The following is a 71931-nucleotide window of genomic DNA, read 5'->3' on the forward strand; positions in this document are numbered from 1 at the left end:
GATTTTCATTTTGATTTCTAGAAGGATTAAAAAAATAAAAATGAATCGTTATCACTGAAACAGAATATAATTAAAATTCAAAAAGATATAATTTTTCACCTGCTCCGTCACGTAAAAAATCTTAAGGATGACGAAGAAGGGATAAATATATTCGTCGGAAAAAAGTATTAAAAAAATAATGTATAATCTCAAAATTCAAGATTAGTATATAGCTGCGCGAACAAAGAAGCGAAAAGAAAGCAGTAAAGAAATAAAAATAAAAGTGAAGTAGTAAGCGGCGATGCAAGGGCTTGGTTATGTGTCTCTCTGTCTTTTCTTTTCTCTTCTCTTATTCAGTCAGCAGCTTATACATATTCTGGTGGTGGTTTGCTGCTGCTGCTGCTGCATCAGTTGTCTGTTGGATGCGTGTTTTCAAAAACTGGACGCCATTACTCTCGACAGCACGCGTGACTTTCTGTAGATTATTATCCACTTTACGTTATTTCACAAATCAACTTGAAAATTTTTAACCGTACAAATAATTTACTCCCTTTTAAATTAACTAAATACATATTTATAATTACAATTTAAATACATGTATTTATTTTGAATTTTTTTAACAATTCAGATAAAATTTGAGTATTTAAATATTATAATTAAAAAATTAAATACTCCAAAACACAAGTACGCATACATATTATATATGTATATGTATATGTAGTGGACGAGAAGAAACCGTGTAAGTTTGCTCACGCACACAATCATCATCAGCATCAGCACGTAGAAAATAATTCGTCCAACGAACCTCTGGCCTTCCCGCTGGTGCTGGTGCTGGGGCTGGTACTGGTGCTCTAAGGCTGCTGCTAAATGCACTATACTCTCCCGTCCTTGTTCTCTCTTTTGGTTTTGTGTCCTCGATCTCTCGTACTGGGTAGTTGCACTATTCCTCTTCTCTCTCTTCCCTTGTCTCTTCTCTTTTCATCATCATCTTTGCCCCAGAGCACAGCGATCGAGCTGGTGTGTGTTCCAGCTTCGCAAATCCTGCGCCGCGGCCTGTGGGAGAGACTAAGACTCTTTTACTATATATAGTGCAACCGCTTGCCGCTGTCTGATGTGCATGTGTGCTGTGTGATGTATATCTTTTCGTTATATTTCATTATTTTTAATATTACATGATTTATTAATCTTAAAACAAAGACACTAATAATTCATTTCATGCATTCTTGGCATCGGTTAAATTTTTTCCTCGGCAAAAAAAATTTTTATTATGCTCCGAAAATATTTAAACGGCAATTCAAATAAAGTGCGGCAACTATGTATTATATATTAATAATATTTAAATGAAACGGAAAAAAGCACGAGATGTATGTATATATCTCTACAAATCTCAATATTATATATATATATACACAAATATATAATATAGAGATTTGTCTCGAAAAGGTGGCCCAAGGGGACGCGAATACAGCCCTGGCGTTGAATTTGCACCGGCAATAGTCGGCCATGTGCACGTCGTCGGGGATCACACGGGCGCATCTCACCCCCGCGTTATTCACAACCGTTAAACATGCACCCATACATACATATATTTATACATACATGCAGGCGCATAAACCCAAGTTAGAACTATGGTAACAGACGAGAGAACACGCGTGCACGCAAAATCAAATGGCGGCGCATCCGTCTTCTATTCAATACACACATCTCTCCATTCAATCAACTTCAATTAACATCCATTAGCATTATAATTTCAGTCCAACTGCCACCTCTAATTTTCATCGCCGTATGTATGTTCTCAAATACTACTCGTTTTTTTATCTTGCAATTACACATATTTATCTGCAAAAAAAATCAACACTCGCTAATGTTATTCATTAGTATTATCTTTCACCTGTCATTTTATTTTTCCTATCGGGATAATTTCAATATCATCGGATGCTTGGGCTAACATAACGACTACTCTGGTAATGACAATTATTGATGACAAATACGTATATACACATGTATATATAAAATTCTGTTGGTGTCAGTGAACCCCGCCATTTGACCCCGTAGTCATTCGGTTTTTCCGCGTGAGAAGACTCAACTTTGTCCGGAAGTGGTGTGAGAAAGGGAAGGGAGTTTCTCGTTTGTCCCCACCTTTTCTGCTCCACCTCTTGCATTTTTCCCCCTCCACAATTCCTCTCGTACATAATAACACTACTACCTCGTGGCACTTAGTCATCAAACTACAACTACTCATTTGTAATACTGATAATTAATGATATTTATAGTAACTGAATTTTTTATCAGCTATCCCTACTGAAATTCATATTCGTGTTGTTTACAAAAATAATTATTCTGATATCCAGCCGCACTATTCGCAGTTTTCCCCGTCATATATTTATATATTCTTCAGTAAAATATTTGAATTATTTGTCTTTTCCTAAAAACTTGGTTGGTGAAAATTCAGTAAGAGAGTTAACTCAATAACTTGAGCTCTGTTGTTGGCTCTCCTCTATTTGATTGAGGGTAATTCCAAGCTTTTGGTTTGCGATTTACCTCAAATATCTAAAACTCGCGAATTACCGCGAGCAAACTCCCTCAATCATCAGAACAACAACTCCTGCTGCACCTTTACTCAGTCTGGTGATTTCCTCACCAAGACGAAAGGTGGCTCCGCCAGCGCGACAGTTAGCGTCCTTCCCTCGTCGTCGTCGTCCATCGTTCCATCGTTCGTGCCCGGGCGACGCACCGCCGCACTACACAGAGTGCACTCTACTCTGCATCAGCACATCGCGGGTCGCTCTCCTCTTTTTACAATTCAGAATATACACCAACACCAGTCGTTACCGAGTGCTCCAAGTGCATCTTTTTTTTACTCATCACAATTTTTTAAAATTTTTCCTTTTTTTTTAATTTTCATTCGTTAATTAGTTTTTTAATCACACATTCATTCTTTAAATTTCACTCATACTATCTGGAGAACGGAAAAAAATCAAGCGCTTCTTTGTTCTTTCGAAGTATTTTAATCGGCATAATTTTTTGCATTTATCGGATTTCAAATATTTTCGAAATTTTGTTCAGTTTTAAATTTTTTTGCGGGAAAAAAGAAATTTTAAATTATTGAAAAAAAAAAAAAAGTGAAAGCTTAAAGTGAAGGTTCTGGAATAAAGTGTTTCAAGTGTATAACTTTTCAAGGATTAAAAAAAAAACGTCCAATGGGATAATACGTGTATTATATTCTGGTGCACGGATAATTTTTTAGCAAATGGAATTATTTTATCAAGGATACATTTTTTTTCAGTGAACACAAGATTTTAACTTTTTTTTTTATTATAAATATTTGGTGTAAAGTGATTGTAGTAATTTGCAAGTGAAGAAAGTGGGATAGATTGTTTTTTTTTCTTTTTTTCGGTCTAATTTGGACAGTGATTTGTGTGTTTTTAATTGGCGCTATTACACAGAGTTATATTACTGAAATACGTTATATTTATTTAGCGGTTAAGAGTTTTATGTTTTTTCTTGTGCTGTTTTTTAAATTCGTAATAAAAAAATATATATGCGTCATCTTGACATCTTGAAGGTGGTGTATGCTGTATAAAGCTATTACTAATTCCGAGGTCGTGAACAAATGATATGGTGGTATTTCAATTTAAGGCTGACGAAATCACATTGTAATTTATTTTATTTTTCAAATTTTTCGCGCGCTTGCTTAATATAAATATTTTATTTATTTTTTAAATATTATGGTTTGGAAATTTATTTGTACAAGAAAAATTACTTACTGAAAATGTTTATGTCGATAAACTGCGGTCGTTATACTCAGAAATGTGCAATGTGTGCAATTTAATTATAAACTATGTATCTAAAATTAATTTCCCTTTTAATGCATACTCTGCATATTTTAAATTCAAAAATTGCGCGCGTGAGTAATAAGTCATTCGCTTGATTCATTTTAACATTATTATTATTTAAAATATTGTATCTCTAGTAGAATAGTCAAGGGCTGCCTAGATTACAAATTAGGGTCTCGATAGCGATATTGAGGCAAAACTAGAAATCGCGCCACCTACAACTCATGCGTAAATATTGCTTGAACAATATCCGTATATGTATTTTATGGTATTGTATACAGTAAATAACCTATTAGAAGAATGAAAATTAGGCTTATAAATATGAGCAGTTGAAAAAATTATAAAGTGTAAATTAATTATGTAATTATGTTATTAATATCTCAGAGTGTAAGTAAATAATTAATTTTTAATAATTAATGCCATTAAAAGACAATACAATAACCCAACTCCGATTTTGGGCAATAAAATCCAATATTGCAGATTGTCATTTAGATGATTTGTTAAAAATATTACAATGTAGTTAATTAATGATGTGAAGAAATAATAATTTTAATGTTACCATAATTTATAATAGCCGCCATTCTTTGTTTCATTTCTAGGCAAACTAGCTAGTGCCTCGGATTCATTTCTACTAGGGATACATTAATATTAATAATTATAAAAAATTATAATCCCGATAATTTGAGATGAAGACTAATTTCATTGAAAAGCCGTGCGTTTAATTAAAATGTCTTTTTTATTTTTTATGTTATTTCACCTCTGTTTGTAAAAAATTACTTATTTGTTGAGTTATAAAAAGATAAAATAAAAAAAAAAGTCGATTGAAATAAGAAAATTAAAAAAATAATATTAGCTGGGTGCAGAGCACACATTGCATATATTCGCGTTATGCAGAAGCACACACGAGGTACGAATAGGAACGTGGCAATATATAAAACCACCGACATTTTATATTGATCGCAATAAAAAAATTCATCATTGTATTTTACAAATTACACAGAAAAAAAATATTTTTCCCGCCCCAAAAAATCCAAAAATTTTTTGAAGCAAATAAAAATCCTTTGCATCAAGAAATCCTTTTTTTCTGTCTACAATTACCGTACCACTTAATTATTGTATAACATTTTGTTTTATACACTCATCCAATAGTAAAAATCGCTCTATTAGATCCTCGATATTATTAATTTATTATACGGCGCAGTTGTTATAATAATTAATATTCTATTACTCAAAACTATCTCATCATCACTACATTAAATAATTAATATTTTATGAGTATCTCGAGAATGACATCAAGGCCATACATATTTCTGTCAGTAGTTAATAATTATAATTCTACCGATCAAGTAAATGGAAACATATATTATTTTCAATTAGCAACAGTTACAATGAATGAAAATATACATAAAAAAAAAAAAATTTATATAGCATTAGAAGATAACAATAGAGTAGGTGGTGATGTGATGCAATGAAGATATATGTGCATAAATGAGTTGTTGATTGGACGAATAAGTTTTATGATCGAATAATAAAATGTTTTATATATTAGACTATATACTGATGTCAGATGCAATATTGGTTAATTTCTCGGCTTCTCTTATTCTCTTGTCTATTTATCGTGGATAAGAAATGAGGGGCACTGACATTGCAGCATATGTAGATATACTGAAGACAACACAGAGTGCGGCAGTAAGCAAACAGACAGACAGGGAGATATAGAATAAATCGTAAGTCGTGTATAGTTTTGTGCATCGATTATTGTATGCGTCTTGTGATGTGTCGTACACGTATGCTCAAGTATACAGCATATGTACAACAATTGTATTAATATATGTATGTATTAATGTATATATGAATGTACGTACTCTTTTGAGTGTAGAGTAGGTACTTGCAGCAGGCCAGTGGCACGTCCCGTCGGTTCGCATTTCCTTTGTTCGTGTCACTGGTCCCGACTTACCCTCTCTCTCTTTCTCTCATGTCTCTCTCTGTACTGGCGTCCCTTACGTCGCTTACTGCACAATCGACTTGATTCATTTCAAAGTGCAATCATGCGTAGGCTATCGACGTTTAAATCCCATCACAGATTATGGATGTATATATATATATATATATATATATATATATATATGTATATATGTATATATGTATGTATATAACGTAAACGACATGACTTACTACTAATACTATACAGTATTCAACCGTCCGGTTATTTACTGATAATAAAAATTTCTCAACTTCTGATAGTAACATTTATTACTATCATTATTTATCATCTCATATAACTGGGATTTTTTTTCCTATTGGTAAACTAAAGATAATTTATGGAAATAAATAAAATTTAATAGAAATTTAGTATTTGTTAGAGTAGAAGCATCATTTGTGGCGACTGCTCAATTTTTTGACATTTAATATTTTATTTTACTTAATAAACAAGTATGAAATAAAATTTCCACTGCGTCTTTGATAAATTATTTTATTTAAATTTTTCAAGTGTTCAAACTGGTTCTAAAGTGGCCGAAAACGATACTTTTACCCTGTTAGTTTTCATGTATTATCCAGAGAAGTTTGAACACATTGTTTACTTAATAATAATTAAAGGTTAATTGATGTAATATCGGTCTTTACTTAAATAATATACTGCCATGCATTGTTTCAGCTTCAATAGAGCTTAATTGATTGAAAATACCCAGACAGATTAATATGATGTCTTAATAAAGTATCCGAGTGGTTAACATTGTTATTGACTGACTCGAGTCATTACTCTCTCAAGTAATTTATTATATTTTTATCCTAGTGAAATAACTCCATTCCGTTCATGCAAAAAAGTATGTGCGCAAAGAGAATAAGTTATTAGGTGATAAAAATAGATACGCTTTGAATAAGTATATATTTAAATAAATATATATAATTCAGTAAAATACCTCCCCAAGTATTTGCTTTGAAACTTTTCAAAAATTTATATAAAATACACTCGTTATTTTGTTGCAAAAACATACCTTGAATCGATTATTCTTATCGATGTAATTATTTTCAACCAGTTTCATTTTCCTTCCCCTACACATATTCATTTGAAAAATCGTTAATGTGTATGAAAAAAAAAAATTGAAATGTATATAATGAATAATACAAAAAACTCTCTCACCGAGCTGAGCGTGTTTAAATATATATTTAAACTTTCAGAACTATTATATATAATAATATTCATTAAACTTTCTTATAGAATGAAAAGTTTAGAATAAAATTAAAATCAATTATCATAAATTCATGGAACAATAACCATAAAAAAAAAAAAATATATATATATATATATAATAAATAAATGTTTAATATTATCATATTCATAAAGACGCAATTAATATATAAATATATAGTACCTGATATAGATAATTGAAAGATATTTGCATCAGTAATTAAAAATAAGTTTCTCGTGAAAGTTTTGTAGCAATAAATTTAATGGCGGAACACTGTAAAATATATAAGTGATGGAACACCCTGTAGTTTCCCAACTCGACGCAACCGCCATCGGCACCCCCACCTCCACCTTCGTCGACACCGACCCCAACCCCGACCCCCAGGAATACCGTCTGGGAAGGCTGCATTTTCGGGTGTATGATCCTTTGCCTAGTTGTTGGGTTTCCTCCCTTACTTCATTCACCTCTTTCTCGCTTCTTAAAATAATATAAGAGAGTACAGCTGAGGTGAAACACCCTGAGCGGCAGAAGCACTACCACTATCACCATCGCCGAGGTCCTCGACCTTATATATATACATTTTACCCAACTCGAGTAAGTGTAACTCTCTCCTGTATGTATGTATGTATGTATGTAGTGTGTACTGAGTCGTGTGCTGTGCACGCCGGCGTTTATTCGAAGGGCGAACTAAACGTGCACATACAGCCAGACGACTCGATAGTAGCTGATATGATGTATATATACACAACGAAACGACGGACGGAAACACGGAAACGGAAACTAGTTCCGGCTAAGAGATCAATACCCGACTTGTGCTGCAAGCAAATAACCTACTCGCTGTATATACATATGTTGTGACTATATGTTTATTATGATGGATCACACAATATGCTGGAATATATAAATATATATTTGTGTGTGTTGATATGATAGGAGTTGAGCAGAAAGAGAATTTTAGTTTTTACAGACATAATCTAACTCTCGTGAGATCATATCATTGCACACAGAAATATAAATATATATAACTTGTCTTTCTGTCTGACGTAGGTATATTTATTATTGTCTTTTGCATAAATGATATATAATATATATTCAAAGCTCATGCCTCGTGATCGTCTTGTTTAAACACGCTACTCAAAATGACTATGGCAATTGATGTCTCTCGAGAAAATTTTCATGATTTATGTCTATATCGATTTATCTTTGATATGAAATTCATGTTGATATATATCAGCCCCTCCCCCAACCCCATGTCTAGCAAGTTTTATAAATTTATGAAAGTATACTGGTAATATTTGAATTTTCAGTAGGATATATTACACAAAATTATGGGATGAGCATTAAAATTTATTGTCTATGCGAGAAAAATTAATATTTAAATTATAATAATCGTAACTGAAATTTAAAAAGAGTAAATTCGGAGTGAATGCAGATTGAAGTAAAGTTTAGATCATTCAGCTGAAAAAACAAACTCCCTATTAACTCCGTATGCAGATTGATTTATTTTTAAACTCCGGAGCTCCGAGTGACGGAGTGGATTCGAATTTAAATAAAATCCAGTCACTCCTAATTTTTTTACAGCCGGAATTCATTTTTATGAGATTAAAATTTTGAATCGACACTAATATTCAACACGTGTCTCGGGGTTAGGGATTAGCTAGCTCTCTAATATACAAGAGATGATGAGATACAATACACCCGGTGTAGCGGAGTACAAAGCAAATACACAGTAGCTTGTAAATTGTTGGTATGGTTGTAATAGTGTGCATGCTTGCCAGTCATGCAACCATTTTATGGAATACCTTCACTAAACTATATACTATTCTGCATGTAATCTGCTCAAGTGCATTACTGTTCATGTCATAATTTCGCTTGCTTGTTTTTATCATTTTATTTTAAAGTAAATAATATTTATCAGCAAAAAGCGATGAGTTATTGGCTGACGTGAACGTAGAATCACTTAATTGTACGACGATAATTTGCTCACATAAGGCTGCTAAATTTATTACCGTATTCTCTATGGAAACGACATGTCTTATATTCTATATGTCATTGATAAAACGTGTTGACTAGGTCAGTATTATTGCGTGCATTACATGCTTCGTCATTCACCATACACACGTTTCTTGTTTTTTTATTTACGTCAGCCTTTATTGTCTACTCTTATTTATTTATACATTTCCTGTATGTAATATCTTTACTTATCATTACCTCACACACATACATACTTTACTTTTATCTAAATGCTAACATATTTGTAAAATTAAATATTTTAAATAAACGTAAGCGAAAAGGGGAGTTTTAATATTTAAGTTTAATCCGCTATTTTTAAATTCCGGACTACGTCAAATATATTAATATTTAATCTTATACTGTCAAGTCTTTATCACAAAATATTTGAGTAGATCAATGTAGAAAAAAAATAATAATAGCCGCGTTTAATAAATTAAAATCCTTTCAACGTCAAAAGTAAAAAAAAAAAAATCAATAAAAAAAATTCTCTAGTGTTCTGATATTTGTTTTTCTTATTTTATTTCAGAAGATTTTATTAATTTATCATTAATACTGTAAAGAATGCGGAGTGAATTCGGAATGTCGGAGTTTGGAAAAAAATTACTCCGCATAGGAGTTTCTTTTAGCGGTTTCGGAGTGATCTGGATTTTATTTAAATCCACATTTACTCCGATTCAGAGTTTTAATATTAAAATAAACTCCTCTACGTGATCATTCCGGATTTAATCTACAGTCACTCCTCAAATTTTTCATTGTAGATTTAGACTCAATATTATTTCAGTATATATTTACTAGATAAAAAGTCCTGTCAAGTTTTATGTTATAATAAATAATAAAATAGATATTATGTAGTGTGATAATAAAGTTTATCTTGTTTGAAAATATTACTTAACTAGTCGATAAAATTGGAGCTCTAAAGATACCGCCATCTCAAGAAAATCTTCTTATAGAATATCATTATGACTTACAAGTAAAAGACTAATGAGATAAAAATAATGATACTAAAGAAGCTTAACTTTAACTCATACTTTATTTATTCATAACCATTAATTTTGAGTGGTTGTGTTTGAATACTAGGCAGCTTTTAATTTTTAATAAAAAAAAAAAAATTAAATAATTAGTAGTAAAGGTACGAGTTTTGATTTATCGCATTAGTAGTTTACGACTAGTAGTTGCGGCCTTTATATTTTATATATATTGGTAGTAAGTAGTAACAGTCTTGTAAGTTATCTACTTGGCTGCATAGAAAAGGTACTTGTACCCTGTAACAATAATTGAGTTAGTAGATATACAGCATATATATATAAATTCATTTTTATTCCTATTATATATCTCCACGACATATATAAATGTCAAAAAGTGACAAAATGACACTCATAAAATTCACATACTTTTTTTTATCGCTATATAAACTCAGTGTATATTAAAGACATATATTTCATAAAAAGAAACCTACAAGACATAAATATACTTGAAATTACTTTTCTCGGTGACTTTTTTATTTGAGGGAAAACTAATTGTTGAAAATCAATTTATGTCATGAAGAAAAAGTAAGTTATAAATCTATGATTTATTTTTGATAGAACAATGAAAAAACAGTGATTAAATTGTTGATAGGTGTAGAAATTAGCGGCAATAATATGTGAGTGTAAATATGAGGCAAAAAAAGTTTAGTTTTAAATTAGTAGTGTCTCGTTGGCCCACTCCCCCTCGAGTAAAAGGGGGATCTCGTGGTACTATTTGGCCGTGACGGTCGCGGGCCTATCGGCTCAGTACGACTAGAATGCGTGGCATTCATTGGTCGAACTAGTCTAGGCAGTGGGCGGGGATAGGTCTATACAACAAGTATAATAACTTGTCTTTTTGACTATGGGGCTATGAGATACTTATTCTTTCTTGCACTCTCCTCCCTCTATTACCTTTTTTTTCTATTATTTATTTCATCCGCCTTCACACTCACTTCATCGTCATCAGATTTCGTCGCCAAGATGTTATAAAGCCAGTAGTTATATAGACGATTATTAACACCTCTGATCTTCTGTCAATAGTAAACTCAAACAATCACCTTTTTATAATTTATTACGGAAAACGTTTCAAATTAAATTTCTCAACTTTAAAACGTACAAATAATAATTAATATTTTTGTTACAAATTTTAATTAATTTTTCATATTCAATTAAATTTATTGTTAAAAAAATTTTATTTAGTACTTTGCTCAAAATTTATTTTTATTTCTGTAAAAATTTATGGCTGATATTTTCCAATTATATTTAACGAACTCTATATTTATAAAGGTCAGAGTAGTATTTCTGAAAATATAACATTTATATATATATATATATATATATATATATATATATATATATATATAAAAAATTCAGAAAACGTTCGAGTTGCCATGGTAACACATCTGCACTTACTCACTTTATATTTTTATTTTATTTCTTTACTTTGCTCGTGCCCACTTGAAGCTTATTGCAGTCTCGGATAAATTTTACTCCAAGTACCGGTAACCGCCATGTGCCACTATCATACACAGTATGTACACATACATACAGTTAAAAAGCATCATGAACTCTACAAAAAAAAAAAAAAACTAAGAGAGAGAGAGAGTAAATTGATGGAGAGTAAAAACGCGAGAAGATAAAAGACAAAGATGAAATATATAACAAAAAAAAATTTTTTTGTAAAAATAATTCAAAGTATTCATTGGTTATATTCTTTTTGATATATTTCTATATATACATATGGTAGACCATAGCCTTTTAAAAGAATGCGGTTTCCTTTCCTTAAAGAATCAAAATTCTCTATTATATATATTTTACAAGACTGAACAGCAGCAGAGATCATATGAATTTGTTGTACGCTGAGAGTTAGAGGCGTATAGTTTTATGATTATTATTATTTTTTATTCTTGATGGTGTATAATATAATGCACCTGAAGTTCATTCACACGAGCGTGCATGTCTTGCTAAATATAATATGGCGGCGGTTGTATCTCGGAACCCTCATTTTCCCCACTTAAAACAACTCCCTCACCCTCTCGGTCTTCTCCCCAATTCAACGCCCCTGTGATTACTCGTCATACCCCCACCCCTTTCTCTGTTTCTCAGAGTCTCGTAAACCCCCGCCAGATATATACATATGTATAATATACATGTACATAAACCGTTTCGAGTATAAGAGTTAAACTATGTATTATATATATATATATATACTCATCGCTGCATCAATTTACTTGTATTAGTTTATGTATACACATACGCGTGTTCAGCAAAACTTAATTATCACGCATACTATTAACATCTCCGACACCCATCACTCTTATATTATATATGTGTAGTCGACTTTAATGTCGTTTAATTGAACTTTGTCAACGTTCCGTTTATATATAGTATATATACATATATATAGAGAACCCGATGGCTTCTTTCTTACATTCTTTTGCCGTTAAATCAACTAAATTTAATTTGTACCCCTTTTACTTTTTGTAAATACATGTAGTCTGTAGTTAAGTATTTAACAAATTATTCATTTAATTCGAGTACAAATTTAAATTTGAATTTCCCGGCTATTGTATAGATGTATCATAGTTTTATTCTCTTGATATTTTCATACCGTGAGATTTTGTATTTATCTAAAATTGCAGGGATATTTTAATTGTAAAGAATTACGACGGATAATTATGATGATTGTGAAAAAAATAGTAACGATACGTTTTAGTTTTGTTCTTGTTCTTGTTCTCGTTGTCGTTGTCGTCGTCGTAATTTTCATGAGTTGGAACGTATATATTAATAATGAGGGGCTTGAGTGTGTTGGTATGTGTAGGATGAGGCAGACAGAAGAGATTCGAGTAGTCTTTGTATTATATGTTCAACTCAAAGATATATATGTATATAGATATATATATATATATATATATATTCTCACGGGGTGTAATAGTAGAGGTGGTTCAAAAGCATTTTAGCTGATGTTGGGATGATGATGAAGAATAAGAACAAGGGTAAAGTAGAGAGAAGAATTAAATAAGATCAGAACAAAGTCAAAAAGTATGTAGATATATAGATATAGATGTGTTAAGAGAGCTGGAGTAAAATAATGCGAGAGAGAAGATGGAGAAGTAGGGAGCTGGTATCGTGATGCGTATCGCGACCAGCACCTAATCGGTCAATCGGAAAGAGGCCCTTATTCCCCGAGTTAGCCCAAGGCGAAATGCCCAGTGAGGCCATTACACTGTCTACAAGAAGAACGCCGGTTCTGCTGCAACCATGAGATTTTTACAACAGCACTGCAAACTTCTCCTTCCATTATTCTCATACCTTTTCTAATTTTTTTTTCTCCATTTCTTCTTCTTCTTCTTCTTCTTTCTTGTATGATCCACCTTTTTTTATTGTTATTATTTTTATATATTATTGTTATATACTCCTACTCGTTGGTCATTGGCATCACCAATGGCCTTTTTTATTTTATCCATCCACTGGCTTATTCAACCATTGGCGTGAGTCCTCAGGGACTCGGTTATTTATTCTCTTTATCATAAATATATATCCACATTGAAATATATGAAAAATACTCTCGATATCACTCTCAGCTTTGTTTAAAAAAATAAAACAAACTGAAATGGTCTCAATAAAAAAATGATTCTCCAAAGAAACCGAGGAGTGTTTTACGGGGATTAAATAAATAAATGAGAGCGGGTTGTATAGAACACGATGATAATTCTGCGTGAGACGAGCCAGTATGAGAAATAATAACAATTATATGTCATAGTGAATGAAATTTTTTCTTTTATTGCTTTCAGGTGACCTGGGATACACGGCAGTCCATGGGGAGTCCCGTTGAACCTGAAATGACACCACCTGGCGAGTGGCGAGGTTACACTCCCCCAGTCCCCCTGGAGATATATGACACACTATCCCATAAGATGAGATGAGGAGAGACTACTGGCTCATTTACACACACATATATAGTATACCTGTACTAGTAATAGTAATAATAATAATAATGACAATGACAATAGTAATAATAATGATAATAATCCAGTCGTCAATCTGCGGACGACACATTAATGCACACACTCACAAGAGAAGCTGCTACTTGATGACACTAACCCGTAGATCCGAACTTGTGGGCTATTTTATATGCATACCGCAAGCTCCTATCTACCGGTACATGTAGTCAGGCCGGCGTTTTAAGATTGATATATATATTCATATATATCTCTTACGTCTAAACGTCCAGTACCATTATATATATCTATATCTATATCTGTATATATATATGCATATAAATATACATATATAATTTATGTGTACGCACATTGGGATCATCTTGAACTCTCATGGTTCGTCGATCGAGTATCAGGACATCAATTAAATTCATTAATTATTTTTATTAATTATATTATTTTACTAGCAGATCAATGATTGACTTTTTATTATCTTTTGTTTTCTTTTTTATTATTGCAGTTATTTTGCTTTGCCCTGAGTTGTAATGAGGAGGAAAAAATAGTCAATCAAGATACTCATAACTTACATTAAATCGTTATTATTATTATTATTGTTTTATTTTATTTTTTATTTACATATACTCAAGTTAAATTGGAGTTTGCAGTTTTTTTTTGTTTACTTTTTTTTTTTTTTTAATGTAACATCATTCGTAATTATCGTGATGAAAGTAAGAATAATAATAATGAACGCATTATTGAAAATGATGATGATGATAATGATAATTTAGCTGCGACGATGCCTGGGTGAGGTAGTAGGTTGTATAGTGGGTAATTGCATTTGCAGATATGAAGTTCACTGTACAGCTTGCTAACTTTCCCAGTCGTCGGCGCTACAACGTCACAGACAATATTTCAAGACGACATGGACTACGTTATTGTTGCCTGGGGGAGATTAATTAAAACGCTCTAATCCTCATAATAAAAATAATAATAACTATTATTATTACAATTATTGTTATTAAATTATAAATGGATGAAATATTGAATGACTAGTAGTAGTAGGTTGTGAGAATGATGAGTAAATTAATAAATAATAAATAATATATAGCAGGAATGTGCACACATTGAAAATGTTTCGAAGTTAGCAGACAGAAATTTTCGGATTTTTTTTTCAACAGATCAATTACAAAAAAAACAATAAATAAAAAAATGCACATGTAGAAAATTAAAAAATCTATAAGTGCAATTTTTTTTTTAAATTTATTGGGTTGAAAAAAATTCTAGATTATTAGACGTCTGCTAACTTTAGAATCACTTGAAAATGAAAAAAAAAACGAGTACTTGTCACGCAATAACAATATCAGTATTATTTGTCACATTAATTTTTCAATTTTGTTGATTATTTACAAGCCTACAAGTTGAGATGTCTGGTGAAGATTCAATAATTAGTTTTTTCAATGTCTCGGCCACATTCCTGCTAAATGTCATTTATTAGTTATAATGGATGGAAAATAATGAGTAAATGATATTATAATAAAGAATGTATGAGAGTAAAAGAGATGATTAGGATGTAATGATGATGTTGATGATAAGGATGAGTATATAAATCAGGATTGAGAGGAGGGCAATGGCGAGCAGGCTATATAAATATAAATATAAGCCTGCCGCTTCGCCGGTTCCCTGAGACCCTAACTTGTGACGTCGCGACCGATATCTCACAGGCTAGATTCTCTGGTATTGGCGATGAGTTCTGCCTTTTGGCCGGTCGAACGACCGGTCCGGCACCGCAAACGTTCGCCGGCCCTTGTAACGCAGTCTCGTCACCACGATGGATCGGCTAAGTGCATGTCCAAACGTGTTACATTTTATAATATATATATATATATACATATATAGAAAATAAAAAAAATTAAGTATATATACATATATATATATTTTTCTTTCTGTTTACAATACGGTATCTTATACAATAGCTTTTTGTTATTATAAATGGGACCGGCGAAAGGGGTTTGCTTATATACGCAAATGACATCATGTTGTGGAGAGTATGTGGTATGTCAAGGAGAATGTTTTGTATTCTTTATATCTAATAAGGATCATTTAAATATTATATCTGTTAAATAACTAAAAATCCTGTCCATTTGCTGATAATAAATATCAATCGAATTTATTTCATTTGCAATTAATAGTTTAATTACCAAGTCATTTATGGAATAGTAATTCAAGTCATATTTTTAAATAATATATATATCGACTAGAGAAGGTTTAATATAAAAATGATTGGTTGTATGAATGTTTTATTTAATTTTAAAAATATTATGTACTGCTAATATTTATATGTATGCAGTTGATGTATTTTAGTGTTAAATATTTTAAATTTATATGAAACTCTGTAATTACGAGCAACAAAACGTCATTTTGTTCAACTCGATTATATTGTTATCTAATCTATTACTGATAATGAAAAAAAAAATTTTAACAAGGAAATAAATACTTATTGATTTTTTAAATAATTTTCAACTCCACTGTATTACAATTATATAAAAATACACAATTTATAATAATAATAATTATCATAGTAAGATTATATAATTCAATATTATGTCTGTATAAATGTTTTTTTTTTTTTTTTTAAATTAATGTATCTAGCCACTAGTTTATTAAAATAAAAATAAAAAATAATAATTTTGTAATCAGCAGTATTTAGGGGTTTCGTTAACGATATTACTTAGTTCCTTAGCAGAATAGCCAAGCAGATTTTTTAAATCACAATCAAATTTATAAACAAATCTTTTACCCTGAACTTTTGAAATCATATTACCATCGTAATAATAACGGAGTGCGCGACTCAATTTTTCATAATTCATCGAGGGTTTATTTTTACGTTTCCCCCACAAATTAGCAACTTTATCAGGCTTGTGTAATTTAAATTCACCGTCAGCTCCCACCCACTCAATATATTCCTTATGCTCGCGATCTGTCAGTAGTTCTAATAAAAACTGCCATAATTGTATTTGACTGCTATTAACAACACGGCTAGATGTTGCCGAAGGTACTTGTGGCGATGGTTCTGTCAATGGTAAACCCATTAATCGCGAGTGCTGGTTTATAACTGCTCGTGCTTTCGCCGGTTTTTGATTTCGTATTTTCATGGCTTTATTGTCCTGTAAGCTCTCACTCGTCACTTGATCTTTTTGAATGACAGCTAATTATTTTAAACAAATTTTAATTAATTAACAACAATCACAATAACAGCAATTAATATCCTTTATATAAAATGATACTTACTGACTAATTTACACTTTCGCAACAATTCTAAATGGGTCCAGAATATGTCGCCCTTGTCAATTGGAACTTTCGCTTGGAATTCTTCAATAGTAAGACCGCAAAGCTGAGCACCTGTTATATTCCAATCAGCTAAACGGATTGACGCGAGATTAAATTGTCTTACAGCCCATTGGAGCCAATGTTTTACGTGAGTTTGTGACCACTCCACTGGATCCGCTGGTATTTTCAAACGTTCCTATAATTGTTTAAATTATTATGAATCTCTTTCAATAAAATAATAAATAATTCAATTAAAAAAAATTATTACATACTTGTTCTTGTTTATATTGAACATCTACCATCCATTTAATAACTTTTTTATCTTCTTGTACAGGTACTGGAGCTGAATAATAAATATTATTATTATAATTAATTAATAAGTAAATAAATAAATAAAATAAAACGTACATTGGTCGTCTACTACTTGAACATAATCTTCAGCTGGTTTTAAAACATCAACGATATTTATTTTTTTATGGGGAATATTTATTTGTACATTAACTTGGACGAGACCTTCGCCTTGGACACATTGATCAACTAAATTTTTATGGCATTCCAACTATAATATAAAAAAAAAACAATAACTAATTGATCATAATTATGATCCTGTTAGAAGACAATTAACAATTTTCGGATTTTTATTAACAAATCAATTACAAAAGAAATAAAATAAAAATATGCACATGTAGAAAATTTAAAAAACTACATGTGGAATTTTTTTAGTAATTTATCGTTTTAAAAAAAATTCCAAAACTGATTGATAGTTAATATTTACCACTTGGGCATCTTGAAGCCAAAATTGATAATCTTTTAAATCAATGCCTAATTTCTGTTGCAATAAAATTCTTAATGTGGACAGAGGCTCTCTGATGTCCATATGCTGCATATAAATATCATCATTGCTGCAGTTATCGTCATTACCTGGTCCCACAACAAAACTTGGCTCAACTTCTAAATCAGAACTTTCTTGATGTAATTGTGCCATAATGTCTTCTTCATGTGTCAATATAGTTTCTGGCTCCATTTTAATTCGCCTTATCAATGCAAAATCCGAATCTTCATTTGAATCATACCTATAATTATATTATTAAACTTTTAGAAATTTTGAATTTTATATCACGTCCTACATATTTTAGGTTAAAAATATACATTCATGCTAATTCTCATAGCTACTATTACATTTTGTTTAAATTTTTTGCGACATTCAATTGTTCCATTGTTTTAAATGCTCATCAAAATATTTCACTTAACAATTTATTATTATTATTATTATTTTCACCATGTAAAAAAAAACAAACATTTAAAATTGCGTTACCACGAGTTAGATATATTTTTTATTACCAATTGTGTAATTATTGTGGTAACTAACCATCAGATAGCGCCATTATTTAAAATAATTTCGCGCAGGCGCCATTTTTTTCAAACGAAAGATGGTGGATGCTGTAAAAATCGGGTGCGTTTTTTAAAATATTTTGAATTATTAATAATTCTAAAACATTTCAAATTATTAAAATTAAAATTACATTCAAAAACTTTTTAACTTTTAAACCGCAACTATTTATTTTTTATTTAAAAAAAATTATATACTTTTGTGGAAATATACCCTGGCTCGAGAAATCCGATTTATTGCAAAAAAATAGTTGCGGTCTTTGATATTGCGAATAACTTGTCCCGAAATTTTTTTTAAAGTTTTTCTGACTAAATTAATACTTATTCTTTTATTATTATTATTATTAATTATAAATTATAATAATATTTCCACGTTAAAAAGTTTTTGAATGTAATTTTAATTTTAATAATTTGAAATGTTTTAGAATTATTTTTGGAATTTAATTAAGACAAAAAATTTGTTACATGGTTTTCTTTAGACTAATTTATTATTAATTACTTTATATCATTTAAGCATTTTACAATAATTTAAAAATATAAACAAATTTTTTAAATTCCATTATAGCTTAAGACTTGATTACCTAATTAGTCAGTTACCTACCAAGATTTACCTTACCGACAGTTGAGTTTTTGTTCGACATGATGTGAATTGTCTCTTTTTTGAAAAATTTAGCTTAGATACTTTTAAAGAGTTTGTTATTCATACTATTTGTTTTTTTCATGTTGGTAACTGGATTTTTGTTCAATTATCACATTTTACGATTGAAGTGTGAGTGTCATATCAATTTAGAGTTTTTATTTTGATTTGTACTTCATTTAGTGTAATATATAAGCTGTGGAATATATATACTTTGATATTGTCCAATTTTGCTTTTAAATTTTCTTATATTTGTTGCTTTGGCTACATTTTCGTTCGGATCTCTCTTAGGCACCCGATATGCACCTTTAGATTTACGCGCGAAATTTCCTTAATTGAAACTTACGTCATTTTTAATTAATTACTTTAACATAAAGTGAAAATAAACTTACGCCAATTCATTATTTTATAAATTTTATTTTTTTTTTAGAATTTGAAACCAGCTAAATTTTCTATAAAAACGATAACTTAATTAATACATCTATATATCATACAATCGGGTACAGAAAAACAGTTTTATAACTTTATAAAATAAATATACTGTCAAAATATTTTAAAAAAATAATACTATTAAATTTTCCACTACACGAGCCTATTGTTCATCAATGATTATTATTACTTTTTTTTTCAAATAATATTGATAGCAGTATTTATAATATATTATAAATCAATGTAAGAATAAACATGATTTATGTGTATTGTACAAAATTAATTATTTACTTTTAAATAAAACTGTCGTAAAAAAACTAAAACTGTAAAAAAATGAAGAAAAAAATTTAGTTAATTTTTTAAATTATTTCGGAATTTTCGTAAAGTATTCTTTTAACATAAAATGTTTTTCTTCATCGAAAATAGTAAGTACGGTATGTCCACTGTAGTTTGGAATAATCGGTTTCGCTCCAGCGACCAACAATTCTTTACAGATTGTGAGGTACTCATTTTCAAAGGCATGGAACAATGCTGTTCTACCAGACTTACAGTCCCGGGCATTAACATCGGCATTTATACTCAGTAAACTTTTGACTCCCTTCAAATCTCCATTTCTTGAACAGTGATGCAAGGCTGTGAAACCTGTTTTAAATTAATGCGACATTATATAAAATCATTTTTTTTAATGTATATAAAAAAAAAGAGTAGTAATTTACCTTCGGAATCAACATTATTAATTGCCGGATTGTTTGGTGATAAATATCTAACAAGTTGAGGTAAAAAGTCTGATGTATTTCTACTCGCGATAGTTAAAGCCGAGTCATGAGTATTTTCAGGTGACACAGGATTAGCCCCATTCTTTAGTAATAACTGTACAATTTCGGATGATGCTGAATGTTGAATCGCCAATTCAAGACTCGTCTAAAAAAATTAAAAATTAAATTGATGTTAAAAGTATGACCAAAAAGTTAGTAAACAATCATTTTTAAAATAATTTATCTTTAAAAAAAAATGTAAAAATTATAAGATGTCGGTTGATTTCAATATCATTAAAAATTACCTGTCCATCTTTAGTAGGAATATCAACGGTTTCTTTGGAAGCTCTGAGCACCATGATGTGTCTCTTTAGTGCACGTTCATTGTTTTTTAAAACAGCTTTATGAATACTCAGTAACCCATTCTCATCATACTTTTTACAATTGTTTATCTCACGTTCCAATAGCTTGTAAGCTTTTTCAACCAGTGGATTTACTTTCAACAATTCCTTAACTTGTTCTATATTTGGTTTATTAACCCAATCACCGTCCAATACTTTATCAAGATCTTGCTTGAACTTGACAATATCAACAGACGGCTTATTTACTTTGGTATCATCAACAATTATTTGTCTCTCTATTTCCTGTAACCGCATTATGCTGTCAGTGTCACCGGTTACGCTGATAAAATTATTTTCATCAAGTAATCCAAAGACATTCGTCTGCGTCTGGGATTCTTTTACAGACAGATAATTAAGCGGTGGTTTTTTCGGAACAAAACGTTCCATCCCAATACCGCATTCAGCTAAAGCTTTCAGCGCTCGTTCTCTCAAGTCGTGATCGCTAACTGTACTGAGTGCTTCTCCAACGACACTCAGTTTACTGGCTATTTCATCATCTGTCAAATCGTCTCGCAAATACGACGATCTGCTGGTCTGCGTTGGCGAAACATTACCGTCATATTTATTACTACTGTTATTATTATTATTTCTATTACTACCCCGTCTAATTAAATTAACTCTACCCTGTGAATTCGTTAATGTATAAGACTGTTTTGTACTCTGATTTTCCAATTCCTTTTCTACTTGATCTTGATCTTGATCCACCAAATCATCCTCATTCTGTACAACATAAACTGTATTACTGTCTAAATTATCATCGTTTATGTTAATAATTCCATTTGAATTATTATCAATGTAATTTATCAACTTCGGCTCATTCATTCCGGTCGCTATCGTGTACCCATGATCGAATGTTCTTTTATTACCAGCGATTCTCATTAAATGCCCATTAACTTTACCATTGGCTTGTATTTTGTTCTTGTTCTTAATATTTCTAAGAGGTGAATTCTGGCCAGTGTTCAATAACGACATGCCCTTACGTAGTAACGTTTGTTTCTCCCCATTTTTATTATTAATAACAATATTTCTATTGACACCATTGGTCTGTACATTTCTCATAGTCGTAACTGAATTAGGTCTTTTTTGGAGTAGTCTCCAGCCGTTGCCTGATTTGACGACAATTTCATTCGAGTCATTGTCGTCTTCATTGTTGTCAGCACTTGACAGCACTTGGTTGTTGTCGAGGTAAATAGGATTAGTTACAATATTAGAACCCAGTGGTATCAGTAGACCTGAAGGTACGGATGATTGCTCATTCATTTGAGCCTTGACATTTTTCATACTTGGTGGCAGGACATATTTTATTGCTGAATATGGATTTTTGTTCAATGATTTGTACGTAGAACCTGGTGGTACTTTAAGTAGTGATGACTGATTGCTATTTATTGGTGTCGTTGCTGTTGCTACCAACGTATTGCTGTCTCTGTTAGCAATAGTGTCAGTAGGACTACTTGTGGTCATTATCGGTGTTTCTAATGAGAATGATATTTTTTTACCGTTTTTATTAGTCGCTGGTGTATCTTTTGGCAGAATTTGAACGTCGAATTCTCCGAGTTCACGTCCATCTGGTGATTTTAATTTTAACTTCTGCAATTTTCCTGATCCTGCTGATGGTTTTACTGTTCCATTGACATCACTGTTGTCTTTACTGGGTTTCATACTAGGAAATGTCTGGGGCAGGGCAAACTGACGAACGCACTCGACAACTGAAATATTCGTCGGCGGTTGACTAGACGTCGATAATAGTCTTTGTCTTTTTTTTGGTGCCGAATCAGACTCCATTTGAAAATATTTTTAACCAGAAATATTGCCGCCTACTTTTTTTATATTTTCCGACAGGAAACTCAACTCCATAAATTTTGAAAATCGAACTGAAATAAAATTTTATTTGTTTAATTTAATAATTAAAATTATTTTGTTATTTAAATAACGAAATTAATTAAGTTATGGGTATTTAGAGCAAGAAGTTAATTAGGAACTGATAAAATTGATGATATCAATAATTGTTTAAGTAATGAATGTATGCAAGACGGGAGATCCCTAACTTTTGTGGTTACTCTGTAACCGTTGGCGCTTTTTTATATATCTGTATATACATAAATACCTTATAAACACGAGGATTATTTTCAATAATTGCAAAATAACAACTGAAACAATTATATTTTATTAAATTAGTAATTAATTTTGCATTGTGTAGTTATTAAATTATTTATTATAAATACTTACTAGTATAATTAAAATATTATTATTCAGTAGTTTGCATTAGTGTATAAATTTTTTTACTCTAGACATCTACTGGTTACATACAATTCTTAAAGACAGTACACATGTGCACTACAGGGTATAATGAGAGATGAGAATGAGCAGTAAATCCTATGAATGCTTAACCTCCATGGTTTCTATTGGATGTTTTTTGCTGGGGGAAATCTCGAAACCTCGAAACTTAAAAACTACTTTACCAATGGGACGTTATGACGAATTTTCAATGGAAAATAATATTATCTAGTGACATTTAATTATTTCTTGTAAAATTTGAATTCAAAATTTTACAAGAAATAAAAATAAGTAAAAGAATATCGAATATGCTCAACAATTAGAACTAAATATGACTATGTGCAATGGATAATAATATAAAATATATAAGAAAATAAATAATGAGTGAATGTAGCAGACATCAGACAAATTTGAAATTATAAATAAATAAATAATTAATAAAATAAAATTTTTAAAAAATACGCTTATTAATTTCAAAATTTTTTAAATGCGCATTTTTTTTAAATTTTGTTTTATTTATTATTAACAATTTAAAATTTGTCTGATGTCTGCTACATTGACATAAAGGAATAATATAGGAATATTCAGATAACTCATTAATTAGCAAAAAAAATTAGGGCGAATAATTCGAGCTTACGAATTCGTATCGAATTGAATCGAATATTTTGAAAACTGTAATAGTTATAAAATTGATAATTAATTAAAAAAGTTACGAATAATTCGAAAATTTTGAATTATTTGATTCGAATTTCGAATCGATTATTTATATTTTATTTGAACACTATTCGCACATCCTTAGAATCAATTTTTTACAAAAACTAATTCTCAAATCGTTCAAAAAAAGAAATTACAAAAATAACTTAATTTTTGGAATTATAAAGAAGTAAATTAATTTATCCTCCAATACTGTCCAAAAAACTATCAATGTTTTGTAAAAGCTCAAAACTTGGACATCTGATAAGAATCTAAATTTCAAAAATGTGCCTCTAAAAATACTCGTCTTTTTTTTTTAAATTTAAAATCTGTATAGCGGGAAGTTTAAAGTGCAAATAAAACGATCTTATTGACCGGATCCATAAACAATAATAATAGTCCATGTGTATAAGTTTATCTAATCATAATTGAGACTCTCTTGTTATTTTTCTCTGTTATAAAATAAAGATACAATAGTAGTCTGATGACACAAGAATCAGCTAGACAGTCTGCTGAATTTTTAAACCATTTATTGGTCACGTTACTTTTTCTCTGTTTTTTTACTCTTGTGTTGAATTTATCAGTTTAGAATACGCATCTCAATTTAAATAATTCCAACATACATGAGTTTATAAATACATCAACATGTATATGTTTAATACCACGATCAACGTCAATGATTTTATGACGGAAAGCTGTCGCAGTGTTATCTCAAAAGTCACTCGATCTCTTTTTTTTCAACGTCTGGTCATAATAAAAGGAATCACCCGAGACAATTATTTACCACTTATCCGGATTTGTCATGACTCTTGCCAGATTTATCCCATTTATTGCTGATTAAATAAAAAATAATTCTCGTCTGATGTTTCATGAACTCCAATAAAAATTCATCGCCTGGTTAATTATCCAATCATAATATGCCTCAAATTTAAAGCATTTTCAAAATAATAAACATAAACTTATTCAATGTAAGATATGTTTATTTATTTTAAATATCGCAAATTAAACACCTAATTAAAAACGTGTGTTAATATGCAATCCATACATATCTACCACTGATTACTTACTATCGAAAATTTTGTCCTGAAATTAAATATTAATGTCATTTTAAAATTTAAAAATAAACGATCAAATAAAAATATTAAGTATTACTCTAAATAATTTTTTTTTTTTTAAATGAATAATATTTAAATCGGGGAAGTAAATAACTGTACCCAAACACTGTCTGTCATATCATCATCGGAGGTGCTACTCATCTGAGGTCATTCCTTACAACAAGGTTATCATTAGATTGAAAATAAAAAAAATAAATATAACAGAAAGGAAAAAAAACAGTAAGCTCAAATGAATTTTGTAAGCTGGTTAATGATGACAACAAGTCAGTCGAATGCAGACCATTAAACGTTCATCATTAGACTTAATTAAATCAATGATTTTTATTACTATTATTATTTAAAATATTATTATTTTAAAAATGACACAAGGACTGTCAATAATGGAAAAACCTCTGTCACTTTCGACAACCCGACGACGTTTACAACCGCGTAAATGTGTTATTGTTTCGTTTTTTTGTGTGACATTATCTAGTTTATTACTTTTCATAATATTTTGGTGCACGAATATATTTCAAAATGCCATATTGTCTAGTTTGGTTGTCAAAAACGGACCGATGCTTGAATGGTTCATAAGGCCTCCAGTTCGCGCCATTTACAAAATTCGTATTTTTAATTATACTAATGTAATGGATTACGAAAGTGGAAAGGCTAAGAAATTAAAAGTCAAGGAAACAGGACCTTATATTTATCGAGAAACACTCACGCGTATCAATAATATTTTTCATAGTGATGGTAGCATTAGTTTTCAAGAAAAACGATCGTATCAATGGGAAGGTGGAAGTCCTGATGATGAAATAGTTGTGGTACCAAATGTACCTCTATTAGCCTCGATGGCTACCATGAGAAATGCACCGTTTTTTGCTCAATTAGCATTTACGGGTGTCTTATCTACACTGCAATCTAAAACATTTTTGACACTGCCAGTAAATGGATTACTTTGGGGATACGATGATAAAATATTTGAAATTGCTAAGCCATTTATTTCATTGCAAAATGACATTCCATTTGATAAATTTGGTCTGCTTGCTTTTGTAAGTCTTTATTTATTTATTTATTTATTTACTAAATAAAAGTAGTTAAAGAATTCTAAAATAATGTTCTTTTTTTTTTCAGAAAAATGGAATCTCATCAGACGTAATAACAATTAATTCAGGAGCTGATGATTTGAGTAAACTAAATATGATTAAATTAATAAATGGAAAAAAACATAAAAAAGTGTGGAATGATAAAAAATGTGATAGTATTTATGGTACACAGGGGTATTTATTTCCATCAGCAATGTTCAACCGTCCCAATGCGACTTTGGTAGTTTATTCCAACGAAATGTGTCGTACTTTGTACCTTCATAATGAAGGAACAAGTTCGTCTTTTGGGATTCCCTCTCTGACGTATGCTATTTTTATCGAAAATAAATAAATTTATTTTTAAAATTTATCAATGATAATTTTACATAAGAGATAAATAAATATTTAATTGTTTGTTTTTATTTTTTTTTTTAAAGATTCAAACCAGCTAAGGATACCTTTCATTATTCACCGGACAATAACTATTGCTATTGCCCGGAATCAGTACCGGGTGTTGAGTCAACGAGAACTTGTCCCCCGGCTGGAATATTTAATTCCTCAGCTTGCAGTTTTAATATGCCATTTTTAGCATCTTTTCCACATTTTTATACTGGTGATAAAATTTTAATGGAAAAAATTGATGGTTTAAATCCACAAGCTGAATTACATGAGTCCCGTCTTGAGCTTCATCCAGTAAGTCATTGATAATTGACGATATCTATCATGACAATTATTTGTTGTTAATATAAATTTTATTAATTTAAACAGAGACTGGGAATATTGATAGGCGGAGTATCACGAATCCAATTGAATATTGAAGCACGTCGGGCTATTGGAATGCCTTTTCACGGTGGGCTTGACGATGGTCAAATATTGCCATTACTGTGGATTGAACTGACAATAGACGATATTCCGGAACCATTGCTCAGTTCTCTAAAGCATGGATATTATACGGCAGCTGCTGTTGAAACTGGAGTACAGTGGGGTAGTGTTATAATTCTTATTTTGTCATCCTGTCTATTGATGCACGTGTGGAGAAAACAAAAAAAAGAATTAGCATCGACAAATACTAAACATCCCTCTGATAACGTTGGTCAAGAAATCAAAGTACATGATGAAAGTAATAATGAATTAGCAGTATAATAATAGTTTCACCATATAAATATTAATTACATCCATGTCTTGCTCACGGAGAGAGACTTTTTTGTCCGAGATGTCACTTCTGAGATAAAATGAGGGGTAGCCTCGTTTTCCATCGATAGATTTATTGAAAATTATCATTTTTATCCCTCTTAGAATTTATTTTGTATATTATAAATTTATTTGTTTAGTTTAGTATGGGAATATATAAATATAAATATAAATATAAATATAAATATAAATAAGACTGTTAATATTAGTGTACCATTTTGTTGTCTATTATTTAATTTATGTTTCCGATAATAAATTCATTGATTATTTAGTTATATAGTTTATATCGTTAACGAGTATTTTTGTTATTATAAATAGATGTGTTGCTTAAATAGACCTACAATAAATTAGTTTTATGAAATATTGTGAAATTTAATAAAGTTTTTAATATATATATTTATATATCTTGTCGATTATTATTATGTAATTAACGATGATATTCAAATGCTACACTATGTATTAATGAAAATTATGATCGCTGATTTTTTAAGTTTTTAATCATAGGCATTTATGTCAATCATTTATCATACATGAGCTCTCGTTGATGCATGATGTCTGATAACCCTTACTGGACATGACTTTCCGCTAATGTAAATAATAAAAATATAAATTAGTTGTAATTTATATTCCTTATCTCGAGAACCAGTTTCTCAAAATTTTAATCAATCATTTTTTACCAGGCAATAAGTAAAAAAAAGTTCCGCACTCAGCATTTCTAGTATTTTCTATTAAAAATATTTCTGTAATTTAATCTTTGGATAAATAGATAAACTTCCTCTCACGTGTTGGCCTATTGCCATTGAAAAATTGATAAGAACAGTTTTGATGTAAAAGTCAGTCTGTTAATTATTACATTTTACATAAATATTAAGCCATTCTATGTAGGAAATTTTATAAATTATATATAGCGTTTGATTTTGGTATCTTTTGATTTATTTGTACAAAATTATTTTCACCTAACAAATAATCTAGTATTTTTTTTCCTAATAATATTTATAACATATACAACGAGTAATAATTAATAATAATAATAAACATTAAATATAATTAAACATACAATATAAATACATTATTAATTGGACGGAATGGAATAAGAAACAAATTTAGAAATTTTTTTTCTCACTAATACAAAAAATTTAAAATTTTTAATTATCATCTCTTCACTTATATTATTAACTTAAATAATACTAATTATATTTTCATGCACTGTAATATTAAAATAATAACGATCAGTATTTTTTTTTGAAACGATTAAAAAAACCAGATTACATTTTTTCCAACACACTTTTTAAAATTTGCTATTAAATTATTTTGTTTGATCAACAAATTAAAATTCGATTTATAATTCATATCACAAAAAACACACATCTATATATTTATATATGAAAAAAAAATATTTATGTTAATATATTGGTCGAATTTTCGCGAAGGAGTCACGAATAATCAAAACGACATAATATACAGATAAAAATATTAAATTGTCAAAAATTTATTTTCTACAAAGATCCCGTTATCTCTCGGCCTCGACCCACTAATAAAAAAATGGGCGATCGGTCGTTGCAAATAACTGAGTGAGATTACATGAATCTTTAATTTAAAAAATTGTAATAATTAATCAAAAAAAAACCCGCCCTGATTTTAAAGAAAGAGAGCTTTTGTATTCAGTAGGTAAAAAACGCAAGAAATAGAGATAAAAATAGTTATTTATAATTTAGTTTATTGTATATTTTTTGTGTATTAAAATAATTAATCACAAAAAACCATTGAGCATCAGTCCCTTTCTCTTGCTTTCACCTTCCCTCTGAATAAAATATAAGACATAAGACTCTATTCTGTAACCTTTAGCTTTCCCACGATAATTATACAATCGTTATTTTTGCAACAATTGCGTGATAGTCATAGAACATGACGATTTTTGACGGCATGTTAGTTTTAAAATATACTATAATAAATCTAGTTATTGTTCAATTGTCCAACACAGAATTATTTAAATTAAAAATTAAAATAAACAAAAAAAAAATAGTCTATAGTAATATTTTTTAAAAATTGCCATTATCTCTTAACTTGAAGTTATGTCTGATTTACACTTTACTTCATGGAACCTTGAAAACCAGGATTAATATTTCCTTGCTTAGATGCACCTGGAGGTAGAGGAGTGCTTAAATGAAGCTTCTCTTGATGTTTTGCCGCTCTGGCAAGACACAATAACGCACCGAGAAGAACAATGGCACCTACTGCAGCAATAGCACCCGAAAGAGCTGCACGTGCTATCGGAGGCACTTCAACAGCCATCTTCAGCAGTGACGTCACATGGCTCGGTAAGCCATCTACACCCTGTTTAATTAATAACACAATTAACAATATAATTACATAAATAATTAATAATAAAATATGTAAACTTACGTCTTCAAACCACATTATTGGGAAGATAATATCTGGAAAAGATGCAACTTGTTTGATATCACGCACTTGACTAACAGCAAGATTTATTTGAATTCTAGCACGAGCTCTAAGTGTCGTTCCCATCAACGGTTGGACGTCAATAAAGAATTGATGTTTTTCCTCATCCGGGGGTGATATTCCAATTACGGCTTCCCGTAGTGCGGGATCAGCTGTAAAATATATGCTCATTAACTAACGTCATTTAATTCAAATAAAAATAAAAAAAAATATAAATGTACTAGAATAATTTACCTAAATAAAAGTGAGGGAAACTGAGCAAAACTGGTGAGTCATATTGACAACGCGATACATTGAAGGTACCCTCTGGTGCGCAAGGTGGTCCAGCTGGACAGTAACACTGCTGGGATGTGATGCGATCAGCTGCTGCAAATACATCTTTAGGTGGCACAAATCTAAATCCAGGAACGTCGCCTTCTGCCATCACTTCTTCCTGAGATTATAAGAAAAAAAAGTTTATTAAACTCATAGGTCAATAAATGAATTGATAAAATAATTATTTATTAATAAAACCTTGAAGACGAGAGGAAGAGTCCTGCAGAGATCTTTGTCAAAGACCTTGAGCTTTGAATTCTTGTTAATGTGAGGTGGGAATATACTGCCATCCCCGCCCAGTACATTGTCGCATTCATCAGTGGTCCAGTGTTTGAAACCATCTTTACCATTCCATCGGTCCATCATTCCGTACTTGGTGATGTCCGAGGCACCCGTGAAGATTGTGTACTGATCTGGATGAGTGCCATTTTTTCCATACAATAATCCGAACTGGTCGTACGGTAGCTTTTGTTCTTTTGGTACCACGTCCTTGGCGAGTTTAAGCAACGGATCCTCGTAACCCCAGAGTAATTGACCGACCGAGACCTCGACAAATGGTTTTATTTTAAGGATATCCATAATTGAGGCCATGGCAAGCCGTAGAAAACGAGCTGCGTGACGGGACTGACTGGTTGCTGATAGCATTGGCACGTTTGGTACGACCACCAAATCATCCTCAGTACCGCTGGATAATTCCTAACAATTAAAATAATTATTTCGTCAATAAAAATCACTTTCACTCTCTATTTTCTATTGCCAACAATAAATTATTTAGATAATTTGTATTATAGCAGACTAAATATCCATATTATAATAATAAATTCTATAGGAAGTAAAAGGACATATATTTAATTCCATTTATATTATACAGAGTTTTAATTGAATATTAATGGAAAGCAAGAGGTCACGGTAAAGCAACTTCTCATATTCTGAAATATTGTTGATGAGCAAGGAATCAACGGATTCAGAGGTATAGAAACAATTTTTTAAGTCAGGTGATTCTAGACCTCGAGTTTTTTATCATCATCGTCATCATGATCTTAGACGAGTCGACGGAGCGTTACGGCGGATGATATGCAAATTATAATTCCTTATAGTGCAGCGGTTACGTATGGACGATCATATTTTCTTCGCAATCGGAGTGAAACTTGAATAATATACATCCGAACAATGCATACTTTCAGCTAAATCACGCATTCATTTTTAAATTTTTACCGCTTTTTTGTTAGCTTTTGATTGGCCAGTCAAAAGTGGCGACATCTATTGATGAAATGAAGGTTTAAAATTTTGAATCTTAATTTTGTTTAATTACCTTTAATACTCTTTTTAATTGTTTTTTCATAGAAAAAATGCGTTTATATTGCAAATTATATGTTTCTTAATTAATTAATACTCAATTTCAGTGGTTTTTTTTTTTTTTTTTGAGGAAAAATTGTGGGATTCTTAAAAAACATAACGTTTTCCAGATTCCATCGCCGGGGTAGCTCAGTCGGTAGAGCATCAGACTAGAACCATTAATACGTCTAAAGTAAACAGAATTACAAGAACAATTAATCCGCTTATCTCATACGCTTCGGCCACAGCTAACTCTCAGGATACACATATACGTAGTCAACCATTTCAGCACCAAAACAATAACAACATCAATTCACCGCCGTCTACCAGCACCCCCCACTGGATCAACGATCTTAAAAATGAAATAGCATCAATGAACAAAAACATGCTGACAGCAGTTAATATTCAAATAGCCCAAATTTCTAACCAAGTCCAAACAAACTCGAGAAGAATCGAGCAAATTTTCAACATCCTGCAAATCCAACATGGATAACCAAAATAATATGAGCAAACTAAAAATCGCAGCCATTAATGTCAATTCTATCCAAACAAATCAAAGACGTTACGATCTTCAATGTTTCGCAAATAACAATAATCTAGACATAGTAATAGTCACTGAAACAAAACTTAACGTAAAACATAAACTATCTTTTAAAAATTATGAGTTCATTCGTACGGATAGAAAAAAGTCAGTGCAAGGCGGGGGCACTGCTATCCTAATAAAAAATAACATCAACTTCACTAAAATCAACTATCCAACTTCACTAGATAATTCGATTCTGGAATACACAATAGTAAAGGTTAAGTCAGACTCAATCAAAAATCTCTTTATCATAGCGGCATACGCTGCACATGACAATAAAACAATCTTCACTAATGAACTCACCAACCTGCTTAATGACCTCAAACTACAAAACCCAGATAACCACTTCATATTAGCAGGTGACCTGAATGCAAGAAGACAAGACTGGGGTGACTCGATTACAAATGAAAGAGGCAGGCAACTCAGAAATTGGGAACTTAATGAAGGTTTAATATTCAGAGCGACTTCTGTCGCTCCGAGTGAACCCACCTTTATCAGAGGCCAGTCAATTCTGGACATAATTATAATCGACTCAAGACTTGATCTCCACTTCTCCAACAATAAATCCATAACAGTAGCGGACTACGATAGCGACCACAAGGCAATCATCTTCTCTATCATATGTACACAATTTAACACAGTAAGAGCTCATAACTACAAATTCAATTATAAATCCACAAAATGGAAAAAATTTACAAACAAACTGGAAAAAAACTTTAATCAGACAATTCCTCATGACCGTAATCTATCGACTCAAGAAATTGACGAGCACCTTGATCAGATTAACGCCATCATTCGCGATACAATTGAAGAATCGGTCCCGAGATTCAAAAATAACATCAACAGTGTCGACAAATATTTAAACTCCAAAATCAAAAAGCTAAAGAAAGACAAATCACACATGCTAACAGTATTAAATAAACTGCTGAAAAAAGACCCTCAAGCCAATTTACCTGCTACACAATCAGCCAAAAACTTACTTGCTCAATTAAAATCAGACCTGAAAAAAGAATTTAAAAAATCGACTGACAGCTACTGGGCATCACAAATTAAAAGAATCGATCATAGACGGGCAGACAACTTCTTTCCCAAGATAAACAAATTACTTAGACCTCGAGATCCCTTAATCATTGGTGACATCCAGAGAAATTTAGTGGAGCCTAATGTTGCAACCAGAGCTTGCATCCCGGCCGACGCCCCAAACATAATTACAGACCATGCAGGTAAGCTCAACATCATCGGAGCTTTTTTTGAGTCGATTAACACCCCAAGACACACAAATATTGGCACACGAATCAAAGAAATGGCTGATAATAAAGCTGATGAATATATTGAAGATCTGAGGGCCAGAAGAGCTAACAGCACATCAATTACCCAATTCTGCAGAAGAAATCCGGCATCTCACCCAACAGCAGATGGTGATGACATTTTCTGTGACCCTCCCACACTCCAAGCAATAGTCAAAAAATTGCCGAATAAAATCTCCAGTGGACTTGATGATATCCCTCCAATAGTTCTGAAACACCTTCCTTTCAACATAATCACTTCATACTCAATAATTTTCAACAATGCAATCAACAACTGTTACTTTCCAACAGCCTGGAAACGGGCAAAAGTCCTTCCTCTGCTAAAGAAAAATAAAGACCCAGCCAATCCATCTAGCTACAGACCGATCAGTCTAACCACCAGCATCAGTAAAGTTTACGAAATCATAATAAACAAAAAAATCATCAAACATTGTGAAGACCATAACATTATACCAAACAACCAGTTCGGATTCAAGCACCAACACTCAACAACTCATGCCATTCATAAACTTCTCAGCGATGTCAACACCTTGATAGGTAACAAATATCTAGTAGCTGCAGCTTTGCTGGACCTAGAAAAAGCTTTTGATTCGGGATGGATTAAAGGTCTAATCTTCGTCCTACACAACAAAAAATTTAAACGATGGCTCATTCTGCTGATCCTGGACATGTTATCTGGAAAATCGTTCGTCACCACAAACGGCTCCCAACTGTCATCCATCATCTTCCTTATTTTAGAAGGGCTCCAACAAGGAACAGTCAACTCTCCAATACTCTTCAACATTCTCACCTGTGAAATCATTAATCTATACCAACTTAACCAAAATAACAACTCGTTCTCCATAGCTTTTGCTGACGACACCATTTTTTATGTAGCTGGCAAGGATCCGGACAAAATTAAAATCCAACTAAATATCATTATCAACAACATCAATAGCCATTATGCTAAATGGAACCTCAGGATCAACCCGAGCAAGTGCGAAACCATCATTTTCAGGAAACCAGTCCACTACTTATCTTCAACAACTGTCAAAAAGCTCAAATCCTTCAAAATCACCACAAAAATTCCAGGAACAGATACTGATGCAGACATTCCACATGTCAAAGCAGTCAAATACCTAGGAGTACACCTGGATGAACTGCTCAGAGGCCACTCTCATATGACAACTCAACTCGACAAAGCCAAAAAAGCCTTCAGAGCAAATAGCAGACTGTTCTACAACAAGCACCTATCGTCCAGATCAAAAATAATCTGCTATTTGCTATTAATAAGACCCATCCTAACATATGCGGCTCCGGTCTGCTGGAATACCGGAGCAGCATTGATGGAAAAATTCAGATGCTTTGAAAGAAAGTGCATAAGAGCGTGCCTTGGACAATATAGATCTGCGGACTCAAACTTTAACCAGTTCATTAGCAACAAGAACATCTACAATATGGCGGTCATCCCAAGGATTGACTCGTTTTTCATCAAACTAACCAGAGACTACTTTGGCAAACTACCATCCATCAACAATACCATAATAAATAACCTAGCTCACACAGACATTAATGAGACTGAAGACCGCCTAAAAAACGGTTACATCACTCCACAAGCCTTCACGCATATCGATCACATGGGCCTCATCCAGGACCACAACAATATTCCGGTGATTTATCATTGGAGCAGACATCAGTCAGACAAAAGAGTCATATTAACAATCAATGACATCAAATGGAGCACCAACATGGTCTACTCAATGGCTATACCATCAATTGACTCCATGGATCCAAGCAGACTATCCAGTAAATACTGGTGGTTAACAGAGAACTCCACACACATCAAAGCACTGAGACAAAGACTAAACTCCAAACAAACATTCACGCCCCCGTGATATATATTTTGTAAATATTGTAAATACTGTATATATATATTTTTTTTATTTTTCTCTCTATCCTCCTCCTTCTCTATCTTATTTATTTTTATTATCATCCAAAGACGGTTTTTTCAATAGTCTTTTTTTTCCGTCATTTCTTTTTAAGATCAACATTTACTGAGTTAAAACTCATAAACACACAAACTAAACAATTAAGGTAATTACAAACCTAAATAGCCACTAGCTTATCTAACAAGTATGCGAGAGCACGTCAGTGCCCAGCAGCTCCAATAACACCAACCTGTGTTAATAATTAAGAGTATTTTTTAAGTTATATTTCTTCTTGTTAATATCAATGTACCGACTGAAACGAAATAAACTTTATTTATAAAAAAAAAAAAAAAAAAGTAGAGCATCAGACTTTTAATCTGAGGGTCCAGGGTTCAAGTCCCTGTTCCGGCGGCTTTCTTTTTTTTTTTTTTTAAATGTTTTGAAAAAAACAATTAGTTAAAGAATGCAGATAATATGAAATAAATTTATTGTTTAATTATATAAATAATTTGAAAAATAAAAGAAAATATTGAATCTATTTACAAGAGTTGTGACAAGTGATGGACTTTCTGTTCTTATCTTTACACTATTTTTAACTTCTTCAACAGATTCATTAGAATTAATTTTCACTTTATCAAGCAATATAACTTAACTCTTTTACCTTTCAATTATAAATGACATTATTTTTTTAATCCTAATCCTAAGAAAAGGAAAAAATTTCTGCCTTTTTTGCGACCCTTGGTAAAAGTTAACCCCAACGTAATCTTGCTGATTTATATGCCACCTGGTTGAATTAAACGTAAGTTTTATTTATTCAAACTAATGAATTGACGCTGTCCAAATACATTATTTTCTACTGAAAGAAACTGTTTTTTTAATAATAATTTTACTTTTTCATGTCTGTATTGTTAAGTAAAAAAAATATTTTTGACTTCAACTGTACGTAAAAAAACGATATTATTGTAATAGACGATTGAGTCACACCTATACTGACTACTGAGTCATTGAATATTATTGAATACGCGATAACTTATGCATAAACCTCGACTTTTATTTAAATCGTAATTAATTAATAGAGTGGCACTTCAAAATAACAAATAACTTATTGCTGGTGAATCATGATTTAAAAAATTATTTAACATATAATCTATTAGATTTTTAATAATAACCTGCACAGTAAAAAAAATTTTTTGTACTAAAAATGATCAGGCTCAACAACACAAAAGCAGTGTGTTAAATTAACACACAAAAATGTTATAAATATTTAACATCAAATTTTTAACACAGACTTTTTTTTACAGATACGAAATACTTTGACTGTGCAGGTATTAAAAGAAAAAATACAATAATAAATACCTCTGAAAAGACAAAACGTTTTCTGACATTGTAACTGACAGTTCCGTTGTCGTTGAATTTAATATTAGTTTTATCCCATTTTTGTACATATACATATGGACCAAGCTCTTGAAGAATCGGTTTGTCGCCATTGTTAAGGAATTCATCAGCATTCGTGACGTTGTAAATATAAATATTCATATGAGGTACCACTGGAGGTTCTTTCCACCATCCATATGCACGACCACCTTCTCGTATAGATACTTCACGATTTATCAATATTTCCATAATATTCGGAAATAGTGCTGCCAAAACAGCTGCAAATATTATCAGCAACACGCCCGCTGCAACTGCTGTCCCTGTAAGTTTAAAATCAATTATTATTATTTTTAATCTCAGTATAAGTAAATCAGACATACATTTCTTATTGACCATTGCTATAAAAGTAAATAAATCTGTGTCAAGTTCAATTGTTTTTTCACGAATTCTCCAGAGGATCGTTCGCTTTCTGATCTAAGAACAAACTGAATTTAAAAATCTATTCGTTACACTCGAAACCATTGGAATACAAATAATTCCCAGTGGATTGCATGTCAATTTTTTCGGTTTGTCACTCCATGTAATTGTCAATTATATGACACTCTTTATTTACTCTAGTGTATCATCGCGTGATTTCCATAATAGCCAAATTTCTATGCGTGAAATGATTCTTTTTTTTTTTAATAATCGCTTTGCAATGTACACGGCAATTATTTGTTTGTTTAAATAGTCAATAATAATTAACATGATTGACAATCTAAATGAAATATTGCAGATAAATGATTATTTATTAATAACCGCTTGAATAATATCTTAATAGCAATAATTATTATTATTATTAAATTATCTGTAAATAAGTACAACAATACTTGAATAAATCATTGTCATGATTTGTTATTATTTCGCTTATTATTGACATTTACTGTTATTAAAATAAATTTATAGTCATCTTCCTGACGTTATTCTTTTAAATAAATTACTATTCAAGTATTGTAATTGATATCAGACGTTTATTTCATTAGATTTTTTATACACACTAAGATTATTAATGTCTTATATTATTACATCTGATTGTTTTTATTTTTTGCTCTCTACTGTATTTTAAATTTTTAAATAAATCTTGTCACTTATATATAATGTAAAAATAAGTTGAATATAAAAAGTAAACTAACAAAAAATTAATTATTCAAAATTGGTAATGATTTTGATAAAATTGTTTTTTGAGGGCCGAATGTGAGAGGATAAATTAATATATATATATATACTTAAGATAGACATATTATTAAGTAAAGTATATGAGGTAAAGATGGAATGAACAAAGTGCAAGGACGTTTACTTTTATTTATATATAGTCATCATTTACCCTTCACGATCAAAACTTAATCTTTATTTTTTTCAGAAGCCCATATTTTCGTCTTTATTTTATTCAAAATTAATTATCAAAGTTGTTGCAATCACTATTCTATTTAAATATATATATTATTATATTTTTTCAATAACTATGTAAATTTATTTCGGTAAAAGTTAAATTTCATTTTTTTCTAGCGAGGCCTATAAAAAAATATTTACATAAAAGATAAAGTTATAAATTCATAAATTTACTTCAGAAAATTTACATCACATTAAATTATTTATTAGTAACAATAAAAAATTATATAATAATCGCTGATATTTTCATTACACAGGAAATAATTTACACAAATCATAAAAATTTAAACATTCAATATTTGTAAAAATACGATATCATAAGGAAAGCTTATAGATATTAAATATTTATTTATTTAATTTGAATATCAAAAAACGTAAACTCGATTAGTATAAAAAGTTAATTCACAACTTCCTGCAAGTTACCTCATGCAGTGTGATGTTGCTTTTCAATGACATTTGACCTGTCGTGTTTACTTATGTAGTCATATTATTATTATTTTTATATATATATATATTTTTTTTGATCGTATGCAATATTAAATAATAAATGCGGAAGAAAAAATGAATTGTTATTGGCGATTAAACCGGAAGCTTATTTGATCCCTAATAATCTATAGCTATAGAATACAGGGCATAGATTATACGACCTAACTATATATATTATCATATACTATCACTTTCCACGGCATGCGATCTTCAAGAAAAGGCTTTACCGGAAGTTAATTCGATTCGCTTTTCCAATTTTTTCAACTCCTCTTCATATGTAAGCCCATTATTTACTATTCATATTATTTATATATATTAATAATAATAGTAATAATATATATATATAACGTTTTATAAGGGCACTGTTAATTTATATACATTAAGATAACGTGTTATATACGCAGATAACAATGTAAATGTCTAAATTAGCAGAAAATTTATCAGATATACCACACGAATAGACTAATTGATTCTTTATTTATATATTTATTTTTTATTTCAATCGTGTCGTCATTCGTTTAATTCAATCGAAGGTCAAGTTCGATATTAGGAAATTTATATGTGATGAGCAAGTGGATTTATTTAACTTGGAAAGTTTTAATTTTATTATTTCACTGCCGATTGTTAGATTTCTACTACAGCATTGTAAAATAATCCTTTTGAAATTTATCATCTTATATATTTTTTTAGCTATCATAGATACAGTTTAAATACTTAAGGTAAATAGTGTATGAAAAATATTTAAAAATTTGAATTTCCCTTTGAATAAAGAAAAAATAAAAATAAAAGGTTTTGAAATGAGTCAACATCTTTAGAAGCTTGCGATCATTTGCACATAAAGACGACTCAGAAATTCCATCGAAAGATAGTATAGTATACAAATATATGTATGTGCCGTAGTGCCAATAGCTCATAAATATTTATATTTTAATGTCAAGAAAATAAAATGGTTTTTATTAAATATATATATATATATACATATATTTGATATTGTCATCACTTCGTAGAAACGGTAAACATTAGGTAATTTGTAATTTCCCATATTCTATTTTTTTATACACTAATTTATGAATTTGAAAAATTAAAAAAAAAAAAACAGACAATACAAATGTAATTGTTGGTAGGAAATAAAAAATACTCGTTCCGTATGAAATTGGAGTAGCTTTCACTGGTAATATAATATTGAATGTTTAAAATGACCCACAATAACATATACGCCATAGTTTATTTAATTATGAAATAATTTTTTAAGTATATATATATATATATATAATAATAATAATGATTTCTGCTGATAATTAAAAACATTCACATTCTTAATGATGTTGATGTTTGGCCACAGTCATTATAATAATAATTGGTCAATAATTTATTAAGTGTAAAATTCTGATACGAAAAATAAAAAAAATGTCATGGACATTTGGATTTTTTGTAATGAAGATGCCCCTGAAATAAAAATTTAATGACAGGGTAGAAATGATGATGATATTTATTTGATCAAGGTGATCATTGGAAAGACCATTCGAGCAATGGCCCTACTAGTATACACCATCTTTCCAATGACCTCCGAAAAAAATTCCCTTTTTATTAATGATATCAAAAACCGGTTAATTTAATCGTACAATTACCTTTTAATATTTATTTACGTATTTAAACTTTTTACCTTCGTTTAATTTACTTTAAGGCCGTTAGTGATGTCATGATACCTTTTTAATTTGAATATGGAAATTTCCACGAAAATTTATCTTCAGTTAAATTTATTCGAACTAGCTCTGATTTTTTTTTCAAGTCATTTAATTTTCAAATTAAAAAAAAATATTTTAAATTATACGACATTTTATAAGAGAAAATTTATCTCAATATTTATTTATGTAAAAAACATACTGAGACATCCGGTCTTCCTCTATCGGATATCCGGTTGTCTATTAAAAAAAAAATTTAACTTTAATCAATATTTAATTTTCAGCTAATTGATGTACGTCATGAGTTAAAGTTTCATCTTCATTTTTTATATAATCGATCACGTGTTTTCTTTATAATAATAATATGAATAATTAACCAGTATAAATATAATAAGTGAAGTTTTAAATTTTTAAATTCATTGACATTGAACTAATTTTTATTACTTATAATTAAATCCATGCTGTGTACATATATATCATTAAGTACATATGCAATTTATTTTTTGTCACCTACTTTAAAATGAATTAATGAATTTACAATTGATTTTTTATCTTCTACGGAAAATATTAATGAAAAAAAAAAAAAAAAAAAAAAAAAAAACTAATAGGTAACACTAAATAATTTGATTTATAACATTAGTGTATTAGACATTCTCTCTAGTACATCTGACAACCAATATCCTTTTTTTTATACGAGGTCAGCGTGATTCGAGTAGCAAGGAGAACAACTTAAGACTTGTCGTAAATTTCCATCGTCATTCTAAATATTATTGTTACTTTGTATTAATTTATTGATTTTACCTGAAATAATTAACCGAAAAAAAATAAACTTTCTTTGAAACACAATTGCAAGTTATTATTTAAAAAAAAAAAATTATTTTATGAGTACTCTAAATAAAGGCAAATAACATAAATAGCTTTTTATCGTACGGCCAATCTTAACCAAATAAGCCGATAATTTCGCGATTATTGCATATGCTAAAACATTATCGTGAATGTTTTTTTTATGCTGAGGATGCTTTGGGTTTTTACTTTCTGATATAAAATAAAATCTTTGAATAGAATGATGACAAATAATGTGAAAAATTTTATTAACAGTGGGCCCAGAGGAAGCAAACACTTTCAATGCTCTCATTCCCACTGTACTAGACATTTTAAAAATATATAATATGTACACTGTAACATAACATGATAATCTATTCTCCCATGTTTAATATGTATACATTTTGACAATGCCTGAGGACTTTCGCGGAAGATGCAAGTGTCTGCTTCAAGTGACGAAGAAAACACTCTTCTTTACCACAACTTCCACCGTAAAACGCTTTCTAAATAAACCATATTTTTAAATCGTTTATACATTTTTTGAAAATTTTCAGGGAAAAAAATTTTCTAACATCAATAAAAAAAAATTTCTATTGGAAAAAGTTTTAAAAAATCGGAGTAAAGTCGGATTTTATTTGAATCTGACAGGAACTTCCGGAGTTTTAGAAAAAAATCACTTCGTATACAGAGTAATTTAATACCCGATCACTCCATAAATTTTTTACAGTGCATTTAATAAATAATAATGATAGACGGATTAAAATTTGATATTAAAAAATTTTAAAGATATTAATGGTGGTGACTTCTGTCTGGCAAACGAGTTTAAGAAGACGGAATCTTTAACGCGAAGCACGCGAAGACTACGTCTGTATAAATCACTGCGACCATTTAACTATACTTTTAAAATGTTATTGAACGTTATTTATAATTTTACTAACCATAAATAAATGAAATAATATTAAATTAAAAATATTGTGAAGAATAAGTCATTATGTCATATACTTATACTGAAAGTCTTCTTAGTTCATGGACTACATATGTAATATATTTATACTGTTCTGTATCTACTGATTACGGGAGCAAGTTGAGAGTTACGTGTGTTACTTGGATACATATTATATAGATATATATGAAAGATTACGACAGAAAATAACTTTTGCAAGAGTTAATGTGTTTGGTGCACTACTCGATTACTTACATCAAGTCTACTCAATTTTACTTCTTTAGTTGAAAGTGAAGGCAAACTATCAATGGAATAAAGTCAAAATTTTATTTATATTAAATACTCATTTATATATATATATATATTTTAAAACAATAATTGTAAAAAATTCTGTAATGAACTTTCAGTGTTTATGAAACGTGCTGAAAATTCAGTGTTATTATTTCAATCTTGCTCTTTTGCAACAGATTAAATTAATGAAGAAAAAATATTTTTTCTACATGATCATTTAAAACGATAATAATAATAATTTATTTTGTGGTCGTGTGGCATTTATATTTTTGCAATTATTACTACGCAATGTCATCTAGCCTGTGTAACCTTACTAACCATCATAACTACTAATTGCACGTCCTCGTGCATAGAAATATAAGTAAAGTCCAGTTGAACCCATTTCATATTAATGACAGCCAAGTAATTTTACTTGTCATCATTCTTCTTATTTTTTTATTTTTTTTTTTTTTTTCATTCATTTATTATTAATTTAAAAAGCCCGACAATATATCAGATGATAATAATAAATTATTTTGAATTATAAATTCTGGAAGCGACTGGAGTCGGGATGCCTGGTCATGCAGGTGCGTATGTGTTTACGATATAAAATATAAATATATATGTATAAAATAAACTGGGAAAACTGGGTATGAGTGTGTGTACCCTGTCACTCGGGTTTGCCCGACGTTGGAATGCACTCTGTCCTTATACATATATATGTATAAGTATTTTAGTTGGTATGTGCGAGTGTGTATGTATTTTGTTGCCAATCTGCTTATGTCGAGCATGCAAATTTTCCTTTACATATAATTTTTTTTTCCAAACAATCTTTATTATCAAATAAAAAATCGCATTACTAAAATAAATTATTATCCAATTCTATTGTCCCAAGTATTTGTCTACTTTGTTAAAAGTTAAGTCAACATCAACGTTACGTAAATACGAAACATGTTAATGTAAGATAAATTCATTGGGTTTAAAACCACGTGGAATGAAAAATAGGAAATGCTTAAAACGACCAAGTGTAATTATTTTCTATAGAGTACTGACGTCATTGACAAATGTTATTTCAAAATATTAACATAAGATAATACATACACTTAGAAAAAAAATATTCTATTTTATTCTTATAAGAAATTATGCTACGGAAATTTTTAATCTGATATATTTTTAGTGCAAAAATTTGATGACTTCATTCAAAATCATTTTCTTAATCAAAGAAATCTGAGCTTAGTTCAAGATGCTGATTTTTTTTGGAGTACTGTAGATAAATTTCGGTTTTCTTCTGTCGAGAAAATTATTCTTGAGTTGAAATATGGAATTGATGATGTAATAATTTTTATTGATTTACTACTATACAAAAGATAATTTTTTTTCAGTATATATATAAAAATAGTTTAGAATTACCTATAAAACGGAGTTTAGATCATTGAAGCGATGAATTGACTAGAAAGTTTTCACGATAACGGTTTTGAAACTGACGGGTAAAGGTGTCTATACCTAAACCGAAAGTCTCATGCCGACTGTATATGTCATATATACATAGAGTTTACCAGTATATGTCGTCAATGACATTCCATCAATAAGTCGTAATAAAAAATAAAATTTAAAAAAATACCGATTAAACATTAAATTACATCAACCTGAATGGCACAAAAAATTATTTTAATTGAATATTATTTTTATTTAAAATATTTAATCAGTAGATTAGATAATTAGGTAAGTTAATAATATGCCATGAAGATAAAAAGTTTAATGAATGAAATATCCATACATATGTTTATTTGAGTTATAAAGTTCAGCGGCGTTTGATACATAAATAAAAAAAAGTATTATGTTAAATTGCGCTAAAATTCCGGTATTCAAATTTACATGTTTTAAGGATGAAAAAAAAATAAAATAAAAAGCAATGACAGTTTACTTATACATTAGCATGTTTTATGTGCCATTATCAAGTCATTGCTCTCTTGCCAAAAGTATTTAGAAAAAAAAAAAATTTAATGAAATTTTTTTATCATTATTAAATAATTTAAAATTATTGAATAAATTGATAAAAAAATCTATCAGTAATCAATAATAAATGTCTGAGTAATAAATTTTGTTGAAAAAAATTTACACGTGGAAATGAAAAAAATAATGAGTGGATTTACGTCTTGAAAAAAATAGTAAGAAAAAACGAAGCATCGTTATAAGCGATCTCATACTGATATGACAGACCATGAAATCAAGTAATGTAATATACATTACCGCATATATTTATTCATCTAATACATATGTATATAAATATACAGATTTATCTGGTTGCTCACACCCACGTGGAGCATAAGATCCGGTGATATCAACGCGCGAAGAAGCAGCCTCAGTTTTAAATTCAAAATTTTATTTTTAATTAACAAAACTCTCTTTTGTAATTTAATATTTTTTTATTAATTTAAAAATATAAATTTTTAATCCACTCATGCTTGTTTCTCAATAAGAAAAAAAAACTTCCCATGAGTCAGAGACATTCAGCATTACAATAATATAAAGAGAAAGAGATTAAAAAAACCGTTATAGTTCTTCAATGTCTATAAAAATTTATACAAATATCACAATGGTTTTATATTTTAACCATAAGAAGTAATGTCGCGTTACAAGGATGTTAAGTTAACAATCAGCTGACAAAACCATTAAAAATTAAATAATGAAAGCCTCAGTTTAAAAATAAATTCAAAAGTCCTATTTAGTATTATATAAAACCATTGACTTGCAATATCTCGGATTAAACTAGTAACCTAGATATACTAGATATATCATCTCAATGTTATCCACAACTAGATCAACCGGTAAATAAATTAAAAGCATCGATCACTACCAATTATCTAACAAAAATAAATAAATAAACAGTACGTACACCATCGTCTGAGAAATCCGCCCTGGAGTTTGCCACAAATTCCTCGATTAATCCTCATGTTGTTATAAATATATAGATATATTTAATATATTATATATTTCTTCCTCCGGATGATATTTGTATGTATGTTTGGGTATTCACACGTTACAAGTACAGTTACCTCATCCGTTTTTTCTCATTGATGTCGTTACTTTATTTCTTCTTCGTTGCAGCTCTCAAATATATTTAAAATATGTGGTATTTAATTCAGTTTAAATTTATCCACTCAGGTTTAATTACAAAAAATTTTAAAAGACAATAGTATCAACATTGACAATTGAACTGATCAATAAAAAAAAAAGAAACAAATTGGTTGTAAGTTATCCTATCCAGCTTGTCGCGACGACGACACGAGGAGAAAGTCGACTCCCAAGTGTGCCGACTACTTGGCGCGATAACGAACGTACCAATGGAAGAATACGGTGTGAGTTTATAAATAATATAAGAATATGTATGTTTGTATGTATATGTAGTGTGTGAGAGCTGTTTTAAGATTTTTCGAGTTACTTCAGTAATTGTAATTTTTTATTCATTTATTTGTTTTTTTTTTTTTTTTTTTTTTTTTTTTTTTTTTTTTTTTAAATTCTTGGGATTAATTATTTAAACAATTGCCTTGTATCCAATTGCTGTATTTTAAAATTTTTATTAGTCTTCATATGCTGATGATAATCAAATAACCACTTCTTCACGTAAACCTCGAGACGTTATCATTTTTATTTATTTTTAGGTAAAGTTGTAATTTTGAGTAATTTATTTAAAATAAAAGGAGTAGTAAAAAGACACACGATCGGTACGATGTTAGCTCGAGTACTGAACCACTGAACGTACGTTCGACTTGGCAGAAATGCCGCGATCGCCGCAGTAAACTCAAGTGGCTCAGGTGAACGATTTATTATTACCCCCACTTATTACAATATTATATTAACAAACAACCTCTCTCCACATTCTCTTTTCTTTCTTTAAATTTTATTTTTCTTATTCATATTCTATTATATATTTTAGATTTTTTTAATTTTTCTCTATGCACACTGTCTATCGCACAATATCTGCAATTTTTTTGTATCTACACTAACATACCAAAGTGCACTATTCTCATTTTTAAATTTATTCGCTGTGATTGTTAATTAAACAATATATTGTTCTTGTTATTTAACATACGATTGCACCATAATACACTACTTTTATTTATTATTTTTTAATTGAACAAATAACAAAGTTGTTCACTTCATCATTTGTTAATAAATAATAAAGATAAAAAATAATAAATAAAATTTTTTAAAAAATTGCACTTGTAGTTGTTTAAATTTTCTACAAGTGCATTTTTTTTATTTTTTTTTTTTTCGGAATTGATTTGATGAAAAAAGAAAAATTCGAAAATTTTTAGTTGTCTGCTTTCAGGATCATATCACTTATTCTTATAAATTTATAATACAATTTTGTAATTTTATCAAGTTGTAATGAGGAAGAAATAATCATACATCGAGGTGTGCATTTCACAGTGATAAAACAACTGCTGATACCTTCGTGACTTGAGAGTAAATAAATAATGAAGATTTTATAAATATATAATGAAAAGTGGATTATGATCAGTACAAACATTATTATTATCACTCTAGTTACACTGGTATTCATTGATAAATATAATGAGATACCGGTTAAATATTGTCTTCTTTCTACAATTAAATGAATAACGTGTTAATATTTAATATCAACATCCATCATATACATTGGTTATATGTGTATATTTAACCGGATGAGCTGGCGGAAACTAGAAAACTACAAATGTTAACATGCGACATTGACATACAGACGATGATCCTGGATATAAATCAATACCTTGAATAAATTTTTCAAAAATATAACAAAATATTAAATTTAATTTTGTAATGTTTTTTTTTTCTGTTTGACGTATAGCGGCTGGTAACTTTTCAAGTAAACGCTCCATTGGTAAAGTGCTAAAAATTAAGTAATAATTATTTAGTAAATACTCGAGTGATTAATAATATCGTTGTGCTCTACACCTCAGCTTTCGTCAAAGTCACGTAACTTCCGGTGCGTATAGAATTAAATTCTAAAGAAAAACTCTCACCCACGTGTAAGTTGTATCAAAATATAGCTGAGCTATTTATGTCATGTTATATTTACACATATATGTTTTTAAATACCCGTGACAGGTAAAAAAATTATATTATTTACTATTGATATATATGTAGGACAACTAATCATACCACCAATTTATCACGATGATCATAAAAAAATATGGTGTTATTTTATGTTTACATCAGAGCTGAATTAATTTAAATATAAAAATTAAAAAAAATATATAAATATATCTTATTACTACATTAACTCTCATTCGCTTTCCTCATTCTATTATTTTTTAATATGTTTACATTTGTTATTTTTTAAAATAAAATGCAACAAGATATTTCATCGTTATTTAATTCTATATATGTTCAAGAGAAAATCTCAGGGATTTGCGAAATATATATACATATATATATGTTTTTTTCTTTGTTTGTTAAACAGATAATTATAAAAAAATAATGAAAATTTATTTAGCAAGATTACAACTGCATTGACCAGAGTAATTTGAAAAAGAATTTAAATAATCAATTATCGGTTCAACAACAACTATTGTTAATTGTCGTAATTCAAGGTCTCTAAGACTAAAGAGTAACTTTAGAGCCCATTGTTAGTTTAAGAATTTATCTATACAGGTACTAAAAATCGATAGTTTAAAAATGTGTCCAAGTATCACATTATCTAAACTATTTACAAGCGGTAGCTGATACAAGTGATAATTATATTTGAATAAATATATTTTAGTAATAATAATTTAATAATATACAAGTTTCACTTTAAATAGCTAAACCACAAAGCGTGAAACTCATCGTGATGGTATGGGCTGCTCTCGCAATTTACGTTCTGAATAACTTCCTCAAGCATTAAGTGGACCACGATTAAGTGGACTACTGATATTAAAACTTGACAATCAATTGTTTACATAAAAATAGCGTAGTGAAATTAAAAAAAAACTACAATATTTGTATTTATTTTAAAATAAAACAAATTTACTATATAATTATGTAATAAACTTTTTAAATGATGAGTTTCAAGACGATACGATAAATAGCTATAATAATAAGGAAGGCTTGATAGTTTAATGAATATATGTATAGAAAGAGAGAGAGAGAGAGATGTAAATGAATGTATAGTATGAAGTATAATCATTTTTGAATCTCAAAAGATATATATATGTGAATTACAATTTACAATTATGACATACATATACATTTGTATATATTTGATGTTCCACTCTCTGACACACGATATAATAATATAAATATTGTACAAGGAAATTAGTTACATATATAACTGCACGATCTAGAACATCTTTCTCTTAACAAATAATAAAAAAGTCGATGAATCAAGTAATTTAAAGTTTCATTATGTTAAGAACTAATGCTGAAACATCAAAAGATTAATTTTGTTTATTTTCCATTATGCGCATTCATATGAGATTTATTAAAATTATTTTCAGACTCGTAATATCCGTCTACGTAATAATTTATGTGCTTATAATTTAAATATTCTCTATAAATTAACGTCAATTAATTATTTATTTATTTCATTACAATTAATGTTATTTTTAAATTTACAATTAACGAAATAAATTCATTAGATATTTAAAGGCTTTTAAAGTTCCGGAACTTGGAAAATCCGTTTGATAAGTCTTATCGCTGAAATTATGTAATCATATTTTTTTATTGTAAAATCGGTGTTAAAGTTTAGTATCAATAAATTTTTTTTTACTGTGTACTAAAAGAAAAAAATCGCCGATCAAACAGCAAAACATTTTTATGTTTTAACAAAAAAAATACATAAATAATATTGTGTTAATAATTAAATTATATTTTTTGTTATATATCTGCATTCTTGAAGGATATCTAGTTTTTTGTTATCTTCAATCAAGTTATTTTTTTAATAATTTAAAACAAGCGATTAAATGTCAAGCATCATTTACCAATAATATATACTAACTATTAAATTATTAACAATGCATCAGGATAAGATGTCTGCTGGCATTTTAGTTATTAGCACAATTTTATTCTCTTACGTAATAAATAAAAAATTTATCTACTCATGTACACAGAATAAAAGAATTTCTTGGTTCAAAAAATTTTTTTTTAATTCATGATACGAAAAATTTCTTCCATCCAAAAATCCTTTTTTTCTGTGTCATAATTTTTGGTCCATAAGCTCCATTATTTTTTAAAAATAATGGCACTTTTTGGCAGCAACCAAAATGATTTATCATAATATATATATACTGATTTCGGTTTTGTTTGCTGAAGAGTACAGTTGAGAACCAGAAGACCGATCAATTAAAAAATCTAGTAAAAATTACATCTACTATCAGCCGAGAAACAGAATTGCTAGGCTGGTAATTGCACTTCTCGATTTTTTCGGTGATTTCCTCACATCATTCTCAATAAATGCGAAAAAATTACTGTTTTAATTAACTAGTACACAGTGCAATAACTTTGTAATTATTTAAACAGCAATTTCTATTCTTTTTTTTTTTGTTTTTTTTTTTAAATCAAATTCAAATTTATATCTATACTGCCAATTGGCGCCATTGTGAAAATAAATGAATATACAGCTACGTTGAAATAATTTGAATTTATTACGAATATTAAAAGTATATATGGTATGTTATTAAACATCCTCCAATATATGTTTTATTTAGTCTGTTATTTTGTCAAGTTGTCTTGTCTCTAAACCCGATGCGATGATAATAACATAATTTGTTTTGCGCTATTACGCAAGTATTAAGACATATTACTAGAATTAAAATGCTGACTGAGTACAAACCACCTGTCAATGTCGTTTGGATCATTTATGCCGTATCAAATTATTTTAAAAACCCACAAATCAGTCATTGATTTAATTATCTATAAAAAACAATAATAAATTATTTTATCACAATAAAATTTTCCAGAATTATTATTTTAAAATATCAGATAGAAAGACATTCTTTAAATTTTCTGTAATCTCTTATATCGTTAGTTCATCTTGTCACGTACAATAACTACTTGTCATATAATTCAACTCTAATGACCTCTCATGCTTTTTGGCAACGTGACACATTTTTCCGATCGTTGTTCGTATGCGAATCACTTTTTGTTACGCAAGTTATTTTCCTATTGTCTCTTTAACTAATTTTTTATTATAACAGTTAGTAGAAAGTAAGAAAAAAATTTATTTTATTACTGAAAAAAATAGTCGGTAACCCGACTCGCATTAATAATAAAAATTATTGCTAATTTATAGCTAGAGAAATTTTTACAGCCCGTGGAAAAAAATATAAAATAACCAGATAGAAAATATATAAATTAAAATTTGTCATTTATATACATAAATATATTTAATATGCATTCCAATAATAATTGCATAATATATTGTAGCAGTGCAAACTAAAGTTTTGTAACAAATTGTAATTTATCGTCGTCCGTTTTTAAATTTTGCTTAAGATAATTTGTTAATTACATACTTCTCGTCTCATATATTTAACACTCAAATACATATACAATATGTGCGTGTCAAATATAATTATCTAACATTTAACAAGTTTTAAAAATTTAACTGCACAATACAATTATTATATATATTTAAAACAAAAAGATATATAATATAAAACATACATATATATATATATATATTTATTATTGTGGATGTTGTGAAATTTAAATAAAAATTTTAATAATAAATATCAGGTTAAATTTTTATCTGACTATAAAATAAAATTAACTAGTGTGTGACATCACGAATTTTTTTAAATTTATTAATTACTTTTTAAACTTTAAAAGTCAGTAATTATTTTTTTATAATAAAATGTAAAATATATATGGATATATAAGACTTGTGCAATTATAAATTTATAAAAATTTGATACTTTAAAGACAGATAATTTAATTAAATAAAAATATTTAGTGTCATCTGCACTACACTATCGTTTGTACCATTTTTTTACGTAGACAAAAAATAATTGTGATAAAAGTTTTAACGACTGTCTGGAGATACTTTTATCAGTTCATAGTTCATTTAAATGATTACAGACTTTACGAAGGTCATTGTTAATTATAATTAAATTAAAAAATTGATTATTTACCTGAAAAAAAATTTAATTAAAATAAAAAAATTATTATTTAATATGACAAGTTATTAGTAAGCTGTTTCCTGTAATTTTATTGTTATAAAACCTAGTGTATCAGACATAAAATTCAAAATTTTATTTTAGTAATGAATGTATCACGTGTGTTTCCTCAAAAAACGGGTTTATTTTTTTAGAATTTTTATATTTAATTAATGAATTGTCTGTAAAAAAGAGGTCATCTTGCTGCACAAAAAGTTCAATATCAACTTCTGACTACGACATAATTGTATGAGTATACTTTTTTACTAGTCTTTTTTCCCCTTGATTATCTTACTGACCTTTCGTGATAGAGGATAAATTTTTAAAATAATAAAATGTTTTTTTTTTTTTGCTAATTTATAAATGATAATGTTGTTTAAATTAAATTAACTAGCACGTGGTTTCTTTATGTCTTTGGTAAAATTAACAGGAAAAATTTAAATGACAACTCAGTCAAAATACAAAAAATCTGAAAAATGGTTGATCCTGTAGGCTTCCCAGTTTTCAAACTCTTTGAGCTCGGCCGGATATCCATCGAACGTCGAGATCTGATGAAATCGTAACGAAACCAATAACTTCCCTTTTTTAGAAAATTTTAAATTTTCATAGCGGAAAGTTTAAAAAAAAGTGTAATCAAAATAAAATAGAGAAATAAAATAAATTTTATTGGATCATTAAAGATAAAAAATATTGACTTATATTTATAATTAATCAATTTTATTTAATTTACACCTATAATGTTTTATGACGATAGTAATAATAATTTACACGTAAATTGATCACTAATAATGACCCTAATAGAATATGAATAATAAAAGAGAGCTATTATCGGTCAATTTCACCGAATACAACATCCATAGTACCAATAATAGCGACAATGTCAGCAAGGAAATGTTTGGGTCCCATTTCTTGCAATGCAGCCAAATGAGCAAAACCAGGTGCCTTTATTTTACACCGATACGGTTTACTGCTACCATCACTTACTAAATAAACTCCAAATTCACCTTTGGGTGCTTCAATAGCCGTGTAGGTTGCGCCTGGTGGTACTTGGAAGCCCTGACTGAATAATTTAAAGTGATGAATCAGTGATTCCATGCTTGTTTTCATTTCACTACGACTTGGCGGTACTATTTTATTATCATCAACTTTTATTTCACCAGCAGGCATTTGATTTAAGCATTGCTCGATAATACGCAATGATTGTCGCATTTCTTCAATACGACACAAGTATCTGTTGTAAAAAAAAAAAAAAAACAATTATTATTATTATTATTTAAATTAAAATGAATAATTATTTTTACCTGTCATAGCAATCTCCAGAAATACCAATCGGTACATCAAAGTCAACAAGACTGTAGGCATCATACGGCTCTGCCTTGCGGACATCCCATTTGTAACCAGATCCACGTAACATTACACCACTGAATCCCCAATCTAATGCCTGCTGAGCAGTGACAACTCCAATGCCCATGGTTCGATCTTTCCAGATGGCATTTCTTGTCAACAAATCGTCAACTTGGTCGATTTGAGCACCGTATTGAGATGCCCATTGATAAATATCATCCATAATACCCAATGGTAAATCCTGTGACACACCGCCAGGACGAACGTATGCAGCATGCATACGAGCACCACTGACACGTTCGTAAAACTCCATCAGCTTTTCACGTTCCTCAAATAGCCAGAAAAATGGTGTCAAGGCTCCGATATCCAATGCATGGCATCCGATCCCCATAATGTGATTGAGGATACGCGTGATTTCAGCAAAGAGCGCTTTAAATAATAATTATTATCATTACATGGGAAAAAATCAAGTCAACTTTTAGAATCGATACATACTTCTTATGTACTTAGCTCTCAATGGAATTTCAATGTTCAGTAACTTTTCAATAGCTAGTGAAAAACATTGTTCATTGCACATCATAGATACGTAATCCAATCGATCAAAGTATGGCAACGCCTGCATGTATGTTTTATACTCGATAAGTTTCTCAGTTCCACGATGAAGTAATCCAATATGAGGATCAGCAGCTTTGACATACTCTCCCTCCAACTCCAGGACCAAGCGCAATACACCGTGAGCTGCTGGATGTTGCGGTCCAAAATTAATTCGAGTGTTTCTAACATTTTTCTCAAGTACCACTGGAAGCTCTCGTGGTGGTTCGTATTCCCATTTAACACCATCGGCTGGATAAAGAACCGGCCCGTTAAACTGTCTCAGCCATTCTGGATCCGGATACCAAGTACCAGCATTTCTCTTTTGGCTTTAATGATAATATGTCATAAGATTTGTTAACATTTTATTTTTGAGGTTATATTATTATTGTTATTACATAATAATTCAATTAGATAATTAGACACCTAGTTATTTAATTATTGATTTACTAATAACAAAACTTACGTGACAGCAGTCACAGGACTGGCATTTTGTAATAAGATCTTTCCATCATTGACAAATAATCCGGATTTTTTCAATACCGTCCTCAGTACATTCGTCGCCATTTTTAAACTCCGTCTCTCCCGCTCTCCCAACCCTCGATCACCAGGTTCACATTCACCGTATCACCGTCACCAGCTCATTTAATTTTTTTTTCTTTCTCTCTCATTTGCGCTGCTAATTTTCTCCAGTAGATGGCGTTTTTAAGCGCGGGAAATAAAAATTTTAATTTATGAGTGTGAAGTGGCTGACAATTGACAGCTGTTTAAATTGTTGAATAAATGAATGAAATATTAAGAGATGAAAAATAAAAAAATGCGTATTGTGATAATTAAGAAATCAGTGCGCGCATTTTTTTAAATTTCATTATTTTAATTAATCAATTTACTTATTTCAAATTTATAAATTGTCTCATGTCTACTATACATTCACACTCAAAATAGCTTATTATATATATATATATATATATATATATTTTTTTTTTATTACAGTTGTTAATAATTGCATTGGTCGTTTTGATAAAAGTATTTGTTAACCAATTAATGACAATTGTCAAGGTAATGATTGCCAAGTTTGTTGGCGTAACCAAACCTGATGATAGAATATGTATATATATATATATATATATATATATATATATATATATATATATATATATATACAGGATGCTATTTCAAGACATTCATAGCAAAGGAGAGATGGTTTGAATTTTTATCAATCATCTTGCAATATATTACCAATAAGACAACTAATAAACGCACTAGGCATTAATTATTATATATTCATTTTAATTATCCATAAATACAAAGGTAAAAAATTATATATCTGATTATTTGTCGATTTGAACATCAACCAGAGATCTTGTTTCTTTTTTACATATATTTATATCAAATTGTAATTTTCTTCTTCTTTTTTTTTGTTTTTTTTTTTTTTTTTTTTTTTGTAAATTATAATACGTTTGTGTTTTTTTATAAAATTTACAAATATATATAATAATAATTCATATGTTATTCAGTCTACAATATAATCAACAGGTTTATAAAAATACTAGTATCTAAAAAAAAATTTGAAAGTATAGTAATTGAGATGATATCACAATTGAAAGATATTTATTTCTTCTTTTTGTAAATAAAATAGGAAAAAATAAAATCGTCGATTTAAATATTTTTATGATGATAATAATAACAACAAGAAGTATGTAAATAAAATTTTATGTTAAATGTAAAATAACAATTAAGAAAAGTCGTAAAGAAGATAACGATTTAACGATTGAGGTAATTGTAGTCTTCGAACAATTTTAGGTAATTTAGGACCGTAAATTTTCCTTACAATTAGTCGGGCTTGATGAGTAAGCGGTAAGGGTGTTCGCGCAGCCTCCATAACTAAAGCTCTTTGAGCGTCAGTGAGACTGCTGGATCTCCTGATCATACAGGGATCAAAACTCTCAGCAGCCTCCAACAGAGCTCTCAACAGTTTTGGTTTATCAGCAGTATTTTGAAGTGAATTTAGTATCCCGTGCGGATCACGAAATTGTGTTTTAATAACAACACGTGCTCCATACTTGAGAAGTAGTGCAACAACCTCGACAGATGGATTTGCGTTACTGGCAACATATTCAGCCAGCACTGGACGTAATGATAGACCTTCATCGCTTCTTATAACGAGATTTGGATCGGCTCCACGTTCTAAAAGCATACACAGGATTTCCAGTCTATTGGGAATATTGTCAGCACACGCGACGTGAAGAGGGGAACCGATTATTGGAGATGATTCATTCACATCAGCACCTAAAAAAATTTATTAATTATTAATTAATGATACAGAGTAATAATGATAATTATTGTTATGTAAATAAATGTACCAGCTTCAAGTAACATTTCAACAATCGAGGGGTCACCCTTGAGAATTGCCAAGTCCAAGGCCGATGGTTTCTGATAGTCAGGGCCAAGATTCAACTTGACTCCCTGCTTCAGCATAAGATTTATCACAGTTTTGTCGCCACCGAGTATCGCATAATGCATAACTGTTCTGTAATCGTGTCTTGCATCTGCCATTGCATTAACATTCGCTCCATAACTCAAAAGCAGCAGCACTGACGCTATGCCCTAAAATAAAATTTGAATTATAAAAATAAACTCTTAATTATATAATAAATATAATTAAAATTTTGTATACCTGAGGTAGCCTCGCAGCTTTCATCAATGGCGTAAGACCAGCACGGTCACGGGTGTTAGGCTGAGCTCCAAAAGCCAACAGTAATTCCATGCACTCTAGATCCAAAGGTGATACCAGATTTATTTCCGAACCAAAGAAGTATCTTTTATTTGGATTCGCACCGGCTTCCAGTAGAATTTTAGCGACTCCAGTGTGGCCGTTTCTCAAGGCCAGTCGGAGTGGTTCATCACAAAGCATAGTGCTATAAATATCCATTCAAATAAGTAAGTGAGAAAATAAATAAATAAATATTTTATTTACATTAAAATAACTACCGAGGAAATAGCTCTCCAGTGTCCGGACGATGATCTACTTTGGCGCCATGTTTCAATAGCAATTTAACAATATCAGTGTAACCGTGTTCAGCAGCTAGATGTAATGCCGAGTATCCACATTCATCAGTAGCATCAATGTCTGCACCCCGAACAATAAGAAGTTGGGCCGCATCCGCGTACTTTTGCCAAACCGCGTAGTGAAGTGGTCGTAAACCCTGGGTTACTATTTCATTTGGTTTAGCACCACAAGCTAGCAGTATCCTTATTTCGTCCAATGATTGCATTCGTATTATAGAATCAGCAAGCTCTCGCTGCATTGGGTTGGCAATGCACTCAGCCGGCATCTATTTGAACAAAATAATTGCAAAATTTTTATTAATAATTACATATATATTTACTATTAATATATATAGAGACAAATGGTATTAAAGTGACCATGACCTTGTAATTCATTCAACTGATTATTATAGTTTTTAGTATAGTAAAAATAGTAGTTTTGTTTTTTTTTTTTTAAATTGACTTGCCAGAAAAATAGAGATAAGTAATCGAGAATGACGACAACTCCAATTGTTACTCATGATTATTATTATATACTTTTTTTTTGAAAACGTGCACGTTCTGTTTTTAAATTTTACACACAGCCCACGAGTTTATTGTATTATTATATATTTAAATTTATGATGTATGTATAGTAGTCATGCTGCAAAGTCTTTGTCTATTGAACGTCTAATAGTGAGGCACAATTTTCCGTCCTATTTATTGAGAGCACCAAAGGTAATGTCTATTTCTAATCCTCACGGTAGCAATAATGACGTTTTTCTGTCATATGATGTCTATATAGATAAATAAATTTGCTCGAGTGGGATATTATTTTTTAATAGATGCAATTTTATGCGCATGACATTACATGCATTGTAAAGCATGCTTTAATTTAAATTTATATAATTTTTATTTTTACTTAGATTTACACATATTACAAACCCAATTCAATAATATATACGCACTTCGTTTGATCGAAATAACGTTAACCGTGAGTACGAGACCTGCAAATTCAAATTCAAATTTTATTTATATATATTTTTTTTTCTGATATTATAGTGAAATGATTAAGAAAAATGTCTAATGTTAACTATTAAGACAAAGAATTTTTTTTGTATTTTTCTCATTAGGCAGAGACGACGTCATCGCCGAAGTTACAACAACAAATTGAGCGGTTCCAAAATAATCACAATCTAACATGGAACCTTTGCCAATGTCAAGGAACAACGGCGCAGTTTTAGTAAAAAAGTCTACACTAAAAAAAAACACTTGTCACAGAGTGACATAAAAAAAGTTTCCATTTGAATACAGAAAATTTAAAAATAACTGCAAGTTCAAACATGCAGTAAGAAGAAAATTAAAGTAGTGAGTAAATAAACAAACAGTAATTTTTATTTATTGGCAAATAATCTATGAATTTATTCATTTTCTTTTGTGTTTTGACACATAGACATGATAACTTTCCACTACAAACATATCCACAAGCTGTTACGAAACTACGGTTTAGATGATGCACTGACAATTTAAAAATAAATAATCTAATGATCCGCCAAGCGCCAATTAATTATATAGTCCATTAAAAGTATCCACAATATATATAAATATATAAACACCGATACATATTCAAAACTCTAAATATTAACTGTTTTTGAATTTTCCCGCTGTTGTTTGATAGCATGTTTTGGAAATCCCCCGGACATTAATACGCACATGATTGTCTTGGTCGTTACTCATTATCTAATATCTCCCGTTTCACAATTATTATTATTATTATTATTATTATTATTATTATACTCTTACACATTTTATAAACTGGGAATTAAATAGTAAAAAAAACAATAAATAGTAATAATAAAATATGAATTATAATAAAGCAATAGCACCTGTTTACTTACTTCAAAGACAGTGCGATGCTCCAACATGTAGAATTCGTATTACAAACTGTTTTATTCGACAGAAACTCGGTCCTATTTAAAGCATACAAAGATGATTCTGCCAAAAATAACACAAAGAAAGAGAGGATGCTGCGAAAGAGCGTGCGCACATTATTTTATATATGACATCGTCTACATCGTACTCTATTCATACAATCCACACACAATCTCACATTAAATCTCACGCACTTTTAACAAAACTACGCATTTTTTATTTAGTTAACTAATTAAGTAAATTAATTATCACCCCTATATGACATTTTGTTTTAGGAAATTCTTTTTTTTTTACATTATTTTTGACTGCATCAAAAACATTAATACCTTATCCATATTTTTGTTGCTCTCAAAATTATTATTATAATTGTTAAAAAAAAAAAAAAAAAAGAGGGGCATACAGCACAAGGAAATTCTGAATAATTAATAATAATAATAATAATAATAATAATAATATATAATTTTAAGTGCACAAAGAGAGTTGTACGATTGTCTGGCAAAAAGTTGGCAAAGATCTTCTGAGGGAAATCCCACGACGTGCACGTGTGCTTTAGTTTTTTAAAATATATCAAATCGTCTTCTTGGTGAAGTTTCTCGTTCTTTTACACAGACTACGCGTTTAACGCATATAAAGGAGATTCTTGAACCATCTCTTCATCTTTTTTCCCAAGACTGAGTAATCCAGAAGACAAAAAACATATAATAGATACAGGAATAATTTTGAGGAAAATACCCAGGCAATAGGATCAATTTTTGGTATACTTATTGGAAGATTCCAGTCAATGACCTCTTATTTATATCTATAGAGATCTCGGTTACTTATTAAACTAGTGAGATAGGTCCAGGAGTCAGTAAACCATCTTATATCTTATATATATTATTATACAGCAAGACAGTTTCATATTTTTAAAATTATTCATTTTTTTTCATCATCGCTTTTTGAGACAAAGGCGCTTTTTTAGTTTGATTAATTAAATTCATGTTACATTTTTTAATCCTAAAGTTACAAAATAAAAATCTCAACACATACATTTATGTATACTAATATATATCTTATATACTGAAGCTAATTAATCTTATACATTATTTATATATATATGATCCATAATTATTATTCATTTCAGGACATGATTAAGAAACTATCAAGTGACAATTCACTTATTTTTTTTCTTTTTTAGCTTAATAATAATTATTCTCGTTTAGATAAATAAACTTTAGCGATTTTATCGCTAACTCTTATGCTGAGTTATATATCTTTTTTTTTTTTATCTTTAGTTCGGATGTATTGTCAAGTTCAAGCAATTTGCCGTTTGATGATTTAAATCTTGGCGATTGTTTTTGTGTGATTATGATGATGATGATGATGAGAGAAAAGATATTCATATACATCCAGGAGGTAGGCACACTTGTGAACCAAGTCGTCTTCTTGGAGCACAGGAAGATTCAAGATACAAGATACAGTTGATTGATATTGTGATAATTGATAATGATGTCGGTGCCACCGTCTCTCGATAGGCAGAGTTAATGATGATTAGATGACTACTCACTAACGCAGATCAGATGAATGCCCTGCGAATAAATTACCAAACACGTTAACAATTTATCAGTTTACGTGTTTAATTTTTTAATTATTATTATTATGCATGAGCAATTGTAATTGTGTTATGTATTTTTTATATGTATTGCCAACAGTCGAATCTCGTTATAAGAAATTATTTTTAAACACGTATACTTAAATTTTTTTTTCAGACCAAAAAAAAATTTTTTCAATAATAAATACATAATAAAGTTTTTATATTTTTAATATATAATTAACAAAAAAAAAATTTATTACATTTACATAAATTATAATTGAATAAATATCCAAACAATAAAATTATAATAACTTAATTTAAATTTGAAAAATCGATTGTTCTTTTTAAATTTATAAATATATAAAAATAATAATAACTTAAAAAATATAAATATATATATGGTATTGATTGATGCTCAAAATACAGAATATTATTATTATTATTTCTCATAAAATGAATTCGACTGTATTATTATTGTATATAAACAATAATAATAATGAAAATGAATATGTCATTGTTTTTATACAAAATGTTGTGTATTATGTATGAAAAATAAAATAAGAGTAAACGTGGTATTGATTCGTTTTAGAAATAATTTTATTAAGAAATACTCTGCACTTATTAAATGCCTTATGATAATAATTATTCATGGTAGTTATTATTATTATTATCTATTGTTTATAGCAATCACCTAAATAACTAATTAGAAGCATGCTTCACTAACACATTTTACATTATCTTAAAATTATTAAGTATAATTCTAAAAAAAACACGATTTTTATGTCCTTAGTAATTAATTATTAATTTATTTTATTTCTTAATTATTTTGTTTTTCATTTCATTTTATTTTAAATATATATATATATATTTTATTAAATGAAAATACTTGGGATACCACGTGAAGATGTACGTATGACCTAATATTTATTATCATTATTATTATTATTACTTTTTCTTTTTTCTCATAAATGTTTACAGTGTAATTAAATATTAAACGGTAATTTTGTTCCGTACGATTGAAATTACACGAGAGTATTGCTCACCATGATCTTCGAGAATTTATTTTTGTTCCGTATAAATCATTAATTATAATTATAATTATTTTTAATAATATACAAATGTAAAAAAAAAAAAAAGGCATTTTCTCTGAGCTGCCTGTGACTCAATTTATTTTCCATTATCTTACGTTGCAAATTACATATTTGCAAACTATTATTATTATTATCATTAGTTTTCTTCACGTTATATATAATTTCTTATAAAAGTTGCAATAAAAAATAATTTATAGCAAAAAAAAAAAAAAAAAAAACAAAATTAATTAATAATAATATAAACTTTGTAGTTTGTACCAATTTTTATCGTCAATAAGTAAAAAAAAAAAATATTATCAAGAAAATGACAAAGAATATCACCAACAAAAGTAACACAATTATTATATTTTTTAAAATAAATTTCTTCCTTCCCTTTTCTTTTTTTATCGTACTTTCTTGTGATATTATTTATTTTACTTATTTATATCTCTAAATATATGTTTTTATTATTTTTTAATATCATAAATTATCGAACTCTAGTTTCATTATTATTATTTTTTTTTCTAATCTCTTTTACATATTTGTTGTTTTCATATCCTCGCAGTCACTGAAATTTAACGAGATCATGATTTAACATCTATTTGTTTTATAGCTGTTTTTTTTCTGTTCCTTTGTAAATTTTAAAAAAGTTATTTTTCATTTAGTTCTTAAAAAAAAAAAAGTTTACCTAATAAATTTATAATAAAAATATCGCGAAGAATAGAGTAAAATAACTAAATAATACAGATTAAAATAACACATCTACGTATTTATAAAAAAATAACTAAATTATAAAGAAAATTAGTCGTGATAAGACGATAAATAAACCCACCGATTATCAAATAAAAAAAAAATACGACAAATATTTTTAAACGAATATCTGAGAATTGCTTTGAGTTTTTTTTTTAAATATTTTAGAATGGCCCTAGCTCGGTAACTTGTGTCTGTTAAAAGATGAATAAGAACATTTTTCATTTAAATTAATTATTTTTTTTTCTATAGACAATCAAAATTATTACTTTATTCCAGTCATTATAACTTTTTATAGATATAAACGGCCACCGAGTTATGAATCCGTTATACAGAGAAAGTCTATTGATTCATTTATTAATTAATTATTTTCTTCATCAATTAATTGATGAAACTAAATAATAATAATAATAATAATAATAACATTCATTGCCTCAAAATGGCTCAACTTATTGAGTAAAAAAAAATCATAAGAATAAATGAAATAAGAGAGAGAAAGAGAGAGAGAGAGTTTCATTCAAAGAATGTTTATAATTTTAAAAATATCTTAACTCTCATATTTAATATAATAATATAAGATTTCTATTCGCGTATAATTCATATTACAATTCATTACTCTTTTTTTTATACAGAGTACTCGCTTACTTAAAACAAATAAAAAATCAATTAATTATATTAATTAATTAATAATATTCACTATTATAATATTAATAATAATAATAGTAGAAAAAAAAAAATTAAAAAAATACTTGATGAGAATGAAACGATTTAAATGTGGGGTTGTTGAAAAAAGCGTTTTTGTTATTAATGTCCGTTTAAAAAACTAATTATTCTGCATTGATGATTGGAATACTGCTATCGATAGATCTATTTACTTAATTATTTATTATTAATATTATTTTTTTAAATTATTTAATTTAGAGCCTTTGTTTGAGAAATTCATCTACGCACAAAATGTACATTCTATTAAAATAAAAAAAAAATATCCTATCGCGTTTTTTTCTTTCTTTTCTTTTTTTCTTTATTATTATTTTTATTATCATTATCATTATTATTATAATTATTATATTATTTTGTATTTGTTTTTTTTTGTTCGATCTATTTTTTTTTTTTAAGTGTAACTCTACATTTCGATTATTGCATTGCATGAAAAAATATGGCCTCTTTTGAATGCTATATTTAACAAAGACATTAACACCGTACAACATTGTTGATTTTGCTCCGTGAGATATTAACAATTGAATATTTATAAAAAAAAATAAAAGTATATAAATTTTTTTATTCTTCTCTTTTTTTTATAAAAACTCAATTTGTTATCTCGATGACTACATGTATTTACTTGGTTTTATTTATTCTTTCGTCCATTTCATTTCTCTTTTTGTTTTTTGTATTTTATTATTTTTTTTTTTCATTTTTTATTTTTGTACACTAATATGTAAAAAGCATTTATTACTACGTCATGATTATTTATCTGAGTATCGCGGATTTACATCGGAGGGTCTGGGTATGTTTAAGAAAAAAAAGCGAGTCTTTGCGAACAAACAATTCACTCCTGATAAATATTACCAGTAAAAAGGTATATAATATTGTCTACACACGGCTATTTTATTTTAATAATTTTTTTTCTTTTTTTTTTTTTTTACTGATAAATATACTTTGCAAAGTAATTAAATATTCGTTTGAGATAAGCGTTAGATGATAGTAAAAGACAAATAATAACTTTTTTTTTTTACATATGCCACAGACGGGAATGTATTTAAATAAATCTCAAGTACGAATAATCTCATAATAAAAGTCACCCGGTATGTAACAATTTAGAGATTCCTAGTTAAATAAAAAAAAAGAAATAAAAACCAAAAAGGGGTCTTTCACTACATCACATCAGCCGGATTATATAATAAGTTCCAATATCATACAATATTTATAAGTATTATCATTAACTTATTATTGTTTTTCTATTTTAAATTGGGATTGAGTCGTATTGCGGTGTATGGCTACAACTCTCTTATCATATTGTAACACAACTATTATATCGTGTTGTATCTGTTTAATTAAATCTCTACGACTGTTACAAGCAAACCCGAACTATCATCATCTTCTCGCCCGTCATCGCCATCATTGTCACGAACAACAACAACAACGAGAACCAAACTGATGATTTAAATCATATTAATCAAACAATAATATATATCATGATAATAATAATAATAAAAATGAAAATTTATCTCCGATATATTGATGGTGCTGATCGATTATGAGGGAAGAAGTTAATAATTATTTATATTATTATTATTATAATTATTCTCACGACGATACCAAATTGATTAGATTTACCGGATATACAACAACCGGTAGTTATTATCATTTTAATATTATTATTATTATTCACTTTCACGTAAGTTAGCCACTACTGAAGAGTTGAATTTAAACTCTCAGGCAAGCGGTAATTCATCATGTGAAATGGCGGAGTCGCGGGGCTGCCAGGCTGACTGTTGGACGCACCTATGTTAGTCGAGCCGCGTCCCCGTTTTCGCCTCTGCAAAAGCCCCTTTCGGACCATGTAGAAGCGAATTGTGCTGATCGGAATGTTGTATTTCTCAGAAGCTACTTGAAACGTTTTGCCGCGGGCCACCATGTCTGATGCCAACTTTAACTCTGCTTCTGAGCGTCGTTGTCGTCTTTGATAACCTACATGGACAAAATCATTATTTTTAATATATATGTATATATATATATATATAAATATAGATCCAACAATAATGATCCTAAATAAAGTATTACTGATAAATATGTTATAATTGCTAGAAATTTATAATAAGCAGCAATAACTTAATGGATATTAATTTAACCGACTGATTCTTGATACTGAATAAATTATTAAGTCTAAAGATTAAAACTTTACAAACTATGTATATAAAGTCTTTTAGTTTATTTTAAATTTATGAAAAAACTTTTCGTAACTTAAAAACTAATTTTAAAAATTTAAAAAAACGATTACAAGAATGAGATAAATAAATATTTTACCTTCGATAGCAGGAAAGGGACTGTTACTGTTACTATTATTGGTTGTGTTGCAGTTGTTTGACGTTGGTACCATACTGATTGAATAGGGCTTGTCCTGTTGAAAAAATTGTTCATCGGGTTCCATTTTAACCATACCAGGTGTTTCAGTCATTGTTGCTTCACAGGAACTCAGTGCTTTTTCCAAATGCTGAAGTGCCTCGGTGTGTTCAATATTTTCAGTATGATCGATTGTCAAAAAATTAGAAGGTTCTGTCACTGGTGGATCGGTTGGAGTTACGGTTATCGAAGTATTGTTTATCGGATTTAATGTCACGTTTTGAGAATTTTCAAGAAAAGCTATTGGGTCATCAGATGGCGGCTGTCCGTCAATCTCTTCGTCATCTTCTTCGTCTTCTATGTCTTCTTTCATACTAGGGGGTGCTTGGGGTACTTTTTTAATCGGAGTAGTTGGCTCTGAATGTGTACTTGAGATACTTGGTGGTGTTGAAGTTTCTTGATTGAGATCTCGGCCTTGATTTGACAACCCGCGTATCTAAAATTTATTATTATTATTATTATTATTATCACTATTATAATTATTTTAAAAATATTTAAATTGATTGTTGATGATATTACCTGAAGAACATCCGCAGCTTGCATCAACTTAGCAAGCTGTTGTTGTTCAACATAAACTTCTCCTCGATACATAAACTCAACAAGAGCCTGTAGCTCCCACATACGCATATCCCGTAAGAAAATAATGGGATGCGTGCAGGGTATTTCCAGTAATAATCTCTCTAGATAATCACTGCAGGCAGACAATACTACCTTGTGACACTTGATAGATCCACCATCGCAGGCCAGTGTAACATCGACGAACTGCTCCGAACTGAGTAATTTTGGAAACGCATTGTGCATATTCGACTGATGTGAGTTCCAAGATACACAAAACTGTTGGCGATCTCCATCAGGATAATTACCCGGCGTGGGTAAACTGTTTCCAGACTCCATGATCTTAAATGATAGATCCAACTTGACGATTTTTTTTTATCTAAAATAAAAATGAACTATTATTATTATAAATAGAGTATCAACAATTTATATAATGGTAATAATGAGACTGATTAAAGATTCAAATGTGCAGCTCTTGAATAAAATATCATTGAATACTTAAACGTCTTATTGACGTAAATTAAAACAATCGTTAGATCATTTATGTAAACAATTTATAAAATATACTCGAAAACTTTAAATTCAATACAATGATATGGATAAAAAAAAATAAACAAATAATATGATAATAATAATAATAATAATGAACGTACGTAAAAGTTGAAGACAAAATCGATTTTACATGAGGATTTGATTGTAAAATAAATAACAATGTTGAAATAAAGAGTGAAAAAAAAGCAACAATGAAAATAAATGAAGAGAGTAATTATTGTTAGTAAGTGACAAGGAGAATTGCCAGCATATATATGTATATATTGTTAAGAGAGAGAGTGGAGAGAGCGGAGAGACAAAGGAGAGCGGGAAATAAAGATGTTAACAAAAACTAACGAGTATAGATATAAAAGAATTAACAACATGGCTGTCACAGAGTATATAAGAGAATCTCCATTAACAATAAAATTACTGCCGAAAAGTATGGGCACAAGCGGCACAAGAGAGCGTTGCGCTAGTACATTCTCAAACTAATAAAACTTTAAATGGCAAATCTATTGAGCCCGGGCGAATATTCATTAGACGTATACTTATCTATCTATATAACCAACTAATTAACAAACTAGGATACCCACGCTAACGGTAAAAAAATTTTGGCGTCCCGGTTAAGACTTTTTTTATATATATTTTAATATTCCTTTTTTTATTATACATACATACATCTATATACATATATATGTACGTATGTATATGTGTATATAGATATTAACAAAGAAAAAGTGGCTGAGAGTTAAGCGTGCTGTATAAAGAATGGATGGGCAACAAAACAAATAACAGCTCGATGCGGCGCGAGACGAGCGCCGTGATGGAAAAAAATATTTTTTCAAATAAACTGAAACGATAAAAAAAAATAATATGAATTAGAAATATATGTTTTAGGTAGAGATGAAAATAAAAATAATAATTTCTGTTGGTACGCGAAAAAGAGTGAGACAGAAACACCCACGCGTTCGAATGCCATTTTTAAAAAAATCACGTGTCGGCATTTGTATCACATATCAATAGGTTAACTAAATAAATAGCACATATATATAGAGATGTATGCGCAGAAATATATAGGTTTGTATGAATAATTGTAAAATATATATGAATATTATGTTGCAAATAATAATGGAGTATTATTATTGTAAGATTGTGGGAGATGACGCTCTGTCGGCGTGAGGGCCATCACCCCCCGAGGGACCGCCTTGAGCACTTGGTCTCACGCTTTCTTACGAATAAATATTTAAATAATCACAAATAACACATGATATTTAATTACTACCTTTGTTATAACACTGTGAACACCTCGTACGACACTTATAAACACTTGTAACAGATAATAAATGTCCAATTGTCGCGTAAATAGCCGTAAGAATCCCTTAAGAAAACATACATCCGCTGAGATTTGCACTGGCTAGGGGAGCACCGACGGGTGGGGGTAGTGAGCAAGCTGGGGGCTGGGGACTGAGGATTGGGGGGTAGGATTCGGTATGATTGGATTGGATTCATCATTCAATGGGAACACTAGCGCTCACTGGCGCTCACTACCCTCACTACCGCCGCCTGGCCTGGCCACTCGCTAACTTGTACCATTCAAAAAAAACATTACCACACTTTTTGTTATTTAATAAAATATACATGCGAGTATTCAGCACTACCGCTTTATTATAATAAATTCAATTTTTAAATATTTAAATGCGTACTTACTTACTTTTATTTTATAGTATTTATAATGACGCGGCTGTCTTTTCTAGAAACCCATCAGTAGAGCAACATTCACATGAAAAATAATTTTTTTAATTAATTATTAAATGTCGTTGTTGTTAATTCTGGTACTGGTGATTATTCTGGTGGATGATGCGCACTAACTTGTGCGCATAAAGTTTGTTCAACCGACAAATCCAAACAATAAAAAACAAAATCACAATTTTATATTATCAATAATTTTAATCAAATTATTTATTAAATTTTTTGTTTTTTATTTAATTATCGGTTTTGTTGCATAGCGATTATTTTTTATTTGAATTGTTTTTAATTTTATTTTGTATGTGATTTATTTAAATATAAGAAATATATGTAACAATGTAATATTATTTATTATTACAATTGCGCGATAAATAAATTTTAGGCGAACTTACAATGCGTGACTTCCGCTTGAGAAAGTCATTTTAATTCATCATCTAGGGATTTTTGGTCTTTCATCCAATCAGCTGTAAGTAATTAAATATTCCAGTCTCTTGATTGGCTTCTCAGTTAATTAAATTTTTTTCTCTTTGAGTATCGATCCCTCGGCACCGGCATTAAACATTAAACGCATTTGTGTTCTTCAATATATATACATATATCACAAAAAGACATCATTCTTATTATTATTATTATTAATATTATTATTATTTATTCTTCGTGAATTTAGACGTTTATAACCTAAAATTTTTTTTTAAAATTCAAATTAAAATTAAAAATGTCGAGAATGACAAGCTATGATTCTCATAATGATGGTCCAGGTTTTGTAGGAATAAGATTTTGTCAAGAATGTAATAATATGTTATATCCAAAAGAAGATAAAGATAATAAAGTACTTATGTATGCGGTAAGTGAAAATACATAAAAATATATAACCTCAAAACTAGTGAGCGTGAATTTCACTGACAATTAAAAATTTTTAAATAAATAAAATGCGCGCATATTTTTAAATTTTTTTATTTATTTAAAATTCATAAATTGGCTCATGTCATAAATTCACATATAAAAACAGACATTTATATATTTGTCAATTTTAATTTTGTTGCAGTGTAGAAATTGTGATTTTAAACAATTGGCAGACAGTAATTGCATTTATGTAAACAAAATTATGCACGAAATTGAGTAAGTGTTATATTGTATTGATAAATTTATTATTGTTAATTGATAGTAATTTTAATAATGTTTTTTGATAACAGTGAGTTGACTCATATTGTTGCTGATGTGATATCTGACCCAACATTACCCAGAACAGAGGAGCATCCATGTCCGAAATGTAATCACAGAGAGGCTGTTTTTTTTCAAGCTCAAACACGACGGGCTGAAGAGGAAATGAGACTTTATTACGTTTGCACAAATCAACATTGCACTCACAGATGGACGGAGTAAAATAAATTTAATTTACTGATATTTTTTACTTAATTATATTTCTTTTTCTTAATAAATTAGAAAAAAACCAGCTTATGTTTAATATATTTTATTATAATTAAATATTATATATGTATTTATAAAAAGTACATTGAGTAATGAATAAAATAAATGTTCTTAACTATTTTATTAATTGAAGCAATTTTGTTACAAAAGTCAACCAGTATCTCGCAATCATATTCATCATCAGTTTGCCCTAGAATAGAATACAAATTTTTGTAACGGAGTAATTACTTAGATAATTACATGTTTTTTTATTTATAAAAATGATAGAGAAATCGGAACAAAAGTTTTGATAGTATTCTCTTCAGGTAAGATTGGCTAGACAACGAAAAAATAAACCCCGATCCGAAAATTAAAGTTTTAAGAGAGTATAAAAACTACTGATCTGTCTTTCATTCACGACTCACTCATTTTTTTCCTTTTTATTCTTTAATATTAATATGATAAAATGCTAATATATTTTTTTTATTACACATATCACTTGATCTCAAGAGCAAATCTCAATAGAACCAGTTTTATATATTTATATATATAATATTATTCATATCAATAATTATTTAACTAATGTTTAACACTAGTTGCTAGTTATCTAAATCCCACTGAACGAGACACTTTATTTTAAATTCATTTTACTATCAGTTAAAATGACACATTTAAATTAATAAGTTACATGTTCTATTACTATTATTATTCAATGTCTTAAGTAATTTTTGAGACCTAGACTTTGACATTAAATGTAAAATGTTTTGTCATTTATACTTAATAGTACACTCGTAATTACTATAAATTTTTAAAAATGTGATGTTTATTCAGACGAGAAAGATGATTGTATAATTAATTAATCATTTAAGAACTCGTTATCAATTTTTTTTTCTTTCTCTATTTATTATTGCACTGTTCGTACATGATAATAATTATTGAATGTTATAATAATAAAACTGTAAATTACTAGAAATATTTGACTCTTTATTTTACATTGAGGCCATTACTTTTATGTATACAGTTTTAAAAATATTAAAGAAAAACACGTGAAAATAATTTTATTATCAACTATTGAAGCCACTACGATCGAAAAATAAGAATTTAATTTCTTTTTCTTAGTCAAGTGTACGTAGACACGATATGCGAAATGTCATAAAAATACATAAATATGTAATTTTATTAATAGTATAATTAAATTTATACTTATTGAAATTGTGAATCCTTTAGATTGATGTCTCATTAACAGTGGATTTACTAAATATAGTCAATCAATCATATAATCTATCTGTACACTCACAACCGTTCAGATACACAATAATATTTAAATATTTAATATGGTACCGAAAGTTATTTATATGATTATTATATGATTGAATTGCCATTTTAATTTAATTATTATACTAATTAATTAATTAAATTATTTATTTATTTATATCTTTATGATTTTATTATAATTTTAATAGTCAAATTATAAATTTTTCAAGTATTTTACTTTTATATTAAACTTAAATTTTCTTTGTCGATTTTAATAATAATAATAATAATTATTATTATTATTATTATTAATATTATTATTAGATTATTGTATTCAAATACTCATAATTTTTTTTTTCTTTTTTTTTCTGTTACGAGTCCATATTAAATATATTTTTTACAATGTTATTAATGTACATAAACAACGTATGCTCTACACCTTTAATTGCTGTTGTAAATTAATAAACACAAATTAATCTAATTTAAATAATAATACAATTGTAAAATATTATTTGACATAACATTCAAAGTCTTTTAAAGTAAAAAAAATCTAATTATTTTTAACGAAAACGTAAATTCAATTTATGGAAATTAACATTAATCTGATTAATGTTCTTTTTGTTTTTATATAAAGTTTAAGTATTACTTTTTAAATTACAGTAATAAAATTGTCAAAAAATAAAAATGATTATCAATTACGTTGATATGAATGATAAACAGCAATATAAGGTGTCAAATTATGTCGAAATAAAAGGAAATTTTGACAAGCTCTTAGAAGACAGACGTATACGGTGCACAAAGTACACGACCTGGTACTTTATGACCTGGATGACCCTTCTACCACCAACGTCCATATTACAGCATCAAATAATTGTGTCAAATTAAAGGAAATTTTAAATATAAGGTGTCAATTAATTAAAATAGACGTGGAGACTTTGATTGTATAGCCCCGATGTGTGCGCCCGTCTTGATAACTGTACAAAAAGAAAAGAATTAAAATAAAAAAAAAAAAAATTAATAATAATAATAAATGAAAACAATGTCTAGTGAAAAATAAACGTACGCGAAAATTACATTGAATTTTATATTAAATAAAAAGGTTATTCCTTTTTCTCATCAGTGGTTGTCTTGTTGGAGGGATTTTGAGACTCCGTGGATGCTGGGGGTTGTTCGGATTTATTATCTGGTGCAGCAGCATCTGTCGCATCTTGACTTGAATCCGAACTATCTTTGACGTCATCATCATCCTCATCATTATCTTTCTTTTCTTCACTGGCATTTGACGGTATTTTAGGTTCTGTTATCGACGTATTCTCCGAGTCTTCCGTCGATTTTTCGTCCTTGGAATTGGCCTGACTTGCTTTCTCCCCATTATTATCTTTACTATCAGTATTTTCCTCACTATTTTTTTCACCAGCCGCATGATCAGACGTTTTACTGTCCTTTTCATCTTTAGCTTCTTCATCTACCTCCATTTTTTCTTCCTCAACAATTTTTTCATTTTTATTGTTCGCTTCGTCATCTGTGTTATTTTCACTTATTTTCTCCTGTCTCTTTGGACGGCCACGTCCGCGGCCAGTTCCAGATGCTGACTTTGAGACAGGCTCTGTTTTTTGTTTCTTCGGCGGTGAGGGTGCAGGTGTTGAAGGTGCGATACCACGAGCTGAACTACGAGTACGTCTTCTGCCTTCAACTTCTACATTGGATGTACTCAGACCCTTGAAGTAAAAATATAAACGT

The 71931-nt window shown here is 29.3% G+C and overlaps 9 protein-coding genes across 17 annotated transcripts in view; 2 read left to right on the forward strand and 7 right to left on the reverse strand.

Annotated features, from left to right (window-relative positions):
- Positions 1-14859: 14859 nt before the first annotated feature.
- On the reverse strand, positions 14860-18654 carry LOC103578698 (DNA-binding protein Ets97D). Its single transcript, XM_008559856.3, has 6 exons — positions 18474-18654; positions 18070-18367; positions 17703-17853; positions 17567-17637; positions 17256-17490; positions 14860-17172 (listed from the first exon to the last, which is right to left on the reverse strand). Exons 1-6 carry the CDS (start codon positions 18509-18511, stop codon positions 16661-16663), a joined length of 1305 nt encoding a protein of 434 aa, XP_008558078.1. The 5' UTR covers positions 18512-18654; the 3' UTR covers positions 14860-16660.
- A 1128-nt stretch (positions 18655-19782) lies between these two features.
- Positions 19783-23276, reverse strand: LOC103578687 (ankyrin-repeat containing protein-2). The gene is made up of 5 exons (XM_008559842.3): positions 23132-23276; positions 23010-23052; positions 20810-22776; positions 20466-20670; positions 19783-20391 (listed from the first exon to the last, which is right to left on the reverse strand). Exons 3-5 carry the CDS (start codon positions 22685-22687, stop codon positions 20114-20116), a joined length of 2361 nt encoding a protein of 786 aa, XP_008558064.1. The 5' UTR covers positions 22688-22776; positions 23010-23052; positions 23132-23276; the 3' UTR covers positions 19783-20113.
- A 2005-nt stretch (positions 23277-25281) lies between these two features.
- On the forward strand, positions 25282-27545 carry LOC103578677 (scavenger receptor class B member 1). Its single transcript, XM_008559831.2, has 4 exons — positions 25282-26018; positions 26101-26375; positions 26489-26744; positions 26820-27545. Exons 1-4 carry the CDS (start codon positions 25347-25349, stop codon positions 27192-27194), a joined length of 1578 nt encoding a protein of 525 aa, XP_008558053.1. The 5' UTR covers positions 25282-25346; the 3' UTR covers positions 27195-27545.
- Positions 27546-28311: 766 nt separating this feature from the next.
- LOC103578663 (scavenger receptor class B member 1) lies at positions 28312-45962 on the reverse strand. Of its 2 annotated transcripts, XM_008559813.2 has the most exons (6): positions 45051-45962; positions 36506-36843; positions 30216-30713; positions 29937-30135; positions 29646-29854; positions 28318-29576 (listed from the first exon to the last, which is right to left on the reverse strand). In XM_008559813.2, the coding sequence occupies exons 1-6, from the start codon at positions 45106-45108 to the stop codon at positions 29331-29333; spliced, it is 1548 nt and encodes a 515-aa protein (XP_008558035.1). In that variant the 5' UTR covers positions 45109-45962; the 3' UTR covers positions 28318-29330. The 2 variants fall into 2 exon arrangements, with proteins under 2 accessions (XP_014300566.1, XP_008558035.1); XM_014445080.2 differs by lacking the exons at positions 36506-36843; positions 45051-45962 and adding an exon at positions 32239-32507 and having other exon boundaries at positions 28312-29576.
- A 5970-nt stretch (positions 45963-51932) lies between these two features.
- On the reverse strand, positions 51933-53841 carry LOC103578653 (NADH-ubiquinone oxidoreductase 49 kDa subunit). The gene is made up of 4 exons (XM_008559805.3): positions 53690-53841; positions 53128-53552; positions 52590-53061; positions 51933-52519 (listed from the first exon to the last, which is right to left on the reverse strand). The coding sequence occupies exons 1-4, from the start codon at positions 53788-53790 to the stop codon at positions 52114-52116; spliced, it is 1404 nt and encodes a 467-aa protein (XP_008558027.1). The 5' UTR covers positions 53791-53841; the 3' UTR covers positions 51933-52113.
- A 958-nt stretch (positions 53842-54799) lies between these two features.
- On the reverse strand, positions 54800-58332 carry LOC103578643 (ankyrin repeat domain-containing protein 65). Of its 3 annotated transcripts, none has more exons than XM_053742128.1 (6): positions 58149-58332; positions 57219-57257; positions 56215-56558; positions 55901-56141; positions 55587-55830; positions 54800-55512 (listed from the first exon to the last, which is right to left on the reverse strand). In XM_053742128.1, exons 1-6 carry the CDS (start codon positions 58173-58175, stop codon positions 54959-54961), a joined length of 1449 nt encoding a protein of 482 aa, XP_053598103.1. In that variant the 5' UTR covers positions 58176-58332; the 3' UTR covers positions 54800-54958. The 3 variants fall into 3 exon arrangements, with proteins under 3 accessions (XP_053598103.1, XP_008558015.1, XP_008558006.1); XM_008559793.3 differs by having other exon boundaries at positions 54801-55512; positions 57196-57257; positions 58149-58170; XM_008559784.3 differs by lacking the exon at positions 57219-57257 and having other exon boundaries at positions 54801-55512.
- Positions 58333-63229: 4897 nt separating this feature from the next.
- On the reverse strand, positions 63230-67903 carry LOC103578600 (probable serine/threonine-protein kinase mkcB). 6 transcript variants are annotated; one of them, XM_008559745.3, is made up of 4 exons: positions 67496-67903; positions 65215-65629; positions 64600-65131; positions 63230-64263 (listed from the first exon to the last, which is right to left on the reverse strand). In XM_008559745.3, the coding sequence occupies exons 2-4, from the start codon at positions 65587-65589 to the stop codon at positions 63983-63985; spliced, it is 1188 nt and encodes a 395-aa protein (XP_008557967.1). In that variant the 5' UTR covers positions 65590-65629; positions 67496-67903; the 3' UTR covers positions 63230-63982. The 6 variants fall into 6 exon arrangements, with proteins under 6 accessions (XP_008557967.1, XP_008557975.1, XP_008557959.1 ...); XM_008559753.3 differs by having other exon boundaries at positions 67492-67903; XM_008559737.3 differs by lacking the exon at positions 67496-67903 and adding an exon at positions 67067-67247.
- Positions 67904-68033: 130 nt separating this feature from the next.
- On the forward strand, positions 68034-69085 carry LOC103578590 (DNA-directed RNA polymerase II subunit RPB9). Its single transcript, XM_008559725.2, has 3 exons — positions 68034-68374; positions 68576-68649; positions 68724-69085. Exons 1-3 carry the CDS (start codon positions 68246-68248, stop codon positions 68911-68913), a joined length of 393 nt encoding a protein of 130 aa, XP_008557947.1. The 5' UTR covers positions 68034-68245; the 3' UTR covers positions 68914-69085.
- LOC103578581 (nucleolin) overlaps positions 69061-71931 on the reverse strand; it is a 4076-nt gene continuing 1205 nt past the window's right edge. The window contains exons 3-4 of the mRNA XM_008559713.3: positions 71255-71909; positions 69061-71165 (exon numbers count right to left, since the gene is read on the reverse strand). Coding sequence (XP_008557935.1) covers positions 71292-71909 — 618 coding nt within the window. The 3' untranslated portion in view covers positions 69061-71165; positions 71255-71291. The remainder of the gene's footprint in view (positions 71166-71254; positions 71910-71931) is intronic.

This window comes from Microplitis demolitor, chromosome 1 (assembly GCF_026212275.2).
Source record: "Microplitis demolitor isolate Queensland-Clemson2020A chromosome 1, iyMicDemo2.1a, whole genome shotgun sequence".
In the NCBI taxonomy this organism is placed as follows: Eukaryota; Metazoa; Arthropoda; class Insecta; order Hymenoptera; family Braconidae; genus Microplitis; species Microplitis demolitor.

Bases quoted from the DNA above. Each gene is read 5' to 3' on its own strand.
- LOC103578698 (XM_008559856.3), bottom strand. From the start codon at position 18,511: ATGGAACAATTGAATGTCGCAAAAAATTTAAACAAAAT. The intron at 18,368-18,473 runs GTAATAGTAGCT...ATATAATTATAG, and splicing joins GCAAAAAATTTAAACAAAAT to GTATGATTCAAATGAAGATT. The intron at 17,491-17,566 runs GTATGTAATAAT...AAACAATTATAG, and splicing joins TTCAATATAAACAAGAACAA to GAACGTTTGAAAATACCAGC.
- LOC103578687 (XM_008559842.3), bottom strand. From the start codon at position 22,687: ATGGAGTCTGATTCGGCACCAAAAAAAAGACAAAGACTATTATCGACG. The intron at 20,671-20,809 runs GTAATTTTTAAT...TAATTTTTTTAG, and splicing joins TTCCTACTAAAGATGGACAG to ACGAGTCTTGAATTGGCGAT. The intron at 20,392-20,465 runs GTAAATTACTAC...AATTTAAAACAG, and splicing joins TAATAATGTTGATTCCGAAG to GTTTCACAGCCTTGCATCAC.
- LOC103578677 (XM_008559831.2), top strand. From the start codon at position 25,347: ATGACACAAGGACTGTCAATAATGGAAAAACCTCTGTCACTTTCGACA. The intron at 26,376-26,488 runs GTATGCTATTTT...TTTTTTTTAAAG, and splicing joins TTTGGGATTCCCTCTCTGAC to ATTCAAACCAGCTAAGGATA. The intron at 26,745-26,819 runs GTAAGTCATTGA...TAATTTAAACAG, and splicing joins CCCGTCTTGAGCTTCATCCA to AGACTGGGAATATTGATAGG.
- LOC103578663 (XM_008559813.2), bottom strand. From the start codon at position 45,108: ATGAGGATTAATCGAGGAATTTGTGGCAAACTCCAGGGCGGATTTCTC. The intron at 30,136-30,215 runs GTTTTATTAATA...TTATAATCTCAG, and splicing joins CTCTTCCTCTCGTCTTCAAG to GAAGAAGTGATGGCAGAAGG. The intron at 29,855-29,936 runs GTAAATTATTCT...TATATTTTACAG, and splicing joins TTTCCCTCACTTTTATTTAG to CTGATCCCGCACTACGGGAA.
- LOC103578653 (XM_008559805.3), bottom strand. From the start codon at position 53,790: ATGGCGACGAATGTACTGAGGACGGTATTGAAAAAATCCGGATTATTT. The intron at 53,553-53,689 runs GTAAGTTTTGTT...TTATCATTAAAG, and splicing joins AGTCCTGTGACTGCTGTCAC to CCAAAAGAGAAATGCTGGTA. The intron at 53,062-53,127 runs GTATGTATCGAT...TATTATTTAAAG, and splicing joins GAGAGCTAAGTACATAAGAA to CGCTCTTTGCTGAAATCACG.
- LOC103578643 (XM_053742128.1), bottom strand. From the start codon at position 58,175: ATGTTGGAGCATCGCACTGTCTTTGAA. The intron at 56,559-57,218 runs GTGCGTATATAT...TTGTTCAAATAG, and splicing joins CGTTATTTCGATCAAACGAA to ATGCCGGCTGAGTGCATTGC. The intron at 55,513-55,586 runs GTACATTTATTT...AAATTTTTTTAG, and splicing joins TGAAATGTTACTTGAAGCTG to GTGCTGATGTGAATGAATCA.
- LOC103578600 (XM_008559745.3), bottom strand. From the start codon at position 65,589: ATGGAGTCTGGAAACAGTTTACCCACGCCGGGTAATTATCCTGATGGA. The intron at 65,132-65,214 runs GTAATATCATCA...AATAAATTTTAG, and splicing joins AAGCTGCGGATGTTCTTCAG to ATACGCGGGTTGTCAAATCA. The intron at 64,264-64,599 runs GTAAAATATTTA...TTGTCCATGTAG, and splicing joins TCCCTTTCCTGCTATCGAAG to GTTATCAAAGACGACAACGA.
- LOC103578590 (XM_008559725.2), top strand. From the start codon at position 68,246: ATGTCGAGAATGACAAGCTATGATTCTCATAATGATGGTCCAGGTTTT. The intron at 68,375-68,575 runs GTAAGTGAAAAT...ATTTTGTTGCAG, and splicing joins ATAAAGTACTTATGTATGCG to TGTAGAAATTGTGATTTTAA. The intron at 68,650-68,723 runs GTAAGTGTTATA...TTTTGATAACAG, and splicing joins AAAATTATGCACGAAATTGA to TGAGTTGACTCATATTGTTG.